Source organism: Nicotiana tabacum, chromosome 10, assembly GCF_000715075.1.
Source record: "Nicotiana tabacum cultivar K326 chromosome 10, ASM71507v2, whole genome shotgun sequence".
In the NCBI taxonomy this organism is placed as follows: domain Eukaryota; kingdom Viridiplantae; phylum Streptophyta; class Magnoliopsida; order Solanales; family Solanaceae; genus Nicotiana; species Nicotiana tabacum.
Genome location: NC_134089.1, coordinates 158,580,337 through 158,652,425, shown reverse-complemented (window position 1 = coordinate 158,652,425; position 72,089 = coordinate 158,580,337). Strand labels below are relative to the sequence as shown.

The 72,089-nt window shown below is 35.9% G+C and overlaps 5 protein-coding genes across 9 annotated transcripts in view; 2 read left to right on the top strand and 3 right to left on the bottom strand.

Annotated features, from left to right (window-relative positions):
- Positions 1-24,848: 24,848 nt before the first annotated feature.
- LOC142165492 (uncharacterized) lies at positions 24,849-26,274 on the top strand. The gene is made up of 3 exons (XM_075224034.1): positions 24,849-25,030; positions 25,132-25,876; positions 26,014-26,274. Exons 1-3 carry the CDS (start codon positions 24,849-24,851, stop codon positions 26,272-26,274), a joined length of 1,188 nt encoding a protein of 395 aa, XP_075080135.1.
- Positions 26,275-43,598: 17,324 nt separating this feature from the next.
- On the top strand, positions 43,599-46,037 carry LOC107814320 (putative E3 ubiquitin-protein ligase XERICO). 2 transcript variants are annotated; one of them, XM_075223449.1, is made up of 3 exons: positions 43,599-43,779; positions 44,572-44,636; positions 45,290-46,037. In XM_075223449.1, the coding sequence occupies exon 3, from the start codon at positions 45,310-45,312 to the stop codon at positions 45,769-45,771; it is 462 nt and encodes a 153-aa protein (XP_075079550.1). In that variant the 5' UTR covers positions 43,599-43,779; positions 44,572-44,636; positions 45,290-45,309; the 3' UTR covers positions 45,772-46,037. The 2 variants fall into 2 exon arrangements, with proteins under 2 accessions (XP_075079550.1, XP_075079551.1); XM_075223450.1 differs by lacking the exon at positions 43,599-43,779 and adding an exon at positions 43,787-43,930.
- A 4,340-nt stretch (positions 46,038-50,377) lies between these two features.
- Positions 50,378-52,765, bottom strand: LOC107814321 (uncharacterized). Its single transcript, XM_016639719.2, has 2 exons — positions 52,626-52,765; positions 50,378-52,444 (listed from the first exon to the last, which is right to left on the bottom strand). The coding sequence occupies exon 2, from the start codon at positions 52,380-52,382 to the stop codon at positions 50,634-50,636; it is 1,749 nt and encodes a 582-aa protein (XP_016495205.1). The 5' UTR covers positions 52,383-52,444; positions 52,626-52,765; the 3' UTR covers positions 50,378-50,633.
- Positions 52,766-54,592: 1,827 nt separating this feature from the next.
- Positions 54,593-57,885, bottom strand: LOC107814322 (uncharacterized). Its single transcript, XM_016639720.2, has 2 exons — positions 57,426-57,885; positions 54,593-55,631 (listed from the first exon to the last, which is right to left on the bottom strand). The coding sequence occupies exons 1-2, from the start codon at positions 57,740-57,742 to the stop codon at positions 54,806-54,808; spliced, it is 1,143 nt and encodes a 380-aa protein (XP_016495206.1). The 5' UTR covers positions 57,743-57,885; the 3' UTR covers positions 54,593-54,805.
- A 4,211-nt stretch (positions 57,886-62,096) lies between these two features.
- LOC107814323 (uncharacterized) overlaps positions 62,097-72,089 on the bottom strand; it is a 12,021-nt gene continuing 2,028 nt past the window's right edge. Inside the window, exons 4-11 of one of the 4 annotated variants that reach the window (XM_016639721.2) lie at positions 71,712-71,817; positions 71,058-71,467; positions 70,683-70,862; positions 67,677-68,076; positions 65,912-66,200; positions 65,397-65,537; positions 64,220-64,711; positions 62,097-62,944 (exon numbers count right to left, since the gene is read on the bottom strand). In XM_016639721.2, the coding sequence (XP_016495207.2) occupies positions 62,654-62,944; positions 64,220-64,711; positions 65,397-65,537; positions 65,912-66,200; positions 67,677-68,076; positions 70,683-70,862; positions 71,058-71,467; positions 71,712-71,817 (2,309 nt within the window). In that variant the 3' untranslated portion in view covers positions 62,097-62,653. The remainder of the gene's footprint in view (positions 62,945-64,219; positions 64,712-65,396; positions 65,538-65,911; positions 66,201-67,676; positions 68,077-70,682; positions 70,863-71,057; positions 71,468-71,711; positions 71,818-72,089) is intronic. The other 3 variants (XM_016639722.2, XM_016639723.2, XM_075223451.1) reach the window with 3 other exon arrangements.

Genomic DNA, 72,089 nt, shown 5'->3' with positions numbered 1-72,089 from the left:
CTTGATAAACGAAAAGATCTTTTACCTTACAATTTAGGCTTTCATGTCATCAAGGTCGACTACCCGCCCATGAGCAATAGGCTTGTCTTTCAGGGCAATAAAAAAGTCCCTATTTAGAATATCCCAGAAATTTAGGTTTGACTCTATGAAACTAGAAAGATCTATTTTTGACTTCTTTGGAGTGAAGGAAACAGGGGGGTTCTTCCATAGGTCATTTTCCCAAAGATTTTTCTCCTAAGGTGTGAGAATGATCAGAAAAATTAGCCTGAGTAGAGGCAAAACCTTCAGAATGATCGGACCCTAGGTCTACCTGTTCGAGGGGCTGAGAAGGGGCTTTTCCTCTGGAGCGAGTACTCTTCCTAGTGGAGGCAGAGGAATTTTTGGGATGTTTGGACATTGAAGAGTTTTTTTTGTTTGGGCAAAGCTTCTTAGAAGGGTTTCTAGGAGAGAGGGACGATGGAGATTGAAAAGAGGTTTCAACATTAAAAGGAGGGTTTCTGACGGTTGAGTACAGAAAAGAAAAAGGTGTTAGTTGATCAGACGTGATGATTGGCTTTCCTTCTTTGAACTTTGCAACTGATGTGGAAAGAGAAGAAAAGAGAGAATCTGAGGCGCAATTAATGATTAAGAAAAGATATAGAACAATATGCATACATAATAAAATAATAGAACATAGGTCCTTATATTAACTATTAATGCCAAGTAATTCTCTTAGAGAGCAAAATCTTTCTTTTAATAAAGGCTTAGTAAAAATATCCGCTAATTGATCAGTTGTTCCAACAAATTATTACTATGTTTCCTTTAAGAACACGATATCTAATAAAATTATGCTTGATATCTATATGCTTTGCCCTAAAATGATGCACAGGATTTTTAGAGAGACATATAACACTAGAATTATCACAGAAAATTGGTATAGACTTAAATGATAATTCATAGTCACCAAGTTAATGAGACATCCATAATAATTGTGCACATCATTGTCTAATAAGACGTATTCAGCTTCAGTCGTGGATTGTGCAACTGATCCTTATTTTTTACTATTCCAAGATATTAGTGCTTTGTCAAGTAATGACATGTTCCACTTGTGCTTTTTTTGTCTTCCTTATCACCTGCAAGATCAGCATCTGAAAAACCTTCTAATTTAAACGTGTTAGAATGAAGATACCATGTCCATGAGAGATAGTTCCAATGAGATATCGAATAATTCTTTTTACTATAGTCAGATGTGATTCTTTAGAAGCTGACTGAAACCTGGTACATTTACAGACACTAAACATAATATCTGGTCGACTAGTAGTTAGATAAAGAAGTGAGTCAATCATTCTACGATACTTAGTTTCATCAACAGGAATTCCTTATTCGTCTTTGTCGAGACTTGTTGAAGGACTCATTGGTGTGCCAATATCTTTAGCATTGCTCATGCTGAATTTTTAGATCAACTCCTTTGTATATTTGCTCAGACATATGAACATTCCTTCTTCAGATTGTTGGATTTAAAGTCCAAGGAAGAACGTTAGTTCTCTCATCATGCTCATTTCGAACTCACTTTGCATAAGATTTGAAAATTCCTTGCATATAAGAGGATTAGCACTATCAAATATAATATCATCAACATAAATTTGAATAATAATATTACTTTTGATGATATATTAATCAACAAAGTAGTGTCTACTTTACCTCTTGTAAATCCATGATCAATAAGAAATGAACTGAGTCTTTCGTACTATGCTTGTGAAGCTTGCTTCAGTCCATACAGCGTTTTGGTTAGCTTATACACATGATAGAGAAAATTTGAATCTACAAACCCATGAGGTTGTTCCATGTATACTTCCTCTTCAATGAAACCATTCAAAAAGGCACTTTTAACATCCATCTAAAATAGCCTAAATCCCTTAAAGGATGCATATGCCAAAAAAATCGTATAGATTCCAGTCGAGCTACTAGGGCAAATGTTTCGTCATAGTCGACTCCTTCTTGTTGTGAATATCCTTAAGCAACTAATCTGGCTTTGTTTCTTACAACTTTTCCATCCTCATTCAATTTATTTCTGAAGATTCATTTTGTTCCAATTACCGAAACACTTTCAGGTTTGGGTATCAGTTTACATATTTGATTTTTGTTGAATTGATCTAGCTCTTCCTGCATTGCTTGCATCTAATTTGAGTCTTTCAGAGTTTCCTCTATTTTCTTTGGCTCAATCTGAGAGATTAATGCTATATTTGCTTTCTTCTTGAGAGCTCTCTTGGTTTTCATTCCTTCGCTTGGATCTCCTATGATGAATTTTTGAGGATATTCAAGTTCACTTCTCCATTCATTTAGATGAACTATATGAGTAGTTGACTCCTTCGGAGGTTCTGGTGGATTATTGCTGGTTTTATTAGTTGACTCTATCACAACTTCAGATCCATTAGTCAACTTTTGAGATTTGCTTGTCTCCTGAATTTCTTGAGCTTGATCTTCATCACCTGCAGTAATTCTTTTCTCGGTCGAAGAGTTATTTTCATCAAATATAACATATGCAGATTCTTCCACACAAAGTGTGCATTTATTGTAGACTCTAGAAGATCTATTATTCAATGAATAACCTAGAAAAATACCTTCATCACTTCGAATATTGTCCTTACCATTATTGTGAATGAACCACTTACTTCCAAAGGAATGAAAATAACTATTATTAGGACGTTTACCTTTCCATAGTTCATAAGGAGTTTTCTTCAGAATAGGTCGTATGAGACATCGGTTGAGAATGTGACATGTTGTACTTACTCCTTCTGCCCAGAAATGATTTGGTAGTGAATGTTCTAGTAACATAGTTCTTGCCATATCTTGTAGAGTTCTATTTTTCCTTTCAACTACTCCATTCTATTGGGGTGATCTTGGTGCAGAGAAATCATGAGCATATCATTGATCATTACAGAAGTCTTCAAAGGCTCTGCTTTCAAATTCTCCTCCATGATCACTTTGGATTGTTGTAATCAGATACCCCTATTCTCTTTCAACCTTCTCACAGAAAATCTCAAAAAAATTTAACGCTTCATCTTTATGAGATAAGAAAATCACCCAAGTAAAATATGAGTAATCATCAACAATGACAAAAGCATATCATTTTCCTCATATGCTAGCAGTTCTAGTAGGCCCAAATAAATCCATATGAAGCAGTTGCAAAGGCTTAGAGGTAGATACAATATCCTTATTTTTGAAAGAGTTTCTAGTTTATTTTCCAATTTGACAAGCGTCACATATATGATTTCTAGAGAAATTCAGTTTGGGTAAACCAATAACTAACTCATGCTTAGAAAGTTTTTCTGTCAAATGCATGCTTGCATGACCAAGTTTCCTATGCCATAACCAAGGATCATCAGATATGGATGTTAACAGATATGACCATCTATATTTTCAAAACCATCAAGAATGTAAACATTTCCATACCTTTTACCTGGGAGGATTATTTTACTTGTCTCATCTTCAATAGCACAACTTGTTTTCTTGAATTTTACCTCATACCTTGAGTCGCATAGCTGACTTATACTTAGAAGATTGTATTTAAGTCTATCAATGAGATAAACCTCAGTGATATCGCAGTTGTTATTGAAGGGAACTGTTCTGGTACCAATTATCTTTCCTTTTGAATCATCGCCAAACTTAACATTTCTTCCATCTATTTTTGTAACTTCCTTAAACAGGTTTTTATCACCTGTTATATGGCTAGAACACGCACTATCTAAGTACCATTTTCCTTTGCAACTTCTCCTGTGGTGTTCCTGCAAAACATAGTGATTACTTTCTTTTAGGTACCCAAGCTTGCTTGGGTCCTGGTTGGTTTGTATTATTTAGAATTGTTTTTTGGTTTTCAAATCCATCCTGAAATATTTGATTTATGAAATCGACAAAAAAAATATTTATGTCCACTTTTGTTACAGTAGTGACATGTAACTCGTGATCCATTTTTGGATATTTCATTAGTTTTAGTACAAGTGGACTCTGTTCTGGCTGGTCCTTCTCCAATTGACTTGTAAGTTGCCTGGTTTGACCTGATAGAACTATGACTGGTGGATTTGCACATGCCATTGAGTTGCATTTGCAATTCCTCAAAGTTTTCTTGAAGTACTTCTTTTTATATTTCACATATTTCATGCTTAAGTTTCCAGTCTTTTACTTCTTTGTTGAGTCTCTTTAGTTCATTCATCATTTTTTTGAGACTTTTTCAAAGTAAGATCAAGAATATCCTGCAATTCATTACATCTTTCACAGTTATAAGACCTTACCTCGCTTGTTTCACCTCGTGCTATGAAACAGTTCTCATTATCATCTTTGCATTCATCGTCTGAAGTGTCCTCATCTTTCCAGCATCCTGAAAGTTTGTTCATGTCGTTTTTCAGAATTGTCATGAAGCAAAGATTTGCTATTTCTTCGTGTTCTGGACTGTCTTCATCACTCCAACTTCCAAATGATTTGTTCTTGTTGAAACCTCTGGAGATTTTTCTTTTTAGATCTGGACACTCAGCTTGAACATGTCCAAATCTTTCACACTCACAACATTTTTCATCATTCTTATCTTGTTCGTTATATTTCCTGGATCGCCTAGGTGGAATCTTTCCTCTTCTAGCATTCCTGAATCTTCTCATTAAACCATCTATGTTTCTTGACACCATGGCAATTTCTTCTTGAAGAGATTCAGGATCATCATCGATATCATTTTCAGCTATTTCAGTTGTGGCCTTGAATGCAACTATTTTCTTCTTTTCTTCTTGGTTTGTTTTCTTGAGATGTGTTTTCTCGAAAGCTATGAGTTCTCCTTGAAGTCATCATATTATAGCTTGTTCAGATCCTGCGATTCAAGTGTGGCTACTTTGATCTGCCAAGTAGTGGGTAGGCTTCTAAGAATCTTTTTAACTTGATCAGCACTTGAGTATGGTTGCCAAAAGCTTTTAGATCGCTAATGATTTTGCTAAATCTGGCAAACATCTCTTCAATAGATTTTCATTCTTTCATCTGAAAGAGTTCATAATCATGAACCAACATGTTGATATATGTTTTCTTTACTTTGTTGGTTCTTTCGTATGTAACTTCAAGATTATCCCACATCTCTTTGGTTGTATCACAACATGAGATTTTATCATACTCTTCACTAATTATAGCATTGTAGAGCAAATTTCTCGCCTTATATTGACTTGTACAACTTCCATTTGCTCATCTGTATATGAATATATATCTTTGGGATAAGCAAGTGGTTGAGTGCCAGCTAGCAGGGGATAGTTCCCCTTATTGTTAACTCTCCAGACTTTAACATCATAAGCTTTTGCGTATATTTTCATATGCACTTTCCAGTGGGAGAAATATTGTCCATTGAAGTATGGTGGCCTTACTTGCGAAGTTTCTTCTTGGAAGAGTGATCCTATGATAACTTGATTTGCCATGATATTTCCTCACAAGTTGTTAAACAAAAGAAAAATGTGAGTCTTGCTCTGATACCAATTGAAATTACAAGGAGGGGGGTGAATTGTTTATTTTTAAAATTAATCGCTACCAATTGACTAGTTTTCTAATTAGTCGACTAGATATGATAACTTGATAACAGTAATGACAGAATTTAAGATGCAGAAATTAAATGCAGGAATTAAAGACACCGGAATTTTTATACTAGTTTGGATTCAATGTGAATCCTAGTCCAGTCCCCTTGGGTTGCAATAGAGTTCTCTTTCAGTGAATGAGTTTCTCAAGTACATAGTGAATGGTGTGATCTACACCGATAGCTCAGTTCTTATATCACTCGTTTCTTTTTTATATAATGTCTCACCAGTGTTGGTCTCTCTTTCTTCTCTAACTTGTTACACAGCAGGTCTAGTAGAGCTACAATGTTTGTTTGTAGTAGAATAAAGAGAGGGTATTTGGTTCGATCAAAGTATATGTGGTAAGGTACAGATACAAGTTTAAATACTTTGAGAGAGTCTTGATTTCTGGAGAGATTTTCCAACTCATGGGATTTGATCCTTAGAAAGAAAGTAATTCTTTCCAACAATAAGGTTATTCAACAACGGCTTTGTCTTGACGAGAGGCTTTAATGACTTCCCTTATACGTGACTTGATAGAGCTGGATATTCTTCCTTGAATCTTGATCCTTCCAGATTTAGTATACTTGATTGATTATCTTGCAAGATCTTCGATACTCTTGATTGATTTGATTCCTTCAATTTAGCCTTAATTGATTCCGTCAGTATCAATGATTCCTTTAATCTTGGATGCTTTCCTTGATTTTCTCTTATTGATTCCTTCAATCTTGTATGCTATCTATGAGTTCCTTGATCTTCTCTGATTGATTCCTCCAATCTTAAATACTATTCATGAGTTCCTATACAAAGATCAACTATATTACTTTCATCACTAAAATCAGATCTAACATAATATTCTAGTAAATAGGGAATATTTTGTTCAAAAATTCAATAACCTCAATGGAGTCCGTTTCGTTTTCAATAGGAATTAGGTGTTGGTTAGCCGCCAGTTGTAGCCCATGTTCTAAAGCACTAAGCTCCGTATGAGTGTGGTTGTAAGCATCAATCTTTTTTGAATAGCTTAAGACCCAATCACCATTTGAATTTCTAATGACGCCCCCAATACCGCCTCTTTGATCCTTCTCAGGAAAGGATCCATCAGTATTTAGTTTATAGGATCCTGGGGTTGGACGTAACCACCTGACTTTGATATTTTTCGTTAGAGTAGGGGGAGTTGTAGCCCCTGTACAGTACTTAAATTCCGTTGCCCGCATAAACACTATTCTAATATCAGGAAACAAAATAGCTCTATTGAAAACATTATGATTTTTATTCTTCTAAATGTGCCATAAGGCAAAGGGGAAGAAGATATCTCAGGTCAAGGGATAATTATAGATGGGGAGGTTAATGTGTCTTTTATTAGCTGGAGCCAGTGGGTCTGGTGATAGGGGAGAGCACTGACGTTTAAACCAAGGTCCATCCAAAATTTTCTTGCAACAAGGTATTCTAGAAAAATGTGGTGAATAGATTCTGCCGAATGGTTGCAAATAGGACAATTGAGTTCTACGTTGACTCCAATATGATGCAAGTAGTTGACTTTGAAGGTAATCTATTATGAGAGCAAAGCCAAAGAAAGTTAATAGTACAGAGGAGAAAATCTTCATATTTCTCAAGAGGGAATTAATTATCATGTTGCTTATTGTTTTTCTTTTTCTAATCCTTTAGCTACTACTCAAAAAATCAAGTCTCGTTTTCAATGAGAGGAAAATACGAATTTGTAATTGCAATATCATGTGATAGTCCCTTCTTTTATTCTTTCCCCACTTCTTTTTTGGACATATTGTTAGGGGTTTGGCCAAGAATTGAATGGTAAAGATACACGTGAATATCATATGAAAAGAACGTGGGATTTTATCTTTTATTCTTTTGGGCACGTGAATAACATATGATAGTACTAATCAACAGTGCTAGTTTCAACCAAAAACATAGTTCATAGAACTTGGGCGATGTTTTAAGGCAAGGTCTCTATCCAGCTTTATGCTTTGCTAAAAAAAAGGATACACATATGTCAAGAATGATTTTCTCAAATTTTGTGTACAACTTAGTTGGTATATAACACTAAAAACAATTGGAGCCTCTATCGAATTAATTAATGAGGAGCTATGAAGAGTGTGGAGGTGGGGAAACCTCCGTAGAATTTTCTTGTACCAATTAATTTTGAACATGTAGTGAATTTTTATTTTATTTTTGGAAATAAGTGATTTTTTTCATTTATTTGTTGGTGTTTGATTAGGTAATAGAAAATATTTTTTTAAGAATATATAATTGAGGTAACATTATGGGAGACAAAATAGGTAAGGGTGGAGAAAGTATAGTCGAGGTCTAAGGTCCGCAGTGGCGATCTCAAGGGTAGAGGTGGGGGTAGGGAAATCATTTTTCTACAATTAAAGGAAAATGAGTTCATGAAAAAAATATTTTTCAAAAATTTTAATCCAACAAAATATGAAAAAATTAAAAATGCATACCAAACACACCCGTACCTGTTTGAATTCTATACCTTGATTCGAGAAAATTTTATACTATCAAATTATCCAAAAAGATAATAAGTAATTTTTCAAATAAGAAGGAAACGTCATATAATCAATTAAGTGGGCGTTTGGACATAAGAATTGTAAAATTTCAAAAAAAAAAAAGGTGAATTTTTTTATATGAAAATGATATTTGATAATTAGAATTGTATTTGGATATAAATATAATTTTGGGTTGTTTTTGAATTTTTGTGAGTGATCTGAGTGAAAATTTTGAAAAATATTTTTTTGAAGTTTTTTAAATTTTCGCAAAATTTCAAAGTAAAAAAATTCTTATGTCCAAACGGGCTCTAAATTATACCAAAGAGTAAGATTATTTACCGTCACTGCATATAAATTTACTTCTTTGATAAGCTGCCCCTTAAATTTGCCCATTTTTTCAGTTGAACACCTAAAATAAAGGTTGTACCTAGTAGGCACTTGAACTCAAGTTCTATTAGTGATATGGCACATCATGTGTGTTACACTCTACCGTGAGAGAGTGAAACCCCATCTTTCTTTTATACTTTTTAATTTTGTCTCCTTCAACCTCGATGTGCCACCACCTCGACTCACCTCCTTCACTACCATCTTGACCACCTCGACAGTAAATTCACAGATAGCTCCTAAAACTTAAAACAACATTTATGTAGTTTTGTAATTAAAAATTTCTATTTTTGGTCAAAGCATTTTCTTTGGTTTCTTCAACAAAGGGAGATATTTGGTGGCTCAGTTTCACGGCCGATGATGACAACTTTTGCAGCAACACTCGATACCCACCAAGGAAGAAGGGAGCTAATTAGCTTAATAAAAAATTGACAAAATATATAAACAGACACTTAAAGTTGGCCCAAATACTTCTCTTACATTTCAACTTATCCGGTGACCATATAGACACTTCAACTAACACAAATGTGTCATGTGGACACCTGTGTCTGTAAGTCTACCTGCGTGAAATACACTATGTGTTGACATGTCAAGTCAACAAATAAAATAATGACACGTGTAATTTCAAAAAAAATTATTACCTTAAATGAAATAATTTCAAGAAATAATAACTTGATTAAAAAAAAACTCAAAAAGATCAAGAGACCCTGCTGCCAAAGACTATGCTGCTGACAACGGACCTGTTTTTTACCTTATAGCAAACTAAGTCTTTTTCATTGTAAATATAGAGTAGTTTTATTCCATGTACTTCCATTATGTTTCTCTAGCTTAATCAAGTCTAGTCTTGTAGCTTTGGATTATTTTTTTTAAGCATTATTAGGGGGGATCAAGCAATCAAACTTTCTAGCAAGCAAACAATTCTCTGTACTGGTGTCTCTCCCCCTCGACACCGCGTTGCCTTTCTGTAATAGCTTTCATTAATGCAATCAAACTTTCTTTCATTCTCAATTGCTCTTGACATTGGTTTTCCCGTACGGCACTGACAATCTAGTCTAGCGTACGGAGGGGACCTCAGTTGGCGGACAACAACTGCACTGACATCAGTTGCTTAGCCTTACGTCGCCCTTCCAAGGAATCTCAGGAAGGCGCCGCGTAACACAATTCTTCCTTCTTCCAACCCTACCCGTCATCATCTTCCCCAACGACCCCCCCCCCCCTTGTCGGAAACAACGGACCTGTTTTCTGCCTTATAGCAAACTAAGTCTTTTTCATTGTAAATATAGAGTAGTTTTATTCCATGTACTTCCATTATGTTTCTCTAGCTTAATCAAGTCTAGTCTTGTAGCTTTGGATTATTTTTTTAAGCATTATTAGGGGGATCAAGCAATCAAACTTTCTAGCAAGCAAACAATTCTCTGTACTGGTGTCTCTCCCCCTCGACACCGCGTTGCCTTTCTGTAATAGCTTTCATTAATGCAATCAAACTTTCTTTCATTCTCAATTGCTCTTGACATTGGTTTTCCCGTACGGCACTGACAATCTAGTCTAGCGTACGGAGGGGACCTCAGTTGGCGGACAACAACTGCACTGACATCAGTTGCTTAGCCTTACGTCGCCCTTCCAAGGAATCTCAGGAAGGCGCCGCGTAACACAATTCTTCCTTCTTCCAACCCTACCCGTCATCATCTTCCCCAACGACCCCCCCCCCCCCTTGTCGGAGACAACGGACCTGTTTTCTGCCTTATAGCAAACTAAGTCTTTTTCATTGTAAATATAGAGTAGTTTTATTCCATGTACTTCCATTATGTTTCTCTAGCTTAATCAAGTCTAGTCTTGTAGCTTTGGATTATTTTTTTAAGCATTATTAGGGGGATCAAGCAATCAAACTTTCTAGCAAGCAAACAATTCTCTGTACTGGTGTCTCTCCCCCTCGACACCGCGTTGCCTTTCTGTAATAGCTTTCATTAATGCAATCAAACTTTCTTTCATTCTCAATTGCTCTTGACATTGGTTTTCCCGTACGGCACTGACAATCTAGTCTAGCGTACGGAGGGGACCTCAGTTGGCGGACAACAACTGCACTGACATCAGTTGCTTAGCCTTACGTCGCCCTTCCAAGGAATCTCAGGAAGGCGCCGCGTAACACAATTCTTCCTTCTTCCAACCCTACCCGTCATCATCTTCCCCAACGACCCCCCCCCCCTTGTCGGAAACAACGGACCTGTTTTCTGCCTTATAGCAAACTAAGTCTTTTTCATTGTAAATATAGAGTAGTTTTATTCCATGTACTTCCATTATGTTTCTCTAGCTTAATCAAGTCTAGTCTTGTAGCTTTGGATTATTTTTTTAAGCATTATTAGGGGGATCAAGCAATCAAACTTTCTAGCAAGCAAACAATTCTCTGTACTGGTGTCTCTCCCCCTCGACACCGCGTTGCCTTTCTGTAATAGCTTTCATTAATGCAATCAAACTTTCTTTCATTCTCAATTGCTCTTGACATTGGTTTTCCCGTACGGCACTGACAATCTAGTCTAGCGTACGGAGGGGACCTCAGTTGGCGGACAACAACTGCACTGACATCAGTTGCTTAGCCTTACGTCGCCCTTCCAAGGAATCTCAGGAAGGCGCCGCGTAACACAATTCTTCCTTCTTCCAACCCTACCCGTCATCATCTTCCCCAACGACCCCCCCCCCCTTGTCGGAAAAATTAATTTTCGGCCATTCTGTTCCAATTTTGTCTTCTTCTCCAGAAATTTAATCTATTTTTCTTCTTTTTCTTCACGTTGGAGCTTTCGTCGAAATTAAATAACCCAATTCACAGCCACATTCTTAAAAGGCTAACGGTGTTCTTGAAATCTGCTAAGTCTGAATGTACTAGTTCAAGCAATTTTGTTTTTCTACTAGTTACATTCTTAAGAGGCTTTTTGTTAAATTTTGCTTCTACACAAACAGAACGCTTAGAAAAATTATCAATATTAACTGTAGGAATTAATTTCATTTTTCTTTTAATAGAAGCAATATTAATATGACATAGTCTACCATGCAACAATCAATAGACTCAGCAATATAAGTGTAACGACTCGGCCGGTCGTTTCGAGAGTTATAGCCCATTTCTCCATATCCTGCTTCTTTTGTATTCTACAGCTATATTATGATATACCGGGCTAGTTAGTTTGGGTCTGGAGTAATTTCGGAGGGAATTGAGACACATAGTATCCTAATTGAAAGCTTAAGTTGGAAAAGTTAGCGGGATATTGAATTATGTGTAAACGACCTCGGATTCAAAGTTTAATGGTTTTGTTACCTTCGTTAGGTGATTTTGGACTTAGGAGCGCGTCCGGAATGTGATTTGAAGGTCCGTGGTAGAATTAGGCTTGAATATGCGAAAGTTAGAATTTTGGCGATTTTGGCCGGCAGTGAAATTTTGATATCGGGGTCAGATTGGATTTCAGAAGTTGGAGTAGGTTCGTGGTGTCATTTCTGACTTGTGTGCAAAATTTGAGATCATTCGGACGTGGTTTGATAGGTTTCGGCATCTTTCGTGGAATTTGGAAGTTTAGAAGGTCTTTAGGCTTGAATCCGAGTGTAATTTGGTGTTTTGATGTTATTTTGAGTGATTCGAAGGTTCAACTAAGTTTGTATGATGTTAAGGGACGTGTTGGTATGTTTGGTTGTGGTCCCGAGGGTCTTAGGGTGATTTCGGATAGTTATCGGATTGTTTTGAGTTCAAGAAGTGCAGCTGAAGCTGCTGGTTCTGGTGTTTCCGCACCTGCGGTGGGGAGCCGCAGGTGCAAGCTCACAAAAGCGAAGGAGGAGATGTAGAAGCGGCCAAGGACAAGCTGGGCAGGAGGCGCAGATGCGAAGATGTTCCTGCACCTGCGAGGATCGCAGATGCGGGCAGTTGGACGCAGGTGCGATAGGGAGCCACAGGTGCGATGCATTTCTGCACCTGCGATGGACGCAGATGCGGTCTTGAGGCCGCAGGAGCGAGGTCAGGATTTTTAAGTGAAATCTGCACCTGCGATGAAATTTCCGCAGGTGCGGCGTCGCAGAAGCGATCAATGGACCGCATGTGTGGTATTGCTGGGCAGAAAAGCACCAGTTTGAGGTTTTGTCTTCCATTTTCAATTTTGGACTTGAGGAACTTAGGAAAGAGGCGATTTTTCGAAGGATTTCAAGGGAAAATATTGGGGTATGTAATTCTAACCCGTAATGGTCTAAATTTCGTGAATCCATGGCTTTATTCATCACCTAATTAGGGATTTGACTTGGAAATTTAAGGATTTAGGGCTTGAGAATTAGAAAGTGGATTTTGGGGATTTGGAGGGGCAAATGATGTCGGATTTTGATGAATTTAGTATGGTTAGACTCGTGAGTGAATGAGCTTTCGGGTTTTGTGACTTTTGTCAGATTTCGGGACGTGGACCCAGGGGACGGGTTTGAGTCGATTTCAGATTTTGATTCTAATTTGGTAGTTTCTTGTGGAATTGATCCCTTTAGACTATATTGATTGTATTGTATTACTTGTGGCTAGATTCGGGACGTTTGGAGGCCGATTTGAGAGGCAAAGGCATCGCGGAGTAGGATTTTGCTTGACTTGAGGTAAGTAACGCTTCCAAACTTGGCTCTAAGGGTTCGAAACCCCAAGTTATGTGTTATGTGTTATGTGATTGGTATTGAAGTGACGCACATGGCAAGTGATGGGCGTGCAGGCATGCACCGCGTGAATTGTGACCTGGGTGATTCCATGGCACCGTTTAGTGACTCTATTCTATTGATATCCATGCTTTCATCATGTGATAAAGTAATTGAGCTGTAAATCATGTTAGATATCATGTTTAGGCTTTATGCTGGTATTGTTGGGACCCTTCGTGGTTATTTCTTGTTGTCATCTCATTATTTTCATTAATATTCAGTACTCAGTCATGTTCATGCATTTTTATATCATATCTCAGTCTCAGTTAGTTATTGATTCATCATATCATGTTTTCGGGTTTGTTTTCATGACATTGTGAGCTCGTGGGTGAGACTAGTGAGATTGATGACTGAGTGAGGCCGAGAGCCTGGTTATGAGTGACTGTTATGGGATCGGGCTGCACGCCGCAACGGTTATATTGATGATTATGATAGCACTTGGGCTATAGGAGCTGCTCCAGAGTCTGCAACACACCCCCAGTGAGTGCGGATGATATTATTGAAGAATGGATTTCCCTGGACATGGATTTGTCCGAAGTACTTGATACCTGGAGATGGATTTCTCCCCAAAGTTGGATTACCTTTTTTTCTCGGTACTGGGTGACTTACAGTCAGAGTTGTGTATATTCCAGGATGGATTTTCGTGGGCCGGATGACCATATACAGTACCGAGTGGTTGAGCACTTGAGACTGAGAGCACATGGTGCATTTCATACATTTTGTGCATTGGCATATAGAGATTAGTTGAGTGTATACCTTACACTGTTCAGATCTGTAATTACTTTATTGCTTGAATTGTATATTTAACTTGAAAGCATGCCTACATTTCTGCACATTTACATATGTTATACATATTGAGATTGAGTCCGTCACTACCTTTTAGTCCAAAGTTTGAACTTGTTACTTACTGAGTTGGTGTACTCACGTTACTTCCTGCACCTCGTGTGCAGATCCAGGCGATATCGGTCGTAGCGGCGGTTGTTGATTGAGGATTCCAAATTTGGAGACTATCGAGATAGTTGCATAGTGTTCGTGGGCCTTGACTCTCCTTCTATATCTTTGTCGTACTTTCAGTTTATATCTCTAGATACTGTATTAGACTATATTCAAATCTAGACGCTCATGTACTCAGTGACACCCTGGTTTTGGACGGGATTGTATCACTTTAAGATTTTTCTTATGTTTCAAATAGTTTTTCTTTAATGTTAAATGCTTCCGTTTATATTTTCAAACCTATTGTTGTTGTGTTGGGTTGTTAAGTTGAGGCTGGCCTAGTTTCACGACAGTCGCCATCACGAAGGTCGATTTTGGGTCGTGACAATAAGCAGAATTGAAAGTACTAGCGTTATTATTAATCTCTTTAGCAATGTTCAGTACAAATAAACCCACACTAAGGTAACCCTTCCCAACAAAGTCTCCTCCACGAGAAATAATAACTTTATCAAATTCCAAAATAAGTTTAAGACCTGCTTTGTTGAGAAGCGCACTAGAAATTAAGTTTCTACGAAGGGAGGGTATATACAGAACATTGTTTAAGGCTAAGGTTTTTCTATAAGTTAACTTAAGGAGAATTTTTCTCTTACCCATAACTCCAGTTGTAGTGGAGTTACCCATGCAAACACACTCGCCATCAATAGATTCCTCAAAGTTGTGAAACAGCTCCTTATTGGCACAAAGGTGACTTGAAGCGCATGTGTCCAGTATCCAGTCAGTCTCGTTAGCCACCATGTTCGTCTCAACAACCACAACAACAATGACATTACCACCCTCAGTAAGGTTAGCTTGGACTGGAGTTTTTCCTCCATTCTTTGAGCTTTGTCCTTGTCTCTGGTTGTACTAAAAAGCCTTGTGATCAATTTTACCGCAGACATAGCAAGGTCCTTTTGACTTTTGAATATGGCCTTCCGGCTTATTGAAGTAATTCTTCTTCTTCACATGTCCTTTCTTCTGGCCTTTTTTCTGTTTTCTTTTAAACCTATCTTTTACAAAAGTACTAGAAGATTCCACAAGGTTAGTTTTAGAAGAATTAAGAGAGAGATTTTACTTATCCTTAAGTCGTTCAGACTCCTCTTCTTTGAGACAGTTTGGTTCCTCAGTCCTCAAGTGACTGATCAGTTCTTGAAGAGTTATGTTTTTCTTATTGTGTTTCAGTTGATTCCTGTAATCACTCCAGGAAGGTGGAAACTTTTCAAGCAGAACATTAGCCTGAAGAATCTCACACATTTCCATGCCCTTGTTCTAAATACCAGCAGTCTAGTTCTCATACTCGTGAACCTGTTCCATGATTGGCTTATCATCAACCACTTGAAACTTGATCCACTTTCCAACGACATACTTTTTTTTTCCCGCGTCATCAGCACCATATTTCTTCTCCAAACTGTCCCATATGACTTTGGAAAATTTATAATTTATAAACAAATCAAAGAGATGGTTAGTCATATGGTTAAGCAGATGCCCTCTCACTGTTTTATTATCCTTTACAAATTTCTTCTTAGCAGTATCATCAACAACAACAGTATTAGCAGCATTAGAACTATCAGTAACAATATCAGCAGGAGGATCGTTAAACAAAATATAATCAACTTCTAATTGTTCAAAGAAAGTTAAAAGTTTCTAGGACCAATGCTTATAACTGTTTCCATCTAAAGGCTTAAGCTTGGAGAGATCAGGAAATGTTTTGTTCAAAGTAGTGGTCATTAGTCAATATTATATGTAAGAAAAATGAGACTAAGAACAAGAAGGAAAGAAGAACAACTTATCAAAAATACTGTATCGTGGCAAGCCACTATTTTGAAAGCGTTTTCGGCCCGGCTGGGTGCAAATCGTTTTGATCGGTCGCTCCCCAAGGTTTCGCAGCACCTCCAAACACGTGCACTTGTGGTTGGAAGTTTAGAATTTGCACAAAACGGTTGCCCAGAAAGAAAAGAAGATGAAGGTATTTTCTGTGTTGGGTAATTCACATAGAAGACTACCTTTTTATGGTAAAATTATTGGACAATTACAGATGAAGAAATTAATCTGTAGCTATTATATAAATTAAAATGTAGTACGCAGAAAGTAATGATTAGCAACAAATAAATTCTTGGTTAAGAGTTGAGTTCATATGATGGCTAATGACCATCCTATTTATATCATGAAATAGTTTCATAACAAGTGTCTTATTTACTTGTCAATTTTCTTTCATGCAAGGTGACAACACATCTCATGCAAAATGACACTTGGCTTAGCAAGACCATTTGTCAAACAATCTTTTAAATCAATGACACATGTAAAAATACTTGTCATGTACCAATTATCTAAGAGTATTTAGCCACAAGGCTTTATGCAAAAAGCTACTTGAAAATAGATAGGACACTTATAAAATAAAAAGACTCATAGCTATTGATTGTAAATGAATTTTTTTTAAAAAAAAATATTTGACTTTGCATCATAAATAATACCAACAGTGACTTCACTGCATTTGGGTCATCAGATCTAACTGGGAGACTGGATCCTATATTCAACAAGGTGGGATGGTAATTTCAAGTGGGTAATGGGGGATTTTGTGAAGAGTCAAAAGGGGAAGGTGGAAGAAAAGGGTTTTTTTTTTCCTTACTAATGTGTCAGCTTTTTATTTGTCAAATTGCCACATCAGCAGCATTTGAGCCTCACGCATGAAGTAGTTTTGCTGCTTGTAAAAATTGTGTTAAATTGACGCAATTTCACTGGGGTTTAGGTGTCCAATAGGTACAAGACAAGTTTAGGGGGCTGCACATGTATTCAGCCTTCTTTCTGCTGTACGTAGTCACTTCACTCTTTAGCTCCTCGCAATTACTAGAATTTTTTGTTTTGTTTTGAGCTAACATACCATCAAGCTTTGCTGGCTTATTTTATAAATAATACTAACAATAACCTCAAAGAGGAAAGTACCACTGTAAGGACCTTCAATGTAATACTTTCCAATCTAAATGGTCTTAACTTGTTGTACCACTGAGGGATATGTGGTGGAATGGACGAGATCTTCTCTTTATTATTAACTAAAGGTCTCGGATTCGAGTTTTGTGAATAGAGAAATCCTTAATAGAGCGTTTTTCCCTCGAATGAGTCTTACACAACACAAATTTTAATTAATCGAGCTAATAAATTTTGAATACCAGATGATTATAAAAAAAAATTGTACCTGCTGTAGAAAATGCAAGAGCTTGTTTCCCTTAACCTTTATCATTTTTTTTTTATATATCATGTCACTTGGGGGAAAACGAGCGTTTGTCTCAGTTAAGGTGTTTTAATTAGTATGTAGTACACTTGTACTACTTGACCAGTTGTACGAACCCACAGGAAAAATCTCATTAAGTTTCTAATTGATGTAATCAAAACTCAAAACCGTGTTTTGCTGGCAACAAAAGAGCTAATTATAGCAGATTTTATTGGACAATTAGAACATAAAAATCCAACTTAAAAACAATCGTGTTCATAAAATTGTGAGGCTGTTGATGGATTGACCCTCCAAATTAAGGAACAATCTCAGTCAAATAAGACTAGTCATATAGGTTCAAAATCCAGCTTATGTTGTTTAATTTGACGTAAACACTGAGTATATAATATAAAGCATTTTCTTTTTGAAATTTAATTTCGCTTTTTCTACCGTACTTATACTTACAGCCATGGGAAAACAATAAAATAGTAGATACAATATCATAATTAAAATTCTCCTAAACCTTTTTTTTTATAGCAAAAGTTCATGAGAAACTTCTTGTAGCATATTGGACAACTTAGTATATAAAATAGTTGAACAAGGTAAGTGAACCAAATAATGCAACCAACTTTTTTCAGTCACTAAGTAGAGCTTGGTCTTTCTAGTAATAATATATGTTCAGGTACCGATCGGTCTTTCTAGTATTTTTAGTGCTGGAAAAGGCCCACCAAAGGGTATACATAATATAGTAAGCTTTTTCAACGCTCATTATTTGAATTATAAATACTTATTAGTGGGATGAGCTAGGATTCACATTGATCTACAGTACACAGCATCTTTTGGAACAAATGAATATAAAACATTATCTTATTGTATTGCTACACCATCCGTTATACCTTGTTGGACCTCATATTCTACCTTATTTTTATGACTATTTCAACGGTCAAGTTGTTTTCATGTGATCTATAGGTCACTGGTTCAAAGCTCTAGAATCAGTCATTGATATTTGTATTAAGGTAGGTTATTTACATCAAATCCCTTTGGAGTGCGGTTCTTCCTCGAACCCTGCGTGCATACAAAATACTTTGTATACCGCACTGCTTTTTTTTATGCATGGTGTTTCATGTGTATCTACCTCTGTTCTGTGGTCGCTATCTGTTTTTCCCCCCTTAGGTCCCAATTCATCAACAAAATGGGATTAGTATTTAGTCTTGATTGATTTCACTTCTTTACAAGGTGATGATACTAGTAGATATGAAGCAGCTAGGTTTACAAGGCAACATCTTGTTGTTGAATTTCGTATAGACGCATATAACGCTTATAGCATATCGTATCAACAGAAAGTTTGATGAATATTTCATTGTTCCTGGATGAGTATAAAACCGGGGCAAGTCATGGCCGGTGCTTGATCATTTTTGTTCCTAGACTATCTATTGCTCAACCTTAACCTTTCTCCTAGCTAGTAAGTGCTTCATCGTTTTCTATTAATTAACCTCATGTTATTGGACTTCAATCCCATGTGCTTCTGGACTTAATTAAGCCTCATAATTCAACTTTAATTTTAATCATCGAGTCCATATATATACCAACATATATAAAATCCCGAAAACTGATGAGACATTCAAATACCTATGTATGTAAGTGTGAGTGTGCGTGTGTGTGAATACACACCACAAGTTTTGAAAGAGGTAAAAGCAATTAATTATTCATATTGCCACTTGGAACAAAGAATGGTGAAGGGAGTGGACGAGGGGGAGGGGGGGGGGGGGTCCTCGTGGTCTGGTGAAAGACATAATGTGAAGGGTTCCTTGTCAAAATAGACACGTAGTGTGTTTTTGCACGAGGGTAGAACAAATAGTACAACAGGAAAGACCCCATTACTTAAATGCATGCTTATAAGGATAGAGTTGTATTAATATAGGTGTTTAACGGGCCGGGTTGACCCGATTCCTAATCGGTCCAGACCGGTATTAATTCGGACTGGCCCGGACCGGTGGTAGGGACCGGGTAGGACTGGGTTTGGGGGTTGGGATGTTTACATTTTTCTTACTGATTAATAGGATCGGTCAAATTCGGTCAAGGAAAAACACTATTGAACAGGTTAATCGAACCGGTCCGGACCGGTTCAACAACTATTTTATGATTTCTTTTTTTAAATCCATTTGACCGTTGGCAATGGTCAGCTTCCAATTTGACCATTGCCCAACGGATATTTTGCAAGAATATCCCTTATTGGACTTGCATATTTAATTTTTGTTAGTAGTTAAATTTTTACAATATATTTAATGTTGCAAAAAGAGTTTGTAATAAGGTTGCTAATCGGGGTAATCGGGGAAATAGAAAAGGAGTTACTAACATCTTGTAGTAATTTAAATGACTCTACACATGTTTCTGAAAATCACCTAATAATAATATAGATTATGAACAATTACAGGAAGAGTTCGGTATAGAAGATAATGAATTAGAAATTGAAGATGAGATAATAATATAGATTATGAACAATTATAGGAAGATTTCGGTATAGAAGATAATGAATTAGAAATTGAAGATAAGACACCACTTACACCTAGCAGTGCTGGAGTTGGTAGCAGGGGTGGTGGTCGTGGCAGTAGTAGTATACCACCTGTGGCATGAGAATGAAAAACAATTTCCTATTCTTTCCGCTATGGCTCGGGACGTGCTGAATGTATCAATTTCAACTGTTGCATCAGAGAGTGCATTTAATCAAGTAAGACAACAACTAGGAGACACCCGTTACTCATTGGGAAGCAATGATTTGGAAGTTTTAGTATGTTTCAGAGATTGGATTAGATCGGAACGAAGAAATCAAGGACGTGAAGATGTTGATAAACTAGAAGACGAGGAACTTGGAGATATATTAACATATGGTCACCCATCTGAATTTAACACTCCAGAAGATGACTAAGAAGTTCATATTGATTATGAAGAACTTACTAAGGCAATGCAAAACATTTGAAGTTCTGGATTTATAATTTTATATTTAATAATTAAACTTTGAATTTACTCTTTTTTCGTTAATTTAGTTGTTGTTAAATGTAAACTTTAATTTGTAAGTTTGAAATAAAAAAAGTACTTGCAAATTATAAGTGCAATTTTTTCCATCTTCATTGTATTCTATTATCTTAAATTCTTAATGAAAAATTCAAATATAAGGATTTTAAAGCCTTTGAATCCTATATTCAAACACTCTTTTTATAAGATTATTTTTTTGTTTTATACTTTTACTTTATATTAATATAAATTACGATAGTTATATAAAATACAAAAACAAAATTAAATAAATCCAGCCCGACCCGACCTCTTAGACCCGGAACCGTTAAACCTGGCATAGAAAAATCGGTAACCGGTCCGGATTGGTGACCGGCGGGTCATTTTTTTCTCGACCTGGCCCGACCCAGCCCACCCCTTTGACACCTTTACTTGTATATAGTACAAGACGTTCGCAAGTATACTTATATTTGTATGTTTGTGTGTGCGTGTATGTATATATGTTCGAGAGTGGTGTCTCGTCACTTTTAAATTCTGGGTCCGCTTTTGATGGTTGTATTCTAACGCCTGCATGCGAAGAAAGATAGTACATTTTAATCTCTAATCTCAAGGATATGTTGGAGCGACAGTGAGCGGTCAACTGAGCGGTGAGGGGATAGTTTTTTGACATCCTACGGAACAACTGTGATATGAATATACTTTTGTGAGGGGATCGAAAAAAACAATTGAGATCCACTTGCTTATCTTTTCGATCGAGCCCGACACACTAGACTTGCTTAGTGCTATCCTACATGCACCCGGAAGGCAATGGCCGCAGATTCCCTTGTTAACCAACAAAAAAAAACAAATACATATTCAAAATTCAAGTTAATTAGTTATTTGAACAAGAAAAGTATTGAGCATCACACTTCTAAAATATAAAACTCAAATTCTATATTTCTCTACATCTTCGTATTAAATTCGAAAAATGTACTTAGTTCTTACTAGCTTATTGAATTTATCTATTGCTTTATTGAGGGCGATTTGCAGCCGCACCCTATTTTTATGTCACCTTTTAACCTATACCCTATTTTTAAAAACTATTGATTTTGTAACCAACTAACAAAAAATCTGTAATAATATGACCATTATACCCCTTCCAAAACATATAAAAGATGCATCAAGCATACCCAGAATCAAATTCCAGATCTTCTTCGTATCTCCTCCATCAGTCCGTCTCTCCTGAGATCGCCTCTCACAAACCAGATTTGAACCAGATTCAAATTCAAATTCAAAATTACAAAATACATTATAAGTATTCAAATTCATCTTCAGAATTCAAAATAGTTTTTGAATTACATGTTTTTTGATTGATTGATTGAAGTTGTTTGACGAACTTCACTGATATGCGGAATTTGCATTCTAAATTTATTTGACGATGAATTCTAACATTCTAATCCGACAAATATGCTGAAACAAGCTGAAGTTGTTTAGTTCATATCTAAAAAATTCAGCAAAGCGAGCAAGCAAATAACACAACGAAGAAAAAATTATATTAAAACATTATATGAGTGTTTGAATATTTAAAACACCTATGCGCAAAAAACTTTGGCATAGGTGCCGAAGTTTTTTAGTTAATATTTAAAAACTTCAACAGGAGGAGTTGAAGTTTTTCTATTACACTGGGTAAAAAAAATAAAACATCAATTAAAATTTCATATTGCACAAAAAACTTCGGCATAGGTGCTGAATTTTTTTGGTTAATATTTACAAACTTCAGTAGGAGAAGCTGAAGTTTTCCTATTACACTCTGTAAAAAAATAAAACATCAATTAAAATTTCATATTGCACAAAAAACTTCGGCATAGGTGTTAAAGTTTTTTAGTTAATATTTACAAACTTCAGCAGGAGGAGCTGAAGTTTTCCTCCTACACTGGGTAAAAAATAAAACACAAATTAATATTTCATATTGCACAAAAAACTTCAGCACATGTGCTGAAGTTCTTTAGTTAATCTGTAAAAGCTTCGACTGATGGAGCTGAAATTTTCCTCCTGCACTATATATTTTATTATCATTTTTTGGAAAAACTTCATACCAAAAAATGCTTATGTTTTCAGGAATATGTAAAACATTTTTCATACAATTTTTTGTATGCTGAAGTTTTTTTAGTTCGTCTGCTAAAAATGCTTAATATTTTGTCGTGCAATATGTAATTTTCGAATAAGTTTTTGTTAATTGTTCTGTTATTTTCTAAGTTTAAACAGAATTTTTAGTTCATGCTTGAAGTTTTTATCAAACACTGTGTATTTTATTATGATTTTTTGAAAAAACTTCATACCAAAAAATGATTAATATTCGGATTAGTTTTTGTTAATTCCTACTGAATTTATATAGTTCATTTCCTCTGCTATTTTTCGACTTTGAATAGAATTAATATTAAAAAACGCATAAAAAACTTAAAACAAAAACTGAAAATTTCATTAAACATCAAAAAGAGATAAATTAAACTACATAAATAACAAAATAAATATAAATAACAAAAAGAAAAACTAATTGTGCATATCATCATCATCATCATCATCATCATCATCATCGTCGTCATCGTCACTACCAGATGGACTAGCATCTTCATCAGCAAGATTATCAAATCTTGCATACATCACAAGCGTATCAAGTTTGTTGTTAATTTCTTCCAGCTCCCTTCGTACTTGTGTATGAGCTCATCCAGTTTTAGCTCAAAAGCCTCTATAATGTCTTGCTTGATTTCTTCCACTATTTGCCTGATGACAGCATCCATTTTTTCTTTTTTGTATTTTATTATGTCTGCTAAAATATATGTGTTTGAGTGAATAAACTCACAAGGAATAACGTGTTTATATAGGGGGAAAAAACTTTTGCATGGTATATGAAAAGGCAAAGAGGAATTTTAAACGTTGTCTAATGAAAAGCGTGCATGAATGTGATAGGAATGTAATTATTACACTAACACATACCCCCAACGCAATATAATTACTACTTTAATTATGTAGGTTACTCCTGTATACTATGCAATTAATGTTGAAACATGCTCAAGTTTGTTGAATTCTTTTGCTAAAACTTCAGCCCAATGTACTGAAGTTCTTTAGTTCATTTCTAAAATCTTCAGCACCTAATGAGCTGAAGTTGTTTTCCCTGCATTCATGAATCCCTGTCATACAGCTTTTTCAAAACAACTTCAGCTGATATGCTGAAGTTATTAAGCTTATTTCTAAAAACTTCTGCACTTAATAAGCTGAAGTTTTCTGTACAGCATTCATTAATTATGTCATACATCTTTTTCCAAAAAAATTCAGCAGAAGATGCCTAAGTGATTTAGTTCATTTGTAAAAACTTCAGCACAAACAACCTAAAAAATCTTCTATTCACTTTCCTAATACTTGCCACTAACATGAATCTGCAGGATGAGTTCAATTTGCATTGATATAACTTTCAATGGGAGTTGGACTCCTGATTTCATATACTTGGATCATGATACAAAACTTATTCTACTTAATAAGTACATATCATTCAATACTTTCCTGAAGAAAATTAGTGAAGTTGCAAATATTGATTCAACCAGATATGCACTAAAAGTATGGTTTGATATCAAACTAAATACAAGCAAAGGAATGCTTGTAACTTCAGATGAAGAACTCAGTACCTGTATACATTTGCTTACAACTGATTCACCCTACAAGAATTGCCATTTCATCATCGGAAAAATATATCCTTCAGAATCTACAGCATTCAAACAATCGCTTGCATATGCGATAGATTCAGAACCTTTTGCTGATTATCAACATGAAGTAGGACAGCCAATAATAGAAGTAGACAACGAGCAACAACCTTCTAATATTACAGCTGCTTCAGAATATATAATGCTGCAACAATTACACCCTCCTCCAATAAATTCATACCAGTTTGTCGATAACCAAGAAGAAGAAGGACAACTAATAATGCAAATTGACAACCAACACACAATCCAACAAAGCTTTTTGTTACCTTCTACAATGATAAGCAACAACGAAGATGAAGTAAACATGAAGCTTATACCGATAACATCAGATAGAATTGAAGAAATTGTTGAAAGTTCTTGTGCTTCTCAGAAATCAAGAAAAAGAGTGAGGAGAAAGCTGAAAGAATCTCCACCATGTAAAATACTTAGGCACGATGCGTTGTCTGAGGAAGTAAGAGTTGGATCAATTTTTGAGAACAAACAAAACATGACTAAATTTTTCTGCAGCTTGGAGATAAACCAGAAAGTTGAATTCACTGTTGTTAGATCATGTTCAAAGAGATACGAGCTGAAATGAATCGTGGACAAATGTGGTTGGAATGTACGTGCTACCAGAATAAAAAAATCCACACTATTCAGGGTGATAAAATATCATAACATCCATGAATGCTCGGTTGATGCAAGAAAATCAGATCAGAAGCATACTACATCAAATTTTATAAGTGAACAAATTATAGAACATGTTCGAGACAAAAAGATAGAGCTTACACCAGCCTTTGTAGAAAATGAAATGAAAAAGAAATTTGGAATTGACATTGGTTATCACAAGGCATGGCGTGCTATTCAAAAAGTTGTTGCTTGCATAAGGGGAACACCTGAAGAGAACTACCAGATTCTTCCTTCATACCTACACATGATGGTGGGCAAAAACCCAGGAACGTACACAAGCATAAAAAGAGATGCGCAGAATAGGTAAGCAAAACAATACTAACCATCAGCCTGAAGTTTCAAATGTTCCTATTTGAAAAACTCCACATCTTATGATTTGTTTTTTTTTGTGTTTCACTGTACAGATTTGCTTGCATGTTCTTTGCTCCTGCGGCATCAATAGCTGGTTGGTCATACTGTAGACCCGTTATTGCAGTAGATGCAACGTTTTTAAAGTCAAAATATAATGGTGTTCTATTTGTTGTTGTATCAAAGGATGCAAACAATCAAATCTTTCCTCTATGTTTTGGTATAGCAGATTCAAAAAATAATGAGGCATACATTTGGTTCTTTGGGGAAATGAGAAAAGAAATTCAAGTCCGTCGTGAACTGTTTTTCTTGTCAGATAGAAACCAATCGATTGCAAATGGGATTAGAAAATTTTTTCTTGAAGCTCACCATGGTATCTGCCTCTATCACTTTGAGAAAAATTTAAAGCAAAGACATGCAAAAGCCACAGTAATAAATCTTTTTCAAAGTGCTGCAAGGTCATACAAACGTGAAGATTTTAATCAGTTAATGTCCCAATTCAAAAGTATTGACAAGAAAACATACAATTACATAATGGAAGAGCCTCCCGAGAGATGGGCTCGATCGTGGTTCCCACGACGACGTTATGATAGGCTAACAACAAACATGGTAGAATCAATGAATTCCGTTTTACTAAAAGGGAGAGAAATGTATATTTTAAGAATATTAGATTTCATCCAAGAAAAGTTGGGAGAGTGGTTTTACGAACGAAGAAAAAAGGCAAATGAAACTTTTCACAGAGTATCAATATGGGCAGAAGAAGAGATAACTAGGAAGATGGACTTGGCTTGCAAAATATTTGTGAGTATATTTATTAACTTCAGCTTTTTATATCTGTTGCAGTGATTTACTGCTTACATTTAAAAAAATTCATACTTTTTCTTTTTGAAGCAAAAATACACTAATATAGTTTGTCTTAATTTTTTATTCCTTGTTAGGTGTTCAACCTTGACTCAATGTTGTTTAGAATAAATAGTGAAGGAATCGAATTCATTGTGGACTTAAAGAAGAGAACTTGTGACTGCCTGGAATTCCAACTTGATGAATTGCCCTGTCCACATGCAATTGCTGCTATAAATAAGAGATATTTGCAGAAATCTGATTACTACTCAAATTGGTATTCAAGGGAAACATGGTTGAAAACATATGAAGGATATGTGAATACCGTGGAAGATCAAAAATCATGGGATATACCATAAAATGTATAATCTGAGATCACAAAACCTCCTGATGTAGAGATTTTACAAGGAAGGAGACAAAAGAAGAGGCATATACCTGTGACTGAATCAGTACCATTCAAGTCTACCAAATGCAGTCGATGTAAACAAGCTGGGCATAACAGAACAACTTGCTTGTCTTATCCAGCACCTCATCCATATTCCAAGAAACACACTGAAAAATACTCTAACCTTCAATAATCCTTGGTCTGAATTTAAACTTTCTTTATTGTATGACATAATTTAAATGTGATTTTTTTCATAGGAATAAAAAAAAAGCTCTTGGACTATTTTATATACTGCTAAAGTACAAATCACTCATTTTTGTTGCGCAAGCTTACAGGTTTGGTTGCATTTTAAAAAAGTACGCAATGACTTCTGTAACAAAAAACATCAGCTTACAGTATGTGAAATACATATCCTTAAACAAACACACACACACACACATATACACACACTCACACATACACACATACGCGTACAACACACAAAAAGAAATGCATGTACAAACAAAAGCTGCATTATCTCTAAGCTGAAGTTATAAAAAAAGAACTTAATAAAAACTAAGAACCATACTGCAACTAAGAAATATAAAGCAAATACCAACAAATAACAAGGATAATGCAATAGAAAGCTAATAACAAAGAGGATGACAATTACATTGATATAAAAAGAGATGAGAACAACAAACAAAGTACAAACAAAACTTCAGCTCTCTGGGCTGAAGTTATTGTCACGACCCAATTCCCCGAACCCAATCGTGATGGCGCCTCTCGTGAAGACAAGGCCAGCCAGACCAAAACAGACCACCCCTTTTAAACAGTTAAATACCATAAGTAGTTCTAAAACATGATATAATAACCATAATTTGCGGAATTAACGATAATAACAGTAGAAACCATCCCGACACAGCCCAAACTGGGATGTCACAAGTCATGAGCAACTAATAGTTCCGGATACCAGTCTACTAGATACGAAATCCGTTATAGAAGTTCAAGAACATGAAAATATTAAGATAAGGGAGGCACGGGGGCTGCGGATGCCAACAACTACATCGTAGTCCCCAAAAACACTGCCTGGACTGGGAGGATCAGCACTCAGGAGCGGACTCTGCGACACTTGAATCCGCACACACGGTACAGGGAGTAATGTGAGTACTCCGACTCAGTGAGTAATAATCATAAATAATGGCTGAAAGCAAAAAGGCACAAAGCAATTCTATATCAAACAGTAAAATCACTTAAGGCAGTAAATCCATGAAGAAATCAAATGAAGTTCCTTTAAACCAAGTAAAACAGGTAGTTTAGCAGGTAATAACAAGTAGAAATCTGCCCCTCTAGCGCAGTAACAATCACTCAGAACAGTAGCAGCCCCTCGGGCTCACTCTCGGTACAATATCAGCCCCTCGAGCTCACTCTCAGTACAGTATCAGCCCCTCGGGCTCACTCTCAAATCATGATGGGTACCCGCGCTCACTGTTGGGGTGCAGACTCCGGAGGGGCCCCTTACGGCCCAAGCGCAATATCAAGTCATCTCGTGGCAATAAAAAGTATCTCAGGCCCTCGGCCTCATATCACTCAGCATATTCTCACATATGGACCTCGGCCTCACTCAGACCGAAAATCATCACAAGCCCCTCGGGCATTAGTAAAAGAGTAGTTCTCAGCCCAAAACATCATTTAGAAATATCATTTAAGTTCAAATACGAATAAAAGTGGCTGAGTTTGTAAAACAGTAAATATCAACAGGACTGAGTTCAAGTAATAAGTCAAACAGTGAGGAATTAGTGATAAAAATCCCCGCAGGGTTCAAATAGTTGGCACGAAGCCCAAATATGGCAATCAGCCCAAATCATGATGATAACAAATAAGTTTCAGTCAAATACGCGGTAAAATCATCAATCGGGACGGACCAAGTCACAATCCCTAGTAGTAAAAGACCCCACGCTCATCACCCAGCGCGTGTCTCACCTCAATACAGCACTACGATGTGCAATCCGGGATTTCAAACCCTCAGGACATCATTTACAACCATTACTCACCTCGAACCGGCTAATTCTCTAGCTCGCGATGCCTTTTCCCCTCAAATTGGCCTCCACGCGCGTCGAATCTATCCAAAATCAGAACGAATACGTCACAATATGCTAAGGGAACAAAGCCCAAGCGAAACAATCGAATTACCACAAAATTCCAGAAATTGGTCAAACCCGACCCCCAAGCCCACATCTCGGAATTTGACAAAATTCACAAAACTAGAATCCTTATACTCTCACGAATCTATCCATACGAAAATTATCCAATTCTGATACCATTTGGTCCTTCAAATCATCATTTTATATTTTTGAAAGATTTCACAATTTTCTTCCCAAATTTCATCCCAAATCACGAATTAAATGATGAATTCAATGATAGATTCATGCACTCTAGCCAAATCTGAGTTAGAATCACTTAGCCCGATGAATTTCTTGAAAAACCTTCGAAAAATCGCCAAAATTTGAGCTCTCTAGGTCAAAAAATCAAATAAAACCCAAAACCTCATATTCATAGAGTACCCTACATATTTCCACCTCCGCGGGCTGCACAAAATCGACCGCAATCCGCATAAAACCAGTGCGGTCCGCACAAAAACGACCGCGGCCGCACAAGCTTTCCTTTGCAGTGATAAGCTTTAGTAGTTTGGCCATAACTTTCGCTACAGATGTTCCAATTGCAATATCTTTACCTTTCTGGAAACTAGATACAAAGGGCTACAACTTTTGTTTTTGAATCATCTCAAAATTCCTTGTAGATCAAAAGATATGAGCTTCCAAAGTAGGACAAGCGGAATATTCTTCACCGCGGCCGCACACCATTTTGTGCGGTCCACACAACACCTACCGCGGCCGCACTTCATTTTGTGCAGTCCGCACAGCACATACCACGGCCGCACTTCTTTTTGTGCAGACCGCGCGGGTGAGTTTCGAGGCCTGCAACCCTTCTGGACCTGCTACAGCTATGATTTTTGGCCTAAAACATCCCGGAACTCTAGAAACTTCAAACCAATTGTACCAACACATCCCATGATATCGTTCAACTTTGTTCAAAACTTCGGAACGCTCACAACAACATCAATCACCAATTTAACATAGGATTCAAACCTAAGAACTCTTAAATTATGCTTTCGATCAAAAAGTCTATCAAATCTCATCCGAATGACCTAAATTTTTGCACACACATCCCAAATAACACAACGAAGCTACTGTCACTCTCGGAGTTCCATTCCGACCCCTATATCAAAATCTCGCCTATCAACCGGAACCGCCAAAATATCAACTTTGCCAATTTAAGCCTAAATCTTCTCACAACTCCAAACTCATTCCGATCGCGCTCCTAAGTCACAAATCACCTCCCGAAGCTAACCGAACCATCGAAACTCACTTCCGAGTCTTCTAATACATAAATTAATATCCGGTTGATTTTTCCAACTTAAGCCTTCTTAAAAGAGACTAAGTATCTCATTTCTTTCCAAATCCTCTTCGAACTCGAACTAATCAACCCGATCACATAAAATATGGATAACGAAGTGTAAAGAAGCTAAAATAGGGGAAAATGAAGCGGTAACTCATGAGACGACTAGTCGGGTCGTCACAGTTATACAAAATGAACCTAAAAACTTCAGCTCTATGGGCTGAAGTAAACAAAAAAGCATATCATTAAAACATAAAAAAAAGGATTACAAACACTAACAATCATCACCATCATCATCATTATCATCATCATCATCACAGTACTCCTCAATTTCTCTATATATCTCATCATCATCAGTATCGGAGATAATTATAGGGTAGTGGGGAAAAGACCACTGAATCCAAGAAGATCAATCTTCAACTTGTTGAATTCATCACGCAACTGACTTTGTTCGACGATTACTCTGTCCATAAGAGTAAGAAGAGTCTTCAGGTTGTTTTGCAGCTTGGAATAGTCGTTCCAGCTGGGAAACTGAAAACTATCAAACTGCTGCACAACCTTGTCGAACGAGGTTGAATAACCTCCACAACTACATTCCAGGTTAAGCCTGTTTTGGAATGATTCATTCGCAAAGAGCTTTGGTCTGATTCTCTCCCAATCAGCCTTTATTTGATCTCACAAAAGCATAAGATTAGTCATCGCTTTGTTATTGTACCACTCACACTTCAAACTCTCCCACTTCTGCATAATTTCATCCATATTAGGCTTCCTACTTCCGCTTGCACCAGGCATTTTTTCTTTAACAAAAGTTAAAAGACTAAGGATGAATATAAATTTAAAGAAATATGATGGAAGTCTATGAATGACTATTAAATTTTCAAGTGAAAAGATTGTTAATATAGACAAAGAGTTCACCTAATCAATTTAATATCTATAAATGTAAAAGTAATTTTTCAGCTGTTTTTACTGCTTTACGTTCATAGAAATTGAATGAAACAAGATAAGTAGGTGGTAAAAACAAGTATATGGTAAATGCAAAAAGAAATATAACTTCAGCCGTAATAAAGCACACAGTTTTTCTATAGTAAAAAATAACTTCAGCCTGAAAAATATCTTTTCGGATCATTTACTATATAGTAAAACAAATGTAAATGAAAGATGAAATAGATGACAAAAGACAAAAAGTAGATAGTAAATGCAAAAAAGATAAGTATCAACTTAAAAAAATACCAAAACATGCCGAAGTTTTTGTCATAAGCTTTTCCAAAAATCTTCAGCCCAATGTGTTGAAGTTATTTAGTTCATTTCTAAAACTTCAGCACATCATAAGCTGAAGCTTTTCATCGTGGTTTCAATAGTTTTGTCGTAAAGCTTTTTCAATAACTTCAGCCCAATATGCTGAAATTATTTAGTGCATTTATAAAAACTTCAGCACCTGGTAAGCTGAAGATATTGTCCTGGACTCGATAATTTTTGTCGTAAAGCTTTTTCAAATAACTTACGCAGAAACTGCTTTAGTGTATTTAGTGATGAGCTGAAGTTTGTCATACATTTGACACTTTTGTTAAGACTTTTAACCAAAACTTCAGCTTAAAAAGCAAAAGTTATTTACTTCATGCTCAAGTTTAGCATGCTGAATTTCAACAAAAATATACTTGAAATTCATGGAAAAACACACAAACATATTTGAGTCAATCCAAGTCACATAATTCACACAAAATAATATATATTCACAAAATCCAATTTTGTTTTCACTTACATCCTTGGAAAAAAAAAATTAGTTTTTTGTTTACAAGTTATTCTCTATTCAAAAAATTCACAGAGTGTCTTCATATTCTCCATAGTCATATCCTAGTTGCTCTTCTTGGTTTTGTTAACCACATTTCATGAACTTTCACTATGTCTTCAACTGATTCATAGAAGCAGCAATATGAGCACCTGACACAGGTTGACGAAGTTTAGTACTATGATTTGTTTAGCAACTACCGTTTTCTTTCATAAGAAAAAAATAAGAAAATATTGGCCAAAGACATGCTTACTGGTGTGCATCTGGGAATTCGTGGGAAGCAAAGATAGTGAAGGAGAAGTCCAAAATACTTCATATGTGACGGAGAGTGGCCACATCAAAAACTCGAGCCCCAGGAAATTTGTTCTTTTTCCTAAAAGTTAAATTTATCAACTAGTAAAAAGAGAAAATTGTCATGGAGCTCGAGTTTTTGATCTGGCCACTCTCCTTCACATATCAAGTATTTCGACTTCTCCTTCACTATCTTTGCTCCCCACGAACTCCCTGCTACACCCAATAAGCATGTCTTAGCCAACATTTTCTTGTTTTCTTTGAATACAAATTTAAAGAAATATGATGGAAGTCTATGGATGACTATGAAATTTTCAAGTGAAGAGATTGTTAATATAGCCAATTTAATATCTATAAATGCTGAAGATATTGTTAACTGTTTTTTGTTCACAGAAATTGAATGTAACAAGATAAGTAGTTGGCAAAACAAATAAGTGCTAAATGCTAGTAGTTGGTAAATGCAATAAAAAAGTAGTAAAAAATAAGGCCACAAAAAATAGTAAAACTTCGGCCAAATGTCCTGAAGTTTTTTAGTATACTTCTAAAGACTTCAGCACCTGATAAGCTGAAGTTTTTGTGTTGGATTCAATAGTTTTTGTCGTAAAGCTTTTTCAAAAAACTTCGGCCCAATGTGCTGATGTTTTTTAGTATATTTCTAAAGACTTCAGCACCTGATAAGCTGAAGCTTTTGTGTTGGATTCAATAGTTTTTGTCGTAAAGCTTATTCAAAAATAATATCGGCCCAATGTGCTGATGTTTTTTAGTATATTTCTAAAGACTTCAGCACCCGATAAGCTGAAGCTTTTGTGTTGGATTCAATAGTTTTTGTCGTAAAGCTTTTTCAAAAAACTTCGGCCCAATGTGCTGAAGTTTTTTAGTATATTTCTAAAGACTTCAGCACCCGATAAGCTGAAGTTTTTGTATTGGATTCAATAGTTTTTGTCATAAAGCTTTTTCAAAAAACTTCGGCCCAATGTCCTGAAGTTTTTTAGTATATTTCTAAAGACTTCAGCACCTGATAAGCGGAAGTTTTTGTGTTGGATTCAATAGTTTTGTTATGACTTTTAACCAAAACTTCAGCTTAAAAAGCAGAAGTCATTTACTTCATGCTTAAGTTTTTCGAAACAAAAATGTACTTAAAATTCATGATAAAAGGCACAAGCATATTTGTATGACACAAAAATAAACTAAAAAAATAATTAATATATATTCACAAAATCCAAATTATGTTAAACCAATCCTCTAATCAAAAAATTCATACAGAGTCTCTTCAAAATCTCCATAATCATGTCTTTCTTGTTCTTCTGGAGTTTCATAGCCACTATCTTTTTTTCATTTTTCATGAGCCCAAAGATTGACAGCTAATTCTCTCTTGAATGTCAATGACTGTCTTTGATCGAAATTGAAGACATCTTATTTCTTCAACCGCATATCAATAAACTTAAGAGAAAATATACCACAATCAATACTACAAAAAACACATGAAAAAAATTTGAAGAATCATTAACATAACGACAAAAAATAATAAACATAAGATGCATGGTAAAACATATGCGAAACACGTACTTGTTAGTCTGTTGCGGTGTCTTCATCCACATAATTTGAAATTTTTCCACAAGACTTTCCCCATAAAATTTATTGTGTGCCCCAAAATCCAAGCATTTGAGACAGTGTGGGTATCAACCGGGCATAAATTCTGACATGTTCAAGCGCACAATCGTATGTTACACTGCTCATGGAATCATACACATATATAATTTTATATTTAAAGTCCAAAATTCAATTAAGTAGTGCGTAGATGTCTGGCCCGTCCTTGGCTTAAGTCGAAATGGAAAAAAACTTTTCTAGCAGATGCCCATGAGATACCACAGGAAAGGTCGAGGCCTTTTACGTAGTTGGTCACCTTTTCATTCGTTGATTCTTCCTCAAACCAACTAAAGTCCATAAGTGGCTGAATAATCGCTTTTTCTTCTTCTTCAGCCTGTTGTTTGGATATCCTCTTTCTCTTTGATTTGCTCTTTTTTTGATCCTGCATTCTCTTTTGCTTCCTTTTGTTAATTATCTTCATCTTTTATTTTGAAGGATGAATATCATCCAGCTTAGTCATATACTGATCGAAAAGTAAATTTATTACTGCACATCTTGATTTTGGATAACGTGGAAGGTGATAGCAATATTTTTTGCGCAAGTAATATATGCCCACATCAATATGCTGCAAATGAACAACAACAAATGATAACATGTGAAAATGCCACTATGAAGTTTAGAATAAACGCATTACAAAACTACAAACAGCATGACAAAAACTTAAGCATATTCAGTTTGAAGTGTTAGGCTGAAGTTTTAGCAAATAAGCTAAAAAACTTCAGCACTTTACTATGAATAAAGCTGAAGTTTTCCAAATTACAGTGCAAAAACTTTACTATAAAAAATAAGCTGAAGTTTTGGGAAATACAGTTGAAAACCAATTCAAAAAACAAACTTAATAACTTACTTCATCCGCAAGATCAGAGTCAGGATCCATAAGCTCGGTAAAGAATGATTTTGCAATATCAAATCCAGCTAATCTGAATCGATTGGAATCATATTCACTGGCATCCATCTCCAACCACTCTGTAAATCTTTCGATCAATCCACTGTCTTGATTAACATAATGGAAGAGACACCTTCTTGTATTCTTTCCTACTTTCCAATCTTGCCCCTTTGCTTTTTTTAATAAACTACATAAGTAGATCTCAACCAAATACTCTCCATACAAATCATTTTCCCTTTTTTATCTGGTTTTCTTTTTGCTTGCTCTTCCTGCTGTTCCGTCACAACTAACTGCTGTTGTTCAGCAGCACGGGGAAAAACTACAGCCATTGTGGCAGATGCTTGACCAACTTTCTGCTGTTCACGACGTTCTTGTGTCTCTTCACGAACAACAACAACAACAGAATTACCTTTTGAATCAGTCCCTTATGTACTACCGAGTGAAAATGAACATAAATTAAAGTTAGAGATATCACTGGTGTTACACATAGGAGAACTGGAAATCTTCCTTTTCTTAGGTTTTGGAAGAAGTTCTGATGCATCAGATGAGATCTGCAAAAGCAAGGAAAATATAAACATAAATAAAACTGATAGAAAACACACATTAGGCAAAAAAATAGCTTGTAATTGAATTGCAAAAAATAACCACTTGGTCTAAGTGTTGCAACACAGATGATGTTTTCATTCCAACAGATCTTGTATCTTCATGCAAAAAAAAACATTCAGTTACAAAACAAAACAAAAACTTCAGATCACAAACAAAAACTTCGACAGTTACAAAAAAAAAATTCAACTCTAGAACTGAAGTTCGACAGTTACAAAAACAAAAACTTCAGATCTAGAGCTGAAGTTCATCAGTTACAAAACAAAACATTCAGCAAAAAAACATGCTGTAGTTTTTACAAAAAAACACAAACACATGAAACAAAACTTCAGCTCCAATCTAAGGTATCATTGAATTATTATAAACTTCAAACTTTGTACCTGTAGTAACAATTTCCTGTGTATAACCACCTAGAAGTTCTTTGCAAATAGCTAGTAATCCTGCATACCGTTCATCTTTCCCAATAGTGCTAGACACATCACTCGCTTTCAGTTCTAAAGTACAAACAGGTGTTTGATCTCCATCGCCAAACAAATTGCCTTTTCCAATATCACTTTCCAAAAGACAACTCGATACTTGTTTTTAAGTGCCAACAACTTGATCATCTGAACCTTTCTCAGTTGTTAACTCTTCATCATTTCCATCTTTACTCTGTCTACAAACACTGGATTGTTCCTCTACACCTTGTTGTTGAACATGTTCATCGACTTCAACAGCCGCTTCCTTATGTGTAGCATTATCATCTGCGACTTTACACAATGCATCATGAGCATTATGTTCTTCAGTCTCAACAACCTGATTATCTGCACCTTGCTTGCTTCCAATATTATCAGTTGAGAACTACGCTTCATCGTTTCCATCTCTGCTCAATCTATCAGCACTGGGACGTTCCTCTTCAAATTGTTTTTGAACATGTTGATCGCCTACAAAAGTCGTTTCCTCACGTGTAGCATTTACATCTGCAACTTTATCTAATGCATCATCAACAATATTAATATCCGATGGATGTTCATAACAGTCGTTCCCCCTATCATATTCTCGATGGTTACTCAAATCAAAATTGCCATCATCCCTTCCATTTGATTTGTTGACAATCTTAAACAACTGTTCAAACTTCTCATCGAAATATTCCTAGAAAATAAATTACTAACAATGATTAAGCTGAATAACATCAGCAGAAATAAAAAGACTTCTCTATAAATTAGCTTACCTTCACTTTTACAAAAACCGCATCCACAAAAGCAGATCGCTCCTCCTTTTTAAACTTATCAAAAACTTCTTTCACGATTGTGCTTCTTTCTTTTTCTGCATGCCTTTGAACCTCCATCGTTAATCTCTAGAATAGACACACAACAAAAATTCAGATATAGAACAAAACTTCAGCTCAAAAACATGTTGTACCTTTACAAAATACAATACCAAAAAACTTCAGATCAAAACTTACAGAACATATTGTGTCGAGTAATTCATTGTCATCAAAGTCACTTGTAGAACGGTAAGAACGACTTTGGGTACGAGAAGATTCGCCAATAAAAGGAGTTCGATTCGCTTCTTTTGATCAACTCCGACTACGTGGTGATTCATCAATAATAGGAGTTCGATTCGATTCTTTTGATCGACTCAGAGTACGTGGTGATTCACCAGTTGAAAGACCCACGTTAAGTACCTTTAAACGAATCCGGCTGCATGGTAATTGGCCAATTAAAGGCATTGAATTCAATTCCTCTTCTGTAGGAATTATATCCAATACCCTAAAGCTGCGATATTTCTGTTTAATACAAAAAAGTATATTATGAGAAGAAAAAAACTAATACGTCAAGATATTAACACAAAGACAAAAAAAAAGTAACTTACTTCATGACTACTGAACATCTCAAAAAGTTCGGGAAATTTAGGCTCTCCCACACATACATAACATAACATCCTGGGAACCTGAGGGGTATCAAGGTACTCATCCTCTCTTATATACTTCTCCCGAATATCTGGGAAGCGCTCATAGAACCAAGCACATAACGGATAAGGAAATCCACCAAGTTTATCCTCAGTTGCATCGAATTTGTTCTGCTTGTCCAATGCATGTTTCAGTGAGTAAATGAGCTTCTCATAAGCCACATTACCCCAAGGATATTCAGCACAAACCTTATCATCTTCAACAATAGATGCATACTCCCCCATCACAGATGACTCGGTCTTTTTCCCAAACAAAATAGACTCTACAACAAGAATTTTCATAAGCTTCAAAGCATCATCATAGCTCTCGCATACGTGTATGTGATTCACAGATTCTTTGGAATTTCATTCCGAGTCATAAAATCTCGAATATCCTTCAAAGTCACCCCCTTGGACTTACCAAAATAGCACTTCAGAATATTGCTCTCTCGATTAATTAGTTTTTCAACATTATGTGCTGTGATCCGCAAACCACACATAATGTGAAAGTCTTTAAGGGTGAAGGAAACATCATGGCCAAAAATCTTGAAACTAATCGAGTCTCGATCATTCGTGAATATTCGAGAAAGACACAAACAATGAACCAACTTCATGCTGTATTTTGAAATTCTCCATAGCCATAATGTATCGAAATATACCATTATGAAGCTTATCCCGTTGTGTAGGAGTCAAGAAAGTTGCAATTAATTTCTTCAAATCGTGGTTCCCCTTCAAGTAACCCTTAGAGTTAAACCAATCTCGAAACTCAAAATATCTTTGACCTGGTCTTGTAGATGGAGGATCAGGGATATAAGGACCTGAGGGTATTACAGGTAGTCTAGGTGCTTTAGGTGCATTAGCTGCTTTGCGTACTTTAGCTGCATTAGGATCTTTAGGTGCTTTAGGTGTCATCTGTTCAAAAAAAGTGAAACATACAAAAATTAACATCAGGACATTATCAAAATGATCAGTTAAAACTTCAATCTCTAAGAAGGCTGAAGTTCGACAGTTACAAAACAAAACTTCAGCTTTAAAGCTGAAGTTCGCCAGTTACAAAAAATAAAAATTCAACTCTAGAGCTGAAGTTCGACAGTTACAAAAACAAAACCTTCAGCTCTAGAGCTGAAGTTCACCAGTAACAAAACACAAAAACTTCAGCTCACCAGTTACAAAACACAAAACATTCAACCCCATGCTGTAGTTTTTACAAAAAAACAAAACACAAATTCAAATTCAAAAATAATGCCAAAACATGAAAAAAAAACTTCAGCTCCTATCTAAGGTATCATCACTTTAATAGTATCATCTATTTAACTCTCAATTTTTTTTAAAATTTGGACGTCTAATCACTGAAGAATTTATAGAATTTTCATCAACAACATAAAAACTCGTTCAAAAACCTAAAAACACAATCGTAAAAGTAAAACTAATGCACTTATCAAACTAAACACTAAGAAACTATTTAATCATAAATACATGACTATCAAAACTAAAACCAGAAAAAAAAACACAGAAAATCGTAAAATAAAACCCAGAAAATTAATGCAATGTACCTGTGATTAAATCGTAATATGGGAACAATGACGAATAGCAGTTGAAAAATCAAAACAACGACGAAAACCCTTTGATTTCAGAAAAGATCAAATCAAAAAACGCGAATAACGGGAGAGAGAGACAGAGACAATAAAGGACTACCGTATACTTGGAGAGAAAGTAGTCTTTTAATGAAGAAGGGCAAATTAGTCTTTTTAAAAGGCTTTTAACAAAAAAATGGGTACGGGTGCAAACAGAAAGACAAAGCGGCTACAGGTTAAAAAGACGTGCAATTTTTACCTTTATTGAGTATTTTGGTTTTCCCAAAATATCGGGAATACTATTAAATATAAAATTGCTTCTTCCCATTGGTCACCAAACCTTTAAGTCAGTCATAAGTACAATGATTAACATTAATTATTAAGCGTACATGTGATGGATCATGTGGTCAACTCACATAACAAGCAACAACTCAAAATTAAAATAAAGAAAAATGATTTGATGAGAACAAGAATTATGCATTATTATACTTTTTGTTTTTACTTTTATATTATATTATAATTATAAAGGAACAGAGGAAGACATTGGTCACTAAGTTATTTCCTAATCAAATTTGAAATATTTATATTGGTTTTACTTTTTAGAATCAGTAGTTACATTAATCTATTTTTCCATTATTAACGAGAAAAAAGAATACGGCTCATTGGATGTGTTGCTATTGGCCATTTAGCTCTTTTTCAAGTGGTTGAATATTAAAACTTTACAAGTCATACATTGCTTTTTAAGAACCAATTGTAAAATGCAAATTATGCATTCTTTTAATATGACAATAACAACTATTATTACATCTCAATTTCAAGAAAGTTAGATTAATCATCATGTCCATATTATTTCATTTATCTTGTCCAAGCCTAATATTATAAAAAGTATTTTTTTTTTCTCTGACATTAAAAGTTATTATCTTTCCTACTCGCTTATACATAGAAACATTCCTCGTAAAAGCTGAATCTAAAGTAAATTTACTAACATATGACAAATTTTGTATTATCTTATTTTTTGGTTTTTATTACTATATGTGTTTCCTTTGCTTTGATTATTTTACTGCTTTGTTATTTTGCTGTTGTTGTTCTTGACTTTATTGTTTTCAATATGGCTTCTTCATTATTGTTTTTCAACACAGCTTCTTTTTCAATTGTCTAGAAATGCTTTCTTGTCGCTCTACCTTCATAAAATAGGAGTAAGGCCCACATACAATTATGCTCTCCAAATTCGACCTGTGAGCTTACACTAAGTTTGTTGTTGTTGCTTAGAAATGCTTTTCTTGAGTCAAAGATCTATCGAAAATAGTCTATTTACCTTCATAAAGTAGGGGTAATGTCTACGTATACAGTATCCTCTCCAAACTCAACTTATGAGAACACACTAGGTATATTATTGTTGTTATTACTAGCATATGATAAATTTTCAACCCCCACTAGTGTAAGATAGTTTGTTATTTTAGAGTTGACAAGTGGGATTGTTCCCACATCGGAAGAGAGAAGGTTTTTTTTTGGAGTCTTTTAAGCACTTGTCCCTTTCATGTCTTTAATTTAGGACACATACTTTTAAGTGTGTGCAATTAAGTACACTATATATTTTTATATTATATAATCCTAAAGTTAATTATTTTATTATGTGACAGAAAAATTAATTTATTTGAATTTTAAATTCAAAATTCGAATAAACAGTTATGTCTGTTATGAAAGGGTCTTTCAAGATATGTTTGTTTGTGAAACAAGACATCTTTTCTGAAAGGGTCGGTTGTGTCATGACCCAAAATCCGTTAAAGGTCGTGATGCCGTCGGACACCACTGTCAGGCAAGCCAACACCAAATAATTAATTTAATTCTCATTTTTGATATTTTTGAAATCATAAATGTCTTTCAATTTACTACTAAAAGATGAACTTTACAAAAATATAATAATGTTTTCCAATTCTAGTACTGAATATCCCATAATCATCCCAGTTCCCGATGTTACAAGTGCGTGAGCATTTACTAGTAATTAAAATACAATACAATAACTGTCCGAAGTATAAATTTGGACAGAAAAGAAAATACAAGTACTCTAAAGAAGACTCTGCTGGTTGCGGATCGTCTCATAAGATGCAACTCACCTAAGTCTCCGTATCAACCACGCCGTTGCGCCCATAAGGCCACTAGCCATACATGTTCATGTACAACAAAATTTACAGGAAGTGTAGTATGAGTACGAAAATAACGTGTACCCAGTAAATATCCGATCTAACCTCGAAGAAGTAGTGACGAGAGGTCAACTCCAACACTTACTAGTGGTCCAATAATATGATAATATAAAATTCTAATAAACCATGATATACAACAATAAGACTCAGAACAAGAAATAACTCAACAAGTCTTCACCATATTTAAGAACCTAAATCACTTTCTTTCGTTAAAACATGTGATCACACAAACAGTGAATTTATGCCAATTATAAAAGGGACTTTCAGTTCTATTATCACACACGAATTCCACCGAGGACATTCGTCCCGATCCAACATAAATATAAATTGTGCACTGCCGAGGGTCGAATAGCACGAACCATAGATGCATCTATTACCCCGCTCGCGGATCATACATGCGGCATGGTCACACATAGATTTCTTAAGTTATTATCGTATTCTTCCATTCTTTTCAAAATACGAAGTTCAAATGAAAACTTTTAAGATCCCAACTTTTCCTCAATTTCAACTCCTTTAAAAAAATTTAATAAGCTAACTCAATCTCGCTCCCTCTCAAGGCAAACAACAAATATAAATCAATAACAATATCAACAAGGCATGATGTAAGCCTAAAACTACTCAGACATAGGCATAACTAGTAGCTACGTACGGACTCTCGTCACCTCGTGCGTACGTAGCCCCCACAAATAGAAGCACATAATAATTTAGTTCACCTATGAGGTTAATTCCCTCTTACAAGGTTAGAAAGTAGGCTTACCTCGCTCCGAAGTTCCATAACCAGCTCCAATGTCGCTCTAACACTCAATCCGATGCCCAACGCTCTAAAACTAGCCAAACAATGCACAAACCAATGAAAATATACTCTAATACTCATAAAAATTCAATTTACAACAATTTCCAACTCTGCTCGGAAAGTCGATAAAATCACCCTCGAGTCCACGTGCCCGGATTCCGAATATTTGCAAAAATAAACTTTACTCATAAACCCACGAACTCAAATATATAATTTTTTTCCAATTTCATACCCAAATTCGTGGTCAAAATCTAAAATACCAAATTCTAAGTCTTCTACCAAAAACCCACAATTTATACTAATCTCCATGTTTATCGTTATATAAACTATGTATTTGACTTATAATAAGTAGGGATCACTTACCTTGAGTTGCTTGATGAAAATCTCCTATTGAAACTCTCCAAAATCGCCCAAACCAAATGAAAAATGGGAGAAAAATGGGCTAAATCCTGTTTTAAAGAAACCTCTCTGCCCCAACGACTTTTCGCACTTGCGGCTCCTTGGACGCATCTGCGTTTCCGCTTCTGCGGCGACTGGCATCGCACCTGCGCCATCGCAGGTGCGCAAATATTTCTGCTTCTACGGTTCTCAGCAGCCTGGCACCTTCCGCTTTTGCAAGCCATCTCCCGCACCTGCAGCCCTCCTCATGCAGGTGCGGTTACACCAGATGCCCAGCTGCTTCAGCTCTTCCTCAACTCCCAATTTCGATCCGTTAACCGCCTGAAATCCACTCGAGGCCCCCGGGACCCCGTTCAATCACACCAATCAGTCCCAAAACATAATGCGGACCTGCTTAAGGCCTCAAATCACATCGAGCAACGCTAAAACCATGAATCGCACTTGACTTCAAGCTTTATGAACTTTAGAACTTCAAACTTCTTCATTCGATGCTGAAACCTATCAAATCACGTCCGATTGGCCTCAAATTTTGCACCCAGCATTTGCAATTACGGACTTACTCCAATTTTCTGAATCAGAATCCGACCCTGATATCAAAAAAGTCTACTTCCGTTCAAATTTCTCAGAAACCTTCAATTTTCTAACTTTCGCCAAATGACCCCAAAATGACCTAAGGACATCCGAATCCACTTCCGGGCGCGCTCCCAATACCAGAATCACCATACGGAGCTACCCTTAGACTCGGAATCCCAAACGGACATCGATAACATTGAAATGCACTTCAGCCCAAATTCATGAAATTCTTCCAAAATGTTAACTTCCACAATAGGCGCTGAAACGCTCCCAGGTCATCCAAAACCCGATCCGGACATATGCCCAAGTCTAAAATCATCATACGAACCTACTGGAACTTTCAAATCCCGATTCTGAGGTCGTTTACCTAAAAATCCAACCTTAGTTAATTCTTTCAACTTAAGGCTTCCGAAATGAGAATTTTCTTTCCAAATCAACTCTGAACTTCCGAAATTCCAAAATTCCAATTCCGACCACGCGTACAAGTCATAATACCCGAAGTGAAACTGCTCATGGCCTCAAACCGTCGAACGACGCGCTAGAGCTCAAAATGACCGGTTAGGTCGTTACATTGTTGCCTATAAATACACAAGAATTTCCAACGAAGTGATATAGAAAATCACAAGTATTATTGCAGGCTTTGTTGTATCCTGAAGAGAATCGTTTTGTATTTCCCTAAATTAGTATACAGACGATAACTCTTTAAGGAAATTCGAGTTTCACGCCTCAAAGCCATTTTTGTTTATTATTTTCTTACAACTAGAATAAAAACGAACAAGTTACAATAATTTACAACAATCCATGCAAAAGTACAAAAGGATGAATACTTTTTTTTGGTTTCCCACCCGTCCGTATTGAAGCCCGACTATATTTAGATTCACGTCACGTAGGGCCCATTTCAAAAGGAAATGTTCCCTGCCAAGATTTTTTATACGCAAAGCCAAATCCAAGACCTCTCACTAAGAAAAAAGTAATCTCATCCGCTGCACGGTATCTTTCGGGCAAGAGGATGAAGATAACTATAGTTGAGCGATAGCCTAATTGGAGAAATACCCCAATGGCTCTATGGTCCAAGACTCTGATTAAATATAGTAAAATAAGAACATGGAGTGAAAACAAAGAGACAATTTAAAATGGGACCCAAGGAAGTTTGCTTGTGTTATAAATAGAAGGGGTCTATAGGAGTTAATAGGAGGAGGCTATCTCATCAACCATTATCAACATTGTCCTCTCTCGCTATCCTATGAATCTACAACCTTACCCTTATTCCCTAACAACAATTTCTCTCCCAAAATTTTTCCAATTTTAAACTTTAAAGAAAAATCTTCAAGTTTTTCTAGCTCCTACTATACCTATAAAGTAAGTAGTACCCTTTATCTATTATCTTTATCTCTTTCCAATTGTGTAAATTTTTATCCTTTTTATTTGGTTCATAAGCATCTTTACTATTTATATAGTCTTTGGAAAATATGGGGGTTTTATGCCGTTCTTGATGGGGTTCACATAATATGTGAGTTGATCTGCTATTAGATCTCAAATTTGTGGAATTAAATTGTATTTCCTGCTTCTGTATTTTAAGCTGATTATGTTTTTATTTGATTTGATTTTTCATTTTTTTATTTAATTTTTAATGTTTCTTGATGATAGATAATTTGCCACTTGAAAGAGCTAATTTTTCCTTGGATCTTCATATTTTATTCAATATAAAAAAATTCTGCTTTTTGGTTTTGCTTTTTATTTGTCTATTAACATTTGGTATCAAGGAAAGCAAAAAAGATCCAATTTTTATTAGAAGTTTCTTTAGTTCTTGGATCCATGCTCATAAAAATCTGGTTTTGTTTTTCAAATGGTACAAAATTGAACTGATTCAATAAGATAAAGACTTTCCAATTAATGGGGTTTCCTCATCTTGTTTAGATGTGTATAAAGCTCCAATTTTGAATCCCTATTGTGTTTCTGCTTTCCATATTTTTTCACCTACTCAATCAATATGGTTCAATCACCTCTAGTTATTTATATTTAGGCTGCTAACTATCATCTGCTTCTCTAGAAGGAATATATTCCATTTATATTTGGCTTACTGCTGTGGCCTCCTTTAACTTTTCCTCAAAAGTGACTGATTGATATATGTTGCTGCTTGTTTCTTTGCAGATCCAGTGTACTGAGCTATTCCAGAAGTCTTTTTGCTTGAAGAAAAATACTTGATTTGTGCTTAGGTAAAATCTTATTTCATAAGTTCTGGTCTTTCCTATGATTGTTGTTGTGGATGAACTCTTTCTTTTTGGAGTAATATTGTCTTCTAGACTAGCAAGATTTGTGAGGAAAAAGGGCCAAGAAAAGAAAATGTTAACCTTAGTATTGCATAACTTGAAGCAACTATTAGTCTAGTACAGCCTACTTGGCATATCTAGATAGAATATGGATTTATTTTACTTAGCTGGAAGATGGATTTATTTTACTTAGCTGGAAGATGGATTTTTTGTTGTGGTGGAGCTGAGGGTCCATCGGAAATAGCCTCTCCACCTTCGCACTCCACCTTTGGGATTACATTGGGTTTTTTGTTGTTGTTGTTTGGAAGATGAATTTTGAATAACTCTTTTGCTAAAAGATATGAAACTAGTTTTGTTGGTGGTGGTTTTTTCAAAATAACTATGGTACTATTCTTTCTATTGGAAAAACTGCATAGTATAGCCGCTCCCAAAAATAGTAATTGGCAAAATGTATATTTTTGTATATTAATGCATAACATACATATTTTTGAATATTTGGCTAGCTGATGTAATTGTTTTTGGCTGACCAGTCAAATGTGTAACTTGCCCTTTTTCATTGGCTAATTTTTCTTTTTCTAACGGTTGCTGTGTTCTTTCAGTGACTAGATTCCAATCCACTATGGGCCTTTCACAGTATCCAACTCCAGCAGATGCAGGAGTGCTCTGTGTGATTCTAATGAACACAGCCATATCCATCTCCGTTCTCAAGGAGATAGTCCGATCAATCCTTCACGTGATTGGCATCCGCATTGCAGCATGGGACGACTATTCTATCGAAGGAGGACCCTTGGATCTGTTTGAATGTCGTGGAACCCCATCAGAATCATATATGGAGGAATTCAGAAGTCATACCCCTGCAATTCGTTATGACTCAATCTGTATCTCTAACCATGCTGAGAAAGAGTGCTCGGTCTGCCTAACGGATTTTGAGCCTGATGCAGAAATAAACCATCTCTCATGTGGCCATGTTTTCCACAAGCAATGTCTAGAGAAATGGCTCAAGTATTGGAACGTAACTTGTCCGCTTTGCAGGAATTACATGATGCCTCAAGAAGGCGAAGAAGATACTTGTCCTATGTGAGCCACAAGTTTTATTAGGCTTATAACACTATATAGATCTCAGGATGCTGTGGTGTGTACAGCTTAGTAGTGTGTACAGGCCGAGTACAACATGCACGGTTGATCTTTGACATTGGATAGTTCTATAGGTTTTCATATTTGTAATGCTTGGCGTCCTCTCGGAGTGACGGGTCTCTTTGCTGTGACCAAAAATTTTCATACATTCTTGTACATATTATATGAAAGAGCTTCTTGTTGTGATGTTTTTCCATCTTCTTGCTTGCTTAATCCGGTGTTTTGTGAGAGGTTATTTCAAAGTCAGGGAAGTTGCTAGGTCAAAGTAAAAGGAGTCCAAGTGGAGGCAAAACGCTGGGTATGTAATTTTCCTCATATGTTCAAGCTTTGATAGATAGAGTTACTGTTTCGATGGAAGGTAGCAGATATCGTGTGAAATTAATCAAGATGCATAAAGCTCCATGATTATCGAAAAAAAGAAAGTAAAAGGAGGACAGGGAGAAGATTCATTTTCTCATGCAGATACCATTGTAGACTGCTGCTTAATTTCCTTATATCTGATTGTAGAAACTGAAAGAAGGGAACAAAGCTGTCTTCATCTTTTTTACCCCCAAATCAAACTTTTAAGGTGTCTGTCTTTTGCTTTCCTCTTCCTTTTGGTTTTCTTTTGGTTGGGTGGAGGAGGTTAGGCAAAACATGTGCTTGCTCATTGCCCAAGTCCATACAAGGAGATCACACATCCCCTTCATTGTCGATGTAGGATACCCCCTCTCACGTCCCGGACTAGACATCTGGAGCATGGATAATTTGGGGCCACAACATCGAAAAATTGGAATGGGTCATGCTCCGATACCATGTTAAACAACTGGACCTAAAAGCTAGCTCATGAGGTGAGGATTGCCCAAGTCTATATAAGTAGATCGCCCATCCCTTCATTGTCGATGTGGGACTCAACGGAACTCAGAATCAACCAATAAATAAACAAATGGACAACCAAGCATTTTTCATGATTTTACAACTTTAGGAATTAGATCAGGAAGTTATTCATAAGCAAGTAAACAAAATTAATGATCAAGTGGAAAGGAGAAAAGCAATCCAGAGTAAATTGAGTCCTTATTACATGCTTAATTACAGATGAAATGCTAGATTAAAGTGATGAAATTTTTGAGTCATTTTCCAGCAGCCAACTCAGAGAGTTTTGAGCCAACAGACATGCTATTTCGAGTGAGGCTAGAGGTCCTGTGATATCTGCACCTGAAAGAACCAGCATGTGTAGTTGGTGAGCATAAGCAGTTGTACTTCGCGCTTTTTGGTTGGCCTGAAGGCGAAGATGGCTGGTTCTTCATACCTACTAATATGCTTGGCACAATCAACTTCTTCTTAGGTTGCTCAATCTCTATTGAATGTTGACTCACACTTGATTGTTCAGCCATTTTTGAGTGGACTCTGCAAAAGAAAGCCATCTCTTAAACAAGAAACTTTTGATGGAGTCTGTGTGTATATGATTTGCAAAGTCGTAAGATCATGTATGAATCAAGGAAGTCGGTGACCTGTTGACGACGAGGGGAGAGGGGCAAGGCCGCATTGACTGAGCTAGGGGGCGCAAATAAGTTTATCCGAACCTCTTTCACCAGAAAATTATATTGTATATATGGTCAAAATTATTTTATATGTATACGGGGAGATGTTGAATCTAGCTTCTTTGTATGTCTAATTCTTTATATATTTAATCTCCTTAAGGGTTGTTTGGTTTGATGACAAGTCATACTTCGATTAGTTATGTTGGAATTAGTTATCATGATATTATTTCTTAGTTGGGTATGTTGTATTAATCTTGAGATTATCAATTTTACTGTTTTATCCTGGGATAACCTATCCTACAATTACTATTCTACCCTCTGGCAGGTATAAGTTATCTTAGCAACCAAACAAGCGATCAGGCGGTACTAAATTTTATCACGGGATTATTCTTGTTTATCCATTATATCAAACGACCCTTAGTGCAAATTGTAGCTTCGCCACTCCACAAAGGTAGGGGTTGACTTTATTTGTCATAAGTTAACTGATATTTCATATGACGATCTTGATTCTTGATATAGACTATGTCTAATCATTTAGGACGAAATTTGATGCATGCATATAATGATATTATTCCCCAAAGGAACTAGATAGTAGTAACACCTTTTTTTTCTTCATAATTACTTTATGGCTCTGCACCATCTGCCTGTTTATTTTCTTTCTACAAACTCATCATTTATAAAAGAAAAGACTCCTCATTTCTTTTCTTTTTAATTTCCCTTTTTTCTCTATCCATTTTATTAAATTGTGTTATCTTTGGTTCTTGTCCCTTTGGAATGGAAAACTGAGTTGTGGATTATAATTTTTTCAGGAGTACTTTCAAATCAATCCAAAAAAATAAAGCAAAGAAGGGAATAAATTAGTATTTAATCTCCCCCTAATAAAGATTCATGAACAATGTCAAGACCAAAAAAAAAAATAGTCATAAAGGAGAAACTAGAAAGAAGAAATTAAAGAAGCAGCAAATGTAAATTAAAATAATAAAAAGAAGCACAAAAAGGGAAACCTAAGGAAATAGCAATAAATACCTGGAAAATGCAAGATTGGAGAATCTTTAAAAAACGAAAAGATTTCCAATGAATTAAGAAAAATTACAGCAGAAAGAAAGTAGGAGAAGAAGGAGAGAAAGGAGAAGAATTCTCATTTAAGAGAATTCCTTCCCAGACTAAAATAAATTCCTCTCCAGGAATGAATGATTCTTAGTTTTTGTTCTGATGTTTTATGCTTGCCTCTTCCTGAGGTTGTCCTCATTTTTGCTCTGAACACCACTATTTTTTTTTCCTTTTTTTTCTTCCTATTATTGTATGAAAATATGATATTGGTATCTTAAATTTAATATTCTCGTGTTTACACGTATTGGCATTTAATGTAATAATCTTTTCATTTTTGCAAATTGTCTAGATACTGATGCCAAAAGATTCAAGGATACTTGGGATAACAACAACTTTTGAAAAAAGAAAAAGTCGTTACATGTTTTCCCTTTCATCTATTTTTCTTTTTTAAATTTTTGAAGGAGAAGATAATTAACAGGACTTATTTCACTACTATTATTTTATTTTGGCATGATAATGTAAGATGAATTTAAATAAAGAAGTGAGGATTAATATTGCGGACCCCAACTTTATTTGGGATTGATGCATAATAGTTGTTGTTAAGATGATTACCCGGAGTGGGTGGTGTTGAGGGGTTATATAAATACTCTTAAGCTCTCCATATAGCCTTTCGGCAACGAGTTCAACTAAACTCATAATTTTCGACATGGAATATGAATTTATATGTAAAAACCTAGTAAAATTTCAACAAAAATTAGATTTGAACCGATAATTTTAATAGTACAATGAGTGCAATGCTAAAAATCTTAAAAGTTGAACCCATTAAATTAAAATCCTGAATCCACCTCTAAAGCTCTTAGAAATAGTAGTAGAAAATAAGCTGTAAATTGGGACATCGAATTTAAGAAATGCTGGCACTACAAAGTTGAAGTCGGCTATCTAAATCCACATATATAAATGTAGAAGAAAATTAAATAGTAGTAGTAGCAGTTAGTTCAAACCTTCTATTCTTCATCATTTTTAGCCAGTCTCAAAAGGACTCAAATCTTTATTGGGCATAAGAATTTCAGAATGTTCAAGTTTAGCTACTTGGGAAGCTAGACATTTTACATAAAATGGAAATAACCAAGTCCAAACTTGAATAAATAAAGAATGAAATATATTACAAGTTTGTACCTATTCAGTTGGAGATTGCTAAAATCTGCAAAGATAACCAGTATTTTCTTTATTCCAATAAGAAAAGTAACCCCTATTTGGTAACCATGTTCAGCATTATAACTTCACTATATATACACACCATCAAAACAGTCGTAGCACGTTAGTATGATTGGACCTCCGATCTAGAGGCGGATCCAAAATTTCTTGAACATGGGTGCACCACTAAGTTTTAAAAAAGTACTAAGTGAGAATTGATCTCTCTTTCTCTCGGTAAATAACTCATCATTCAACTAAGTGCACCGTCCAATCTTTTTGGAGCACGAATGCCAATAGATGATATTACATCAATTCTAGATAATATGTACATAAAATATTTAATTTGACGGAGAGACCATAGGTTCACGTGTCTCATGATTTAAGATATACATCCGCCCCTGCTCCGATCATACCTTTAAGCAACATAAATGGCAGGAAATAGACAGGATAACTAACCAAAGACAGATGGCTACTAGTTTATAATACATTCTAATACCTAAGCAAATGAGAATAAACGATTGAGTCGTCATTCTACCTATTTTCGATAACACTAGAAAAGCATGAATTCCATCAACTATCTTCAACAAGTCAACTAGTTGCAGCATTGAATAAAGGATGCATCGAGGTATTCCACATACGTCGAGCATTTTAGTTCTACTTGTGGGGTATTAAAAAAAATGCTAGAATGCACACTAAGATTGCAATGGTTCAGCATTGCTGAGAGAAGCATTTGATTAGCATAAGCACAAATGAGATCAAACAACAATGTGAGGATTAAAGTAACTGCAATTTAAGTCAGGAAGACGAATAACATTCTTATTAACTTACCAAATGAAGGGATACAAGCTTGAAGCAGACACTGAGTACAATGCAACTACACTAACAAAAGTTGTACCAACTAAAGAAATAATCTATTATTGCTTTTCAGAATAGATACGTACGAATGCATTCTACAAATTAAGACCAAAATTTACCTAAAACAACAAAACGGGATATAGATTTACCCAAACACTGCAGGAGTAAAGCTTCAAACGCTAGCCAGAAATTAGCTGGACGAAGTGCACGTATTAATTCCATCCTTGCAGTCTTTGGTGAGATCATTAAATGTCTCAATCTGCTTTTTACCTCTGAAGAAAACTTCGGTATCAACTGAAACCCTCATGTACCCATCAAATTCAACTGGATTCCCGTTATTAAGTTTTGCTGTCTCTGCATACCACTCGCTGTTTTCATCCCAAAGATCTTTATATTCATCAAGGAAATGCGTTGAGTACTTGTCTTTTAAGGGGTCAAAAAAGGATGTATCTGGTTCATCCGTTGCGATATACAGGTTCCTTCCATCATCGATCTTGTCCTGCAAGGTAGATAGTAAAGACTCGGGAGAAGTATCTTCTGCCAAATGTGGCCACATTTCACGATTCCTTGCCTTCTCCCCCCTTACAACATGAACTGAGTCATAATCCCAATTCAACCTCGACGCAACAGCTGAAACAATGTCCATCAACCGTCTTGATTTCCATACCAGATGCCATGGTCGTTGAACGATAGATTCTGTTTCACCCTCACATACCCTGTACCAGTAATTATCTGGCTCTACGGAACCAAATTTCCTCATAATTAAAGTATCCTTCACTTCAGATAACTTCATCGGCGTAATCCTAAAATCCTCCACAAGATGGAGACCTAATCTATCCTTTTTATGCCATTTATTCCAATCTGACCAAAACTGAACCTGATCAAGGACGGACGCTGAATCCTTTAAGTGCTCAAAATCAAAGTAAAACCTGAAATCCTTTCCTTCCTCATCCACACCAGATGAAGTGTAAATCTTGTTTAAACAAATAGTTAAGTCCATTATCAACGTCCTGTTCAAATATTGAGCCTCACCCAACGCACACATGAAACTCCAAAGATAATGGTTCATGCTCTTGCACCTATCTCCACCTCCAGAATAAATCAAATACTTACCACTACCGAATGAACTCTCCGACTCCACCACAGGAAGTGAGTCATTTACAGCTTCCCCAACTACAGGCAAAGCGATATCTTGTCCCTCTATCTTCTGAGGTGCCTTCTCAAAACCTTCATCTAGCTTAGCAGTAGTTCTGTCCGACCCTCCCTTGTTCTTTCTCTTCCTCTTACGAGCATTTCCACCGGAATGATAATCACCTATACTGACCACATCAAGCGTGCAGTTCTCCGATCTAGAAACCACAAAAGACCGGTAATCCTTATAAAGGGAAGCAGTCTTCCCTTCCTTAGGCCTAAACCGCCACGCCATGTGGCAGGAACTATCATTCGACCCTCGAACTGGCTTCCCAAACCGGAAAAAATGTATGTCCTTAAACTTCTCAATGGCAGCCCTCATCAACAAATGAAACACATCCGGGTCAGTACAATCAATGGGATCATCCGTCTTGCCACGACAATCCAAGTTATCCTCAGTTACACTTTCAGTGCCAATAGCCATCGGAACATCAACATCAGTGAGGTTTATAAAAGTCGAAAACACGGTCTGATTAGGACCAAGAAAGTCCTCACCAGTTCTCACAACAGTATCATCAGCCTTAAATGTAGCATTGGATTTGGAAGTAAGGAAATTAGTCATCTTTGTTGAAGGGTGGAATAAAGGGTCTTCAGGCTCATAAGTTGCAGCAATTATGGTGAAAATCAAAACCCCAACTACAAATATAGTGAAACACAAGTTCCCTATCATTGCCATTGCATTTTGCCCCAAATTTTCTGGCCTGAAACTTCCACTCCTTGACAGCAAATTTGACGACCGACCCATCATTTTTTCACTCTTTTATAAGCTCACTATAACACTTAAAGCCTCAAACACAACAAGAACGAAATCTGTAAATCACAATGGGGCAATATATTAAACTACCAGTTAAACAAATGACTAAAGGGTATCTGAAAAACATGAAATTTGACAAAGTAAAACCAAGAATTCATAGATCTGAGCAAGTATAAGCAAGAATTGACTCTGTTAAAACTAAAATTATGAAGAAAAAAAATACTATCATTGGTTTACCTCATACAGCTTGGAGATTGTCACTGATCACTTGAAGCTCAACATAGATTTCAGAACTTCTGTTTTATTCTCTCTTTCTGAAGAGTAATCAATGGAGTAAAGCTGCTTTATTTTTCTTAATTTTAGAGTCAAGATCTTAGATTTTTAAAATGTGTTGGTCCATTTATGACGTGGACGGTTGGGATATTATAGGGTTATTAAGTTATTATGATGTAAAATGCGCCCCGGGAATTTGGCCGCTTCATTAAATAAATAAATATAAATATTTTAATGGGGATAAAAATTGTGTACACCGACAAAAAGAGAAAATGATAAAACGGTCCCTTATACTTAGGATAAGTTTAAAGTAGTCACTTAAATATCTTTCAAGTAGTTATGGTCCTTAAACTTTGTCAAAAATGAGCATTTCTGGTCGCTTTCAAATATTTAACAAACTTTACATGTTAGATTTAATGGGAATTATGGGAAACTAATATATTTAAATGAAAACTCACATCTAATGGTGTAATTAATGTTTTTTCGTATATTTTGTGTCTGGTACAATTCTTTTAATTACAATCTTTATTATTATTATTTTTATCTATTTTCAATAAACCAAAATTTTTTATTTTTGATAAATTTAAAGGATCAAAATTGCTCAAAAAATATTTAAAGTATTACTTTGAACCTACCTCAAACATAAGGGGCCATTTTTGCCATTTGTTCCAGACAAAAACATGGATGGTCGAGATGTGATTAGCGAATAGAATGAGGGCCCTAAATCATGGCACAAATTAGTGTAATGCGTGTTCCAAAATTTGTTGTGTTCGAATAGTTATGTATTTCTCGAATAATTTTAATTATATTGGTTTTTTTTTTGTTCAAGTTTTATATTGGTTTGTAGGCACGTGCAACTTTAGCAACAAAATTGAAATAATCATTATAAATAGAAACTTTATTATAATATTTTCGAGATTTAAAATCATAAGCAAAATACTCTTTTACATTATTCACGGGGTTGCATCTGTTCTTTCTTTCTTTTAAGGTCAAATACATCGGTGACCTTTCAAATTTACGCACCATATTTCATTTTGACAACTTATGCTCCAATTTATTGAATACTTTTATGTTTTCAAAAATATGTTTATTGATCAATTCCACTAACTATTTTTATAAGTCAATGTGTGAAGTTTAAATGCAATTGACGTGACAATGAAACAAAGATGATGGTGTGACTTAATTTCAAACCTATATATTCGTTGCGATATGAGGAACTAAGAGAAATTAAAAGAGGATTTGTTCCACCTTTTTAATACTGTTGCAAAAAAGACAATGCTCTTTACGTGAAGGGCAAAAAAGAAAAAAAACAGCTCGATACATAAAATATTCTGCATTCATGCATGGTTCGAAAAAGGACGGCACCAAAGTACACAAAGCTCTTCACGTGATGATTGGTTATAAATTGTTCTTGAGAAGGGAAGAAACATTTTAGTGTAATCTTCTTGTACTTTCTCACAGAAGTGTGTCTTTTGCATATGTCGACTATATATATGTATTCTTTTGCTTGGCTTCTTTTCATTTTTGTTTATTCCTATTTGTCTTTAAAATATTTTCAGACAATTATTTATCTTTAAAAATTATTTATCGAAAAGTACTTTTTCTCATGCCATTAAAAAATAAAAAAACAATTCGGTGCTTGAAGCAATTCGCGTTCATGTAGGATCCGAGAAAAGATCGCACCCCAAAGGTGTGTCATGTAGACAGCCTACCCTGACGCAAACATTGGTGGCAAAATAAAAAAAAAAAAAGAAGAGCAGCAACGTACAACTAGGTGCAAACTTTACAAATGAGTGATTAAGTTAGAGATGTACAATGCTCATTAAGGTTAATAAAATGAGTGTCACCAACAGCATGTACTATCTACTAGCTAGCCATATGGTCTATGCAACTCCACATCTTTGCACATAAAAACAGGCAGAGGAAGAATAGCTAATTATAGTCCATTTACATAACTGCTTTTCCTAATCTCTATACAGGTTTATGGTAAGCTTGAAACAATCTAAGTATTCATACAGACTGCACCGTTGAGGGTCTATTGGAAACAGTCTCTCTACCTTCACAAGGTAGGGGTAAGATCTGCGTACACACTACCCTCCCCAGACCCCACCTGTGGTATTACACTGGGTTTGTTGTTGTTGTCGTCATACAGACTGCACCTTTGAAGGGGTACAAGATGAAGCTCTTAACTGTAAACGGCTCATGCTCAGCTCCATACTTCTATGAACCATGTCTTGTAACAATCTCTTGGCTGTTTCAGCGGCTTTATCATTTCCATTAACTTGTGCTGCAAAGTCGTATACGATTCTCTCCAACATGGAGGATGAGAACTTGTTTTCAGGAGGAGAGTCCCGAAGCAAGTCCAAAAGTGTTCTCGCTCTTTCCTGAGCTTGAGGTGTGCCCTCTGCAGTTAGCCGTAAAAGGCCTGGAATAGCGCCTTCTTTGAGGATCAGCTCCCTGTATTTGTCTCGGCTGCTTTGACATAATGACAGCAAAGCCCCAACTGCATGTTCTGTGCTGACGAGTGACCCATCTTCAACAGTCTCAACTAGAGTCAGTATTCCATTATGTGCATTTGTGATTGCATCTCTTCCTTCCTCAGAATTAGAGAGGATTTCCAATAGGGCTGTGGTTTTCTCGGCAAACTTGGAATACTTCTTGCAATCTTTGAGGAGATTCATTAGCGGAAAAACTGCTCTAGCATCAAGAACCAACTTGGGATCTTCTTTGGTTGTGGAGAGATTGTGGAGGGCTGTTACGGCGTCAACTCTTCCTTGAACAGTTCCTGAACTCAGGATCTGCACAAGAAGAGGTCCAACTCCAGATGCAGCTATTGTCAGTTTGTTGGTTGCAGCAGCTGATAGTGTCAAAATAGCAGCAGTTGCTAGCTCTTTCAAATTGCCATTTTGGAACTTGAGGAGCTCCACAAGAGGCGGGATGGCACCACATGTAACTATCCGAATTTTGTTTCTGGTAAATTTGGAAAGGAATATAAGGAGATAAGTTGATTATCCTTGAATCAAGTGAGTAATACAAACAGGGGAAAAGCACAACGAACAATGATGATATATATCCAAGGATAACGAGGGAGCTGTTAAACAAACCTACAGAAAGGTTAGGAGAGGCAGAGAGAAGTTGGACATTCTCTTCATATTCTTTACCTAAGGAGGGTGTCGTTGACATTAGAATCATGAAACACATTCATTTTTATTCTTTCCATAAAACCACAAAAAGGGGGGAAGAAGATGTATTCTACAAAAACAGGATGACAGTTTTCAGTGAGATACAAAAAGTTGCAGAAGCTTACTACCGTAGCAAGCAGCTAAAAGATCCTGACCGTATTCTACCTTTCAAAATTTTAACCAGAACACAGTTTATGAATCCCATGAAATTGTAGTCATTGCACATTAAATGGAAAACTTTTTCTTTTGACTGCAAAAACGGCATTGATGAGCACAAGTTTAGCTTTAAATGCTCTCCTACTCCAAAATCCTCTCTGCTGCTTCACCCAGAAAAAGAAAGATAAAAGACTATTCAATCATTAGATAGGTTTTACGCTGCTGGTGGCCGTCCAGCAGAAATTGGAGACAAAAGCAAAGATTCATTTGGGCCACACTCCAATTACACCTTTTAAAACATGAGAAGATGCAACACTAAAATGCTTCTAAAGATAAAACCTCAATTAGCCAATGGTGTATGTGTATCTCATTTTGAGAGAAATGGAACATCCTTTTTGGCTTAAAAGTCCGTAGTCTTTCCCATATCATCTTTCTTCATATGAGTATTATAGTCGGCATGGCAGCCCAGTTCATATACAAAAGAACTCCACGCCTCCATCTCAGTCTACGCCAACTCTTTTTCCCTATTTTGCAAGGAGTCTAAATTGATGATGTTATCATGACATCTAGGTAACAATAACTCATAACAAAGAAATAGTCATACATAACATAAATTTTCAGCAAAAAACTCGGTGGTTCTCTGACAATTAATATAGCAACGTTCATGGTTTCGAGTAGCTCTTTCTTTTTAGGGCTGATATCTACTGGCGACCTCTATGGCTGGTTGCTATTTATTTTTTTAATAATAGTGGTACCCGGTGCGGGCGCCTCGACTAAATCCACCGAGTACCTGCTACCTCCCACCAGTACATGCACCGGGTACCTCCATGGCTGGTCACTATACTTGTTCGGCTTCTTGTATAAAATTTCCAACACATCACACCAAATGTTTAATCATGCTTCCTACAATTACAATGTTAGTTTGTCAAAGTGGAGATTATATGACTTTACTTTCTTTTTTTAATAAACGAATCCTCGAGGCCAATGGAGCATGATACGAAACTCAGTGGATAAGGGGCGGGGGTCCGCCCCTCTACCCTTCTCCGTTTAAATATAAGGCTTTTTGTCTGCAACAAAGTTCGAACCAATAATGTGCGCCTAACCCACACATCAAAGGTTGCGCTCTTGCCATTAGACCAAAGCGGTGGGGTTTGTATGTCTTTACACTAAAGCCACCACCTTCATCCTTTAGCTTCTTCTCATTTCTACAGTAACAAATGTTTCCAGACTCAACATCCAAAATTTTCAATTTTACCGGGGAAAGTACAATCTTCCCTATCTAAATCATCACAAGAAATTACTGTTCTCGAACTAACTCATAAAATCTTGAACAAACTTCAATTCACATAACAAATATCCACACACATGTAATTATTTCCCAACAGAGGTTAAAAAAGTAAAAGAGGAAGAGTTCAACAATACGAACCGTTCATTACGGGAGGCAAGATTGAGGAGGGCTAATAAAGCAGCTTCACGAGCTAGAAGAGAAGAAGAAGAAAGCTGAAGCATATCAACCAATGGCGGAATAACGCCGGCGGCAGCAAACCGGGAACGAGTCTTGCCGGAAGACGATGACCTCCTCACTAGTTTCCTAATTTCCTTAGCTGCCTCAATCTTTTCCTTTTCTTCCACTTCACCCCTCAATCTCTCTGCAATTTCTTCTATTATATTCTTGTTTTTTTTGTTCCTTTTTATCTCCTCTTCATTGCATTTTTCTTCCATTAATGGCTCCTCTCTTACCATTTTCAGACACCCTTTTGAGCTCTCGTTTAAAGGGTATGTTCAGAATTTTACAAACAGATGATGTGATTTTGTTGATTTTCTTACAGGTGAAGATCTTTCAGGATTCAACTGTTGTACTTTTGCTTTTGGAGGTTGTACGTGCCGTGACTCCAGGGGAAAAAGGTTCTCTGCATTGTCATTTTCATACTTTGCCCATTTGGAGTTTGCATAGAGTCTTGCGTATTCTATGGTAATTTACATGCACCCCCTTTAGTTTAAACAAATATATAACACTACCTTTTACTTAGGAAATAACGCCCTATCTAACCCAAATTTTACTTGATAGCAGGCAAGTTTAAATAAATAAAATGTTTTTAGATTTAGGATAATCTTAGCGTCCTATGCATTATTTATAGGGGTTGTAAAGATTGAGATCATGTAATTCACGTAGTCTAATTTCAAATAACCACGATATTGTCGTCAAATTTAGCTCAATAATGCTTATATTAATATACAATATCTTCTTAGACATGAAAATGATTCATCTATGAAAAAATAATAAGTATATAAAGAGTTTAACTTTGGCGGTATAAAAAATAATTATTTAAAATATAATTATAGGTTAATTATACATAATAAGTGGAAGTATGGAATTAATAACCTAAAAATTAAGATTAATGTTATTCTATAACTCGTTAAAATATACTGATATTACAAATATGTCACTACATTAATAGTGAATACTTATATGTTAAATTCAATGATGAAAACTCAAGCCGCCCACGCCATCTGTATGAATTCGGACGACCGACTCCGAATCGCCTATAATTTTGCCGGCTCAACAAAACGACATAGGGAACAATAATCATCACTTCGCTATGATCGTTCCTCATTTTTTGGCGTTATAGGGTCATGAAATTCCGTACTATTCCCAGATTTTTGTGTGATATAGCTCACGTTTATCTCCTTGTAGTGGCCCTATTCTGAATTAAATAACTATCCTAATTTCCACCTAGCAAATTCAAAAACATCAATCAACTATTATAATTTATTTTTTTAAAAGAGTCTAATTTAGGGGCGTGTGGTGTGATTGATTAGTATGAATTATTGATTGACTGATAGGGAGACGTGTAAAATGAAGTTAATACATTTGGAACATTTGGACGAAAGAAATTAAAGGAAAGTTGCTCCAAGTATACAAACAAGGAGGCCAAATGGAACACATTAATGTGTCGATCATTATTAGGAAATAAATTATTTTTAATTTACTTCCTTTGTGATGTATTCTTGATTGAGTCAATAGAACGAGAAAATGTCTTTTTCAATTACTTGATTAGGTTGAAATTACTATGGAGGGTACTTAAAATGCCAAGAAAAGTAGTCTGCAAACCAAAGTCCTAACAAGTATGTGGTTGGATTTTATTGTATACTCCTTATATTAATATTTCAGTCTTAACCGTCACTTTTATGAGTCAAATTTTCGAAGAATAATTTCAGCCACATAACTATATTAAATTAATTAAAGCTGTAGAATTCATTGCGATTATAGCGAATAAAGTTCAATGACCATACTAAAGATTAATCCCTTTGGAGTTTGGAAGTGTGATGATAAAATTAGATATTGTATAGGAACGAAAATTTCCCTTTTTTCTTAGAATTTTTACCTCCTATAGCAAAGGTCAATATTTTATTTATTTTAAATAAATACCATTTAAAAAAATTATATTCTATAGATACCTTTTAATGTTTATAGCAAAATATCTAATTTTGATTACCTCCTACCCTTAAGCCACTAAATACGCTATTCAGTTACGCTATTTTCTTTCTCTCTCTACTTTGATACATGTCATTCTCTTTCCCCATTCCCTGAAAAATTGCCTGGTATACCTATATCGAAGACTTCTCTGATTCTACAAAATACAACATCACCTCTGAATTCTGACCATGATGGCATAATTGCGGGCAACATCGACCACTTTAGGAAGACCCATGCCTAGAATAATTTAGGCGTCTGTTGCCGCAGGAAGCTTAAAGAATCGGAGTTTTATTATGGCAATAATTTGGTGAATCCAAACATGGTTGCGGGGAAGCTAAGGGCTGACCACGACAATTGGATTGTTATTCACCACTTTCGAGGCAAGCGAAACTATCAGTTTTTTTACTGTACAGGATGCGTGGAACAGTGAGATTCAGGGTTTATGTTCGACGGCGGACTCGCCGAAAATTAGGGTTTGTTCTTGAACAAAAACGACGGAATTTGGGGTTGAGCAACTTGATTTTCTGTTAATATATTTCAACGTATTTTTAACGTATCACGTAGTATTTTCATGTATTTCATTGGATTCATTGTCTTTTTTTCATTGTAATTCAATGTATCTCGTTGTATTCCATGTATTTCATTGTATTCACTGTCTTTTTTTTCGTTGCATTTCAATGTATCCCGCTGTACTCTATGTATTTCATTGTATTCACTGTTTCGCTATATGCCATGAATGTATTCATATATTTTTTTTAATTAATATAATTTATGTATTCAGATGTATTATATAATTTCTCTGAAGATTGCTATGTTTTTGGGGTATTTTTCGGTTGAGAATCTTTTTTATACAAGGAAATACAAAATTTGTGTATTATAATTGAGTTTGTTGAGTTATATTAGGAGTCTATTATGTTAAATGATTCACTTTCCGTTTAAAAATAGTGTAATCCCATGTTTCACGCCGTGAATACAGCCGAATACAATAATCTGTCCAGCTGTAATCCCATGTTTCACGCCATGACTGCAGTCGAATACACTCGAATACAACAACTGATTAGATGGACTTCCCTGATTCACGCCTATTTTTGCTATTGTATTCATGAATACAGTAGCTTAAATACATCTAATACATTTTATAAAAACAGAAAACGTATCTACAATCCGTAATATAGCAAATGGTATCTATAAATAGCTAATTATCACTAAAAGATAGTGCTTTATGAAAATTTTCCATAATTCAAATCTCCTTTAACCTTTGCTAGATAATTAAAGGAAAATAATATTGTATAGCCGTTGTTAAAATAATAGTCGAAAAAATATATATTTTTGTATATTACATTATGTATGTTATATACAAAATTATAAAAAATTTATATACTTTTTCGGCAACCGAATATAAATACTTTCTTACGCGGGCTAAAAGTGATAATACCCGACAATTAATTAAGGCTTTCCTTTCTAGCCTAAAGTTTCATTGGAAGTTGCAGGATCCATTAGAATAAAGGGAATTGTGATATTTGGTACAAATCTATGACTTTGCACAACTACATATATTGGTAAATGGTTTGGTTACCTACCAATCACACCCAGTTTATATATTAATTTGGTCAATCTCAAAGAATTCATAACCAGTTTTTTAACTTGATAAAACCCCTTCTCTCCCACGAGAGGGAAAAAAAAAACTTTTGACTTTACAGAAATTTGCACTTATTTTTCTTTTTCTTTTTTTTGGGTGTGTGTGTGTTGGCGCGCTAGTCAAAAATTAACCATAGTAAATAACGTAATTTGGTTTTTGATTTGGTGCAAACACTAGTTTAGTTAATAGATTGGTGCTTATACTTTTGAATTTCTTATGTCAGATGGATACAACTAGTTTGGAAGATATGTTTGTATTTTGAGATTTTCCTACAAAATGTAGCTGAATGTAATTATGAATGTACTATTCTTAAAACGAGTCCTGCAATTTGGAGTGTACTGATATTCTTAACATTAGTCCTAGATGTCCAAGTATGGCAACTTACATTGCAAATACTTTGCACCCGAAGGACTCTTGGTACATGAGATAAAGGATAATTAATCCTGAGATTAAATTTAAGATGAGTTTATCCCATATTTGGATAGGATAAAATCATGGTATAACTAATCCTCGAATTGTAATATTTTTTTTGTCCCTATGGAAGCGTGGATAACTAATCCCGGGATAATTAATCATGGAATAACTTGTTTCCCAACCAAACAGACATGAAACAGTTCAATTTTTCCCTGACCAGAATTAGGACAAGCTCATGCTTTGTGGATGTCATTTAATCTGGCATCTCTTCTACAAATCCAATCTTTCATCATTTTCAATAACTTATTGCAGCTCACATGATAATCAAACCTTTAAGGCTTTAACTAAAAATAAAACCAACACAAAAAAAAAAAAACACAGCAAAGAGGAAGCACATCAGATTTTTCTCCAATCCCTTCTGGAAAATTTAGCACTGCAATATCTAGTGCATCCCCAGAGTCCCAAGAAATGGAACGAGATGAGAAATTTCAAGATTAGAGAATTCTTGCTGTGAATTGCAAGCATGACCACCAATATTCTCAAAATTTCAACACAACAACAAGAGATTTTCAAGTTGTATCAATTTGCCCCCACAATATACCACCAATAATGCCGCAATTCGCTTTGCACCAACCACCAATTACAACAGTCCCATAAAGTTAAAATCAACTTTACAGGTACAAAGATAAGCGCGAAAGCAAGATGTATGAAAAAGAAAAAACCCTAGAAACCTCATTGCTTTCAACAGTCCTAAAATCCTACAAAAAGAAGAAATATATAGGGAAGAAAAAGTTTTAACTCTCACGGTTAAGCTAATAATGCTGAAAAACTATTGAAGGCTATCAAGTTTTAACAGATCCCATTTCGCATATATCTGCCTCAACCAAAAATCTGTTGCTATCAGTTACAGGAGGATTCACCATTTAAATCCTCAGTTCCAAGCAAGAAGAGATACCTTGGTGAAGTTCTTTGGTTGGCACCCTTCTAAAAATTTACAGTCAGCCTGCACACTTCTTTCCAACATTTGGTGGAACCATTCTTCCAAAACATGTTGCATCTCTAAAAACTCCAATGACATTTTCATTCCTTGTTTTTATGGTTTGCAAAAGAAAGGAACAACTCATCAGTAGCTACTTGGCCAGTTAATCTGTGAATGCTGAGGCCGCTGATAGACATTGGCTGTTGGTCCTACCATATCAACTGGACCGGCCATAGTTTGAGACTGCTGCATAAGTGGGTGAACAGTTGATGCTGTAACTGGTTGTGCTGGGTGATAAACACCAGCAAAGTTTCCGTGTCCAGGTTGATTGGGTGTTAGAGCCACTTGACCCTGAGGATGATTATAAAAGGAACTTGCTTGCAAGCTAGATAAATCTCGATTGTGCGCATTAATCCACACACCTGAGCTTTCACTCTGCAAAAAAAGTGATGTTGCATCTAAATCACATTCCTTCAAACATATAGACAGAGATGATAAACATTTTTTCTATAAAGAGATGAAAGGAAGGAAATCAATTGGCCCAGGTCAGGGTCAGGGTCCCCCTGTACAATGCTATTTCACAAACTTAGATACCTTCAGGGGAAGAGGACATCGTGTCATGGTACAAGATATTTAATCACAGATAAGGAAACTTAAGCATGACTCTTACCAACCACTACACCAAGTTATTTCTGGAGCCAACCAAGTTAATAAGGCAAAAGAAGAAAAGCTCAACAATAAATTACATTTAGAGACGTCAATGAGGAATGCTCCTCAAAAAAATTACATTTAGATATTGAAACTGTTAAATCTGTTTCAGAAATGTGGATTTCTTCCCTCAACCAGATTGCAGAGAAATACCAGTGTTCAATTAAACAGCTTACAAACATCACTACTACAATATTGCCCTACGCGAAATTAGTCTCTATAACAAACACAAGGAATTTGTAAGTACCTCAAACGGAGTGACGTAATGAATTTCTGTTTTTCTTTAAAAAATGTTCATCCAATTTTTAAAACCAAATCCTTGATAATGTAGCTAATATGTCAAATTTTGAAACCAAAGTACAAACAAGCAATCAGTTCATGACAAATCATCGCTGTTCAGCAGTTAGCTCTCCACTAAAATCACAGTAAAGCACACACACTACTGGAAAAAGAAATGGTCAGGAACCAATTTAAAATCTATAGTGCAGCTTTCCCTGCGAAAGATGCAAAAATTCATGAAGTACTGCAACTGCCCATATGGCTCCTCAGATTAGCAGATTGTCGCAGGGCAACAGCGGGTTTATTTTGTAATCTTGTAAAGTGACTTTTAAAAAATAGATTGCCTATTTAAGTTATTGGAAAAACCGCGTACACATGCCGCCAACTTCCACAAGCCAACATCTAATCCCTCAATTAGCATACACTTTGCTAGGAGTCCAACTGATAACACTTAAATTATAATATAGTATCATGGATATATTACAGTTACAGATGAAACTAAGATCAAATTCAATTTGACAAATTAATGTACTCCAATTAGAATTAGACTTCATAAGTTTTTGGCTTCAACTCTTACCAGCCCTTATCACTACAGCTCAAAGCATTTCAGACACTAAATATGCACAGTTTTCACTATTTTCAGCAATAAAGATGCACATATTCTCAGGAAATGATTCAATGGGCATAAAGGCCAAAATTGCTAAGAACAATATATAGACCAACCTGTTGTCCACTAACATAGACGTTACTATCCTGGAACTGAGACGCAGAAAGATCCTCATTGGGAGCAGGATTTCCAGTTGTTGTAGCTGAACTAGGGTTATAGTTGACAGGAGAGGATCCATATGGCGCATATGTGCCAGGCACTCCAATGTGAGCTGAATTTCCCACATTAGCTCCTGGTCTATATTGCGAAAGCGAGTATCTGGCAGCAGCTGATGGTGGAGGTGGATATACACCGCCAGCCTGAGGTTGCTGGGAAAAGGCACCATTGCTTAATAATTGATGGATGGCTGTTGGTGGAACATAAAGCGGCGAAAAGTAGTGACCATATGGAATATAATTCGGATGATAATGGGGCAGATGCATCCCTGCAGCCTGCCGAAATACAGGGACAGGTTGCTGTGGTACAGCTATCGAACTCTGCATAAGCCCAGCAGCTTGAGTCACAAGTGGCGTCGGAGCGGCAGTAGATAAAGCAAGAGTGTTCCCGCCCTGCAGTACAATCAAATAAATATATAGACGCACAATCTTAGTTGTGGGTCAACTAAATTAAAGCATCATAGCAACGTGATATCCCAAAACTAAACACTTGTTGCCTGCAAATTATTTATAAAGCATAAGCGGTATACTTTCCAATAGAACTACTTGAATATCACCATAAGACGTTAAATCGAGATTTATCTATCGCAAAGGACAGAAAGGCATCCAAGCAAATGACTTTAGTGTATATTGAGAAGTAGTTGAATATATTTACTCTTTACTCAGCGGCTCAATGAGCTAGGAGAACTCATACAATATTAAGGGAAGCATGTTCTAGTGAAAGGAAATTTTGGTTAGCTGACAATTTAAACAGCACTGACATGTGATTTATTAATATCTCTAATCTCTTCTCTGGTTTATCCAGAAAGAATTTGCCTGAATATGATTCACTTCCGTTGCTACATTTCAGATTGTAGAGAATTGACTTCTGTGTTCATTTAATAAAGCTAAAAATCAACCAGACACTAATTGTGACTCGAGTATACAGGGAAAAGAGAGCTTTTCTAGATCTTTAGCCAAGCACCAGTACCCTAACCCTTAGCACACACTTTTCTTCCCTTCTCCTTCTGCTTATCTTTTTACCCACAAAATTAGAGACAAAAATATAAGCCTTAAATCAGTTAAGATGGATGCCAACCTCTTGAGAAGATTGAGAAGTTTGTGGAGGCACAACAGCAACACCGCCATTGTAATGAAAGGGTGAAATGCGGCCATCAGTGTCAGCACTCGAACGGTAGAATTGAGCATAGTAGTTTGTTGGGTCAATGGGTTGCTGAACCTGAACAAATGGATAGCTGTAACAGTTCTGGAGTATAATAAGTAAATTTTCCTAGCTCAACCACACAAATGCTTAAAAGTATATCGATTATCATTGAGATGTTTTAAATATTTTTCGGAGAAGTAATTGTTGTTAAATAGTTCTACAGCCATCAATAAGAAACAGACACAACCAAATAGCACGTGAATATCCTAGGTCCCTGCTACTCAAAGTTGAGGTAAAGTCAGTAGACATTGAGATTCGGTATTCAATCAAACTGCTGCGATGTTTAAAGCACCCGTTTGAAAATTTATTATACTAATAACAATTTGAAGCTTCAGAAAGTATTTTAATGACAAAATAGGTATACAAAAATCCAGAGAACGAAAACCTACAAGGAAATTTGGAAGACGAGAAACATCTCGAGGTTGAGATTCAGAGCTTTCAAAGGGAGCGAGCTGATTGCCTAACATTGGAGGCACAAAGCCAAAATTATAGTTGGGCGATGTATGAACAACTGAATATTGTTGGCCCGCCTGCAGAGTCTCTGGCTTTGATTCACTGCACTCCGGAGCAGAGGATGAGATATCATCTCCTTTGGCAGAGAAACTCTCCTGTCCATGTGAAGGTGGAGGCTGATCAGAATAATCAGTGTCCTCTACAGCTGTTGATGCATTTTGATTACTGCATACGCTCATACAAAAGAAAAATGTTAGGTGTGAAAAGCTAGAAATGGAGGTGCAATTATAATCATCATAAGCATTCAATTTTGATTTGGAAAGAAAAGATTCCACCAAGTCCAGAATTAAAGAACTAAGAGGCAAACATGCTCACACACCAAAAAACTGAAAAAACGGGGGGAACTTTCATAGCTACAACAAGACCCGCTCCCCCCCACCCCACCCCCGAAAAAAATATTTCACACAAATATTTAGATTTCTATGTCCACAACGATCATTTCTAGGAGAATAGAGCCAGAAAAGAAGAAAACAACTTAAGTGCAAAAAAAATAATTAACTAAGCAGGTGGATTATAAGGTTGAAGATTGAGCACTTAAACGAAAAGACTAAAGCTCATGTCACTTAACACTTTAGGGCACTGAATTTTAGGTAATCAAGTTAAGTCTAAATTACTCCCTTTATCTAATTAAAGTGTCCTAGTTTGACTATACACTGTTCTAAGTTGAGGCTTGAAACTTTTGCATTTAAATATAAGTAGGCTGAAAAAGGAGGGGAATATATATATCTTGAAACTTTTGCATTTAAATATAAGTAGGCTGTGGTCGGAGCTTTGGCTCAATGATAAGAGCGCAGGCACGTCACGGGTACAAAACCCGCCAACAGAGAAAAGCCTTGTACTTACGAGGAGAAGGGTAGAGGGGTGAGCCCATATCCACCAACTTTCGAACTTGCGCTACAGCCTTTCGGATATGTGTGTATGCGCGTGTGTGCGTGGGCGCGTGTGTGTGTGTATAAAAAGGTAAAAAGAATAAACTTATGAAGAATTTTACTAACTTTATTTAGGGAAAAATAGGGTCCAGCAATACCTTAATTCTTTTTAAGTGGACCCAAAGTAGGGACAACCTGGCACAAGTCAAAGTAGGAAATAGTTAAACTATCACACTGGAGTGGGACAAGGGGAGTAGAGGAGGAATCTGAATCATCTATCGATAGCACATTTTAAGTTAATCCTTTAAGATTACTGTTGAAACTGGAACTGTGAAACCAACAGCCTTCCTACAGATTCAATAATAGTTACGTTTTCTTGGTTGATAAGTATAGATATACTAGTAACTACTGCAAAAGAACTTGTCCCATGAGGTGATCATATATAATTCTAGCTTATGATTTATGGTGTCCCTTCCATTTATAAATGCACCAACCAAACAAAGAACACATTTCCCTTATTCACTCCATAAATGAACAATATAAAGAGAACACTACATATATCCACCAAGAGGATGTACACTTCCCTATCTGTCAGCCAGTGAGACCATATGTCAAGAACAAAGGAAAGGGATATGATGAGAAGCCAGCAAGCAGGAGATCCCTAATTCTAATCATCTGCATTATATTTCCCGCTTAAAGATGATTAAGCTAATGATAACTAAAAGCTTCCTAAGTAATAGGACAAGAGAGGGGAGCAGAGAGAGACAGAAACCTTGGAGGTTGTTCACTTGCAGCTTCTTCAACGCACTCAGAATCTTCAGGAATTGGTGGACTTCCGTCATGCTCAGGAGCATTGTTTGTGCTTGTAACCAAACTAAAGCTAGTGTCGAAACTTCCAAAACAGAATCCAAGTTTTTCAACCTCATGGACGTGAAGGTGGTTAGGAATAATTACATGCTCAACATCTGAAATGTGTGATTCCACTAACTTCTTCTGCAGATCTGCAGTATCTTCTTTTGTTTCGGGAACAACAGCAGGAGGCTGCAATAGTGTATTGACTTCAACAGAGACCGTAGAAACAGCAGACGAAGCAGCAGAAGCAGCTGCAAGAGCAGACCCCTGAGCTAGATTATTGCTTACAGGCTTTGGCTTCCATTCCTTACAAGGACCTGCTGTAGAAAAACATAGAGAATGACAACACTAAGGTTCAAAATTGGAACAAACACACAAAAGAAACAAAAACTATACTGATCCAAGCAAAAGGGCAATTATCTACACAGAGATCAATACCTTTACCAGTGTTATTAAATGTGAAAAGCACAAAAAAGCTCTAAGTACCATTGGGGCTTTAAGCGCAAAGCGGAAATAAAGTGTGGGCTTTAATGAAGAAAGCCGCAAATGGAAAAAAAAAATACAAATATGTATGTGGAATCAAGACTAATAATTATAAGCATGAATAACAAATATATGGGCAAAGAAATTGAAAGAAAAATAACGATGATGTGACAGTGAAGTGCCTGCTAAGCGAAGCACTCAACATGTTTAGCGCCTCGCTTCAGAGCTTATGCGTGCTTTAAGTGCACCACTGACCTTTACAAGGCGGTATCCAGTAAAATTTACTAATGCCAGGGACCAGATAACTAGCAACGAGCCAACATTCTATTTCGAAAACGTGAACATTTCTGTTGCACTTAAAGATTTCTGGTGAATCAAAACATTTTGATTTTTGGAAAGTCAAGCTTGAGGCCTTGAGCTAAGTTCCAGCTCAAACTATCTTTTTTATTTGTGAACTGTTCTAAAAATAGTTAATGTACATTTTTTTGGGGGGGGGGGGGGGATTAAGAATGTACATTATGATATAGACTCGGCAACTAGGGCTGCCCCCCTCTCTCCAATGTGCAATGGAGGTCACCAACCTAGGACGGGCCTTATTGACCACCCATTGAGCCCATCTATATACGTATATGTATATTAAGAATATAAATCGGGTAATATAGAAATATAAAGTTAAAACGACAACTGGAAAAAATTAGTGCTTTTATTATGAAGTCACAATGTATTTGAAAGTATCCAGAAAGATGCATATAGTTGGATGTCTTATATCAACACACTATATTTTATGATACACATAATAATATGAAGTATACATAAAGCAGAAAACCTTCATGAAAACATTACATTTTATGATACACATAATAATATATTTTTAACAAACATAAGCAAACAAAACTCAATTTTCCACTAGCAACTTGTTTAATTTATGTTGATCTCAATTTCGGCTCATATGACCAAATCAATGAGAATTTATTTGGTTAATCTATGTAAAAGCTTCTTTTAATTCTTGTTGTTGCATGAAAAGCATATTTTTTATGTTTCTTATGACAAGAAAATTGAAGATATATCTTCATTAATATTCCAGAAGCATGTACTCTCTATTCCCTGTTGTGGCATGTAAAAGTTTCTTTTCATTTCACAAAAGCGTCCAAGCCAGAATGCCACATTCTTCTTTTTTTCTTTGGATAATCGTGCAGCTCGATTAATTTCACAGAGTATCTGCTACTTCTCACCAACACAGATACCCGGTGAATTTATCTACTAAGGCTTGGATAATTGGGAAGACATTACCTAATATTTTTTTGTCTCTATTGGGATTTAAACCTGAGACCTCATTGTTCTCAACCCACTTTAATGACCAATAGGTCACACCCTTGGATGCTGCTCCACTCATTTTTCTTCAAAGTTCTTCGTAATATATGTTGTTTTAACAATGTACGATCTTACCCACAAACAAATGTTCTTGTGGGAAATGGTTGCTATGTTTCTTGATAAATTGCATTACGGTATTAATAAATAAGGCAGCCTGGTGCACAAAGCATCTCAGTTCAGGCAGAGTCCAGGAAAGGACCGCACCCAGGAGTATGATGTAGACAACCTATCCTAACACAAGCATTAGTGGATAACATCTTTATATTCATTCTCTCATCTATTGATGAAAAAATATTAATTCTCGCCACCATACTAGGACTTTGCAGATTAATTCATTTGTTTCTGCAACAGCAAGGTAGTACTCCCCTGAACATTTAAATGTCTATTTCACTTTATTGATTTAAAAGAAAATTTCATAATATGCTCGAACCCAAACATTTAAATTTTGAAACTTCATAGTTATGACACAGATAACTAACCAACAACAACAACATACCCAGTATTATGCCACACCGTGGGCTATAACTAACCGACAAATTTTTATTTTTGGGTTGGGCAGTCTGCTTTACGGCTTTTACCAATACCAGGAGATATGGTGCATGTGAATAGATATAGGTCTTGAAGATTTCTAGTTTTTTGTTATATGAAAGAAGATTTCTAGTATTTTTTTTAAGAAAGAAGATTTTTAGCATTCTACTCTATTCTAATACACCATACCATTTGATCGCTACAAATTTCACATAATTTACAGTTAATCCTAAAGCTGAAACCTAGGTGAAATAGCAGAATTTGTTCTGGGTAGATGGATCAACAAAAGAACTGGTTCCTCTTCGTTTTCTTGATTAGGCTCTTCGTCTAAAAGTTACTTGAATTATAATTCAAACTTCCCTTACCCAAGTACAAAGGTAGAAGAACATTATGCAGGTAATTATGAGGCAAAAACCAAGAACTTCAATTATCAAATTAAGCAGCAATAGTAACATAACACTAACAAAATCAGTTTGGTAAATCTTTTGAGAAGCTGGGGCATTAAAAGCAATATTCTAACACAGATCACACTGAATTACTATACCTTTTTGTGGACAAATCGTTTGTGATCGATTGTTGTAATTAGATGAAGGCCTACTAACAGAAGAACCACCATGGATTGAAGAAGCAGTTTGCGAGAACTCTTGAAGTTGATTCTTTCCAGGCCCCTGAAATTTGCTTGGCATCTTCACTTGTACATCTGCGCTTCCAGTATCAGACTTTGCTACTCAGATGTGAGGGGAAGGAAATATATAAGCGTCAACGCACATAACAAGTCCGTCAATATAAAAAAATAAAAGAAAAAATAAAATATGATTATACTAATGATAACAACTATTCTATCAAATAATAACAGTTTCATATTATAATTTTTCTGAGAAGGGACAGTTTCAGACTATTAAGTCTTCAAAGCATTTACCAGTAGTCTTTTTACTCCCATTGGAGTTTGAAGAAGCACGTTCAACTGGAGAATGCTGGCTCCCAACTTCCCTTCTAACTGTGCCTACTACACCAGCGGGTCGTGAATCTTGAGATGGCAAGAGCACAGGATCTGAAGCTGAGAGATGAGCTCCTGATGGAGGTGGTGAAGATAGAGTTCTTGAAGAATTGACAGAGTTTGGCCTCCTCTGCCCATGAACATCCCTGTTTCCCGTAGCCACTTTTGGGATTTTGCTTGCATCAGCAGGAGTTGTCTGCACACCAGAGCCAGCACCTGCATTTGCTTCAAATTGTTTAATTCCTCTTCTTGCAGATGCATGAGCATTTTGTACAATGATGTCGCTCCCGGAAGCTAGCCCACTAGGCCCATTAGTAGCGGCGCTTGATGAGCTGAAAAAACGTAAAGAGAATTAGGGCTTCAAAATTATGGGTGTTTGGATAAGCTTATAAGCTGGTCAAACCAGCTCATAAGCACTTGTTAACAAAATAAGACCACATAATCTAGGCAACCAAAACCTAAGAGGGCATCTTTTGTAACATGTGAAAGGTTTTACCTTGGCAATCCAAGATTCCAAGGTAACATGCATATGAAACAATGCCTATGCAGGGAAAAATCCATAAAGATCAATACTACCTTGAAATATTTTTTGCCTCAACATTAGGCACGGAAGATAAGCCGACACTCTTGTCAAGAATTTGATTGGTCACATTTTCTTTCCCATTCTTTCCAGCACCTACATCTGACAAAACATACACACGTAAGTATGAGTGTTTCCCATTCTTTCCAGCACGTACATCAGACAAAACATACACATGTATGTATGAGTCGGTAAGGAAAAAGAGGAACATAATATCAATCAAAAAGAAATACAAAGGTTCTTTCGATGAGCTAAATGGAAAGGCATCAAGACTTAAGAGTGAAATCAATTCTTTCAAAACCTGATAGCACTCGGAAAGCCTGAATAAGAGCTTAAAATCAGTTAAAATGTATCTGAAATAACAGGTTAAATGT

Bases quoted from the DNA above. Each gene is read 5' to 3' on its own strand.
- LOC142165492 (XM_075224034.1), top strand. From the start codon at position 24,849: ATGAAAAAGAAATTTGGAATTGACATTGGTTATCACAAGGCATGGCGT. The intron at 25,031-25,131 runs GTAAGCAAAACA...TTCACTGTACAG, and splicing joins AAAAGAGATGCGCAGAATAG to ATTTGCTTGCATGTTCTTTG. The intron at 25,877-26,013 runs GTGAGTATATTT...ATTCCTTGTTAG, and splicing joins ACTTGGCTTGCAAAATATTT to GTGTTCAACCTTGACTCAAT.
- LOC107814320 (XM_075223449.1), top strand. From the start codon at position 45,310: ATGGGCCTTTCACAGTATCCAACTCCAGCAGATGCAGGAGTGCTCTGT.
- LOC107814321 (XM_016639719.2), bottom strand. From the start codon at position 52,382: ATGATGGGTCGGTCGTCAAATTTGCTGTCAAGGAGTGGAAGTTTCAGG.
- LOC107814322 (XM_016639720.2), bottom strand. From the start codon at position 57,742: ATGGTAAGAGAGGAGCCATTAATGGAAGAAAAATGCAATGAAGAGGAG. The intron at 55,632-57,425 runs GTTCGTATTGTT...CAAATTTACCAG, and splicing joins CTTGCCTCCCGTAATGAACG to AAACAAAATTCGGATAGTTA.